We start from the raw sequence: 66,707 nt of genomic DNA on the forward strand, positions 1-66,707 counted from the left end.
AGAGAAACCCTCCCTTCTTATTCCACTTTATTAATATTGAAATTGACTTTCAACATTGAAATTGACTCAAACCGTTTCTCCTCAAACTACATCTCAGATCCATCAAAATTGTTATCTATCAACTCAGGAAAACAAAACCCAGATTACTGAATCCTTGTAAGAATCTCCAAGAATTATAAAAAAAAAATAGTTACCCCTTCAAGTGACTAAAGGAGCCAAACAAAGGTAGGAAACTTGATTGAAAATTAACGAATGCTCGTTGATCAGCTCGGCAAAAACATGCGTTTTAGGGTCATCAAGCTGCATTTTCCGGATGGGGAAACAAAAAGGTTGAGAGCAATAAAACTTAGATATTATTAATGGGAAAAAAGTATGTTTTTATGTGCCCCGGAAAAGGAGGAATATGGGAAAAGAATCTAAAAGAAACATATTTATCGGCAAGAATTCGGGGTGAGATCTACAGGTCTTGGTTTAGGACAAGGATTCAATTTTCTCGGGAAATTTTTTGAAGGAAAAAAAGGAAGAAAAACCGGATGATTTGAAGAAGAGAAAGTAATGACTCTGAATATGATATTGGGTGGAATTTTTCGTATTTTTAGGTTTTTTTCAACAAAATTTACTTTTAATTTTGGTCTTTAAAATGATTATTAAATGATTATAAATTATTAAATCTATCAAACATTTATAAAATTATTATCGTGACATAGATTTTATATAATTATCGTTAAATTTATCAAATTATTATAAAATAATTATTAAATCAATCAAATTTTAATAAAATAATTTCTTAAATTAAACAAATTTTATGACTATAAAAAAATTATGATTTATAAAATATAAAATGACTAAAATATTATTTGAGTATAGTTTGAGAAACTTGTAGTGTACCTTATCCCTTTTAATCTTTGTGTTGGATTGAGAAAGCAACATTTTTACCATTTTTCATTGTATTGTTTGTGGTGCTTATAGATAACTTCAATGAATAATTATATGTTTGATGTAAATAAAATATTATTTCTTAAAGGAATTTAAAATATTAATTTTGTTGTGTTGTTAGATTTAGCTTCGTTAAGATATTTGATAAAACTAATTTGTTTAAAAAAAGTTTAGATTTTATTAAAAATAGAAAATAATCGAATTATAATGAAAATTTATAACTAAAATTATAAAATAAACACTTAATAAAGATATTTTCTTAATATATATTTTGTTCACGCATATATATATATATATATTATCATCTTCACAGCTTCATAATCATTGGATTCTTCTACTTGTATCATGTTGGAGGGTTAGACAAAAATGTAAAATAATTAGTGTTTGATTAACTTTAATAGTTAGTATAAGGCCCCATTCTCTGCCTCTTAATTATTGAATTTGATCCAATCATAATACCCCTAAAAATGACTACTCTTCTCACTATCCCCACCTCAATCACATGTCCCATTCTCAATTCTTCCCATTTAAAATAAATGTTGGTTTAGTTTTGTAAAATTCTTTCTAATTTTACATATATTTAGGATAGTTGAATAAACAAAAAAATACGGATGAGATTAACATTAGAAAAATAGAATATATTAACTAAAAAAAAGAGTTAATATCAGTAATCTATTTTCACTCATTAAACGGTTCTAAATCTGTGCACAACTAAAAGAGTTTTATATTGTATAAGTAGATCGTAATATTAACAAGATAAGTTAACAATTAAAGAAACGATATTATAAAGTAATAGTATAGATTTACCACCGGGGGTTGGTTCAAGTAGTAAGTAGCTTGATATTGCTTAAGTATGTCTCAAGTTCGAGTCCTTGTGTATGCATAAAATCCCCTCTGAGAGGCTCACCCACCAAAATCAAGTGTACGACACAGGTCGGTCCGAATTGATTTAGAATAAGGGTCATACTTTGATGATAAATTTAGAATGTTCACAACTTTGGGGTCTAGTTTAGAATGAGAGTCATGGTTTAGGGATAGAATTAAAATATAAAATAGTTTAGGGACTAATCTAGATTAGGAGTCATAATTAGGGGGTGTAGGTTTTAATCAACTCTTAAAAAAAGCCTCACAAGAACTAGTTGTCATACGATGAATGGTTAACAAGTCACAATCAAAGAATGGACAATAGCATCTACCAAAAATCAATAGCATGAGCAGTCTTACTAAAAGAGGGACATCATTCTCTACCAACCATGATCAATGATGGATTAAGGGTTCACACATTCTCATGCAACTTTAGATTTCAAATAAACTTGCTTGAGAATCGAATTATCTCTTTAAATCATGTATAATTAGAGATTGTTATGAGTTGAGTTGAATTTAATTTATTAATTTATTTTAATTTAATTTGAATATTATATTTTTATTTAACACTTGATTTAATTTTGATTTAGAAAAAATTTATTTGACATGAGTCTCGATTCGAATTATGAGATAAAAATTCGTGTTTGACTCGATCTTATAAAAATATATATATAAATCCATTTTCATTTTGGTAAAATAAGGACCAAACTGAAAAATATAAAGATGGACATTATATTAATTATCTCTAAATATTTAGAGAACAATTATATTTTTTATCTTCAAAGGTTTATCGCTTGATTTGTTCTCCTCAATTGTTTGCCAACAAAGGTTTGAATTTTTGGTTTGTTTTGGTAGTTAAACTTTATTTATTTTCAAAATCACATCTAACGCTTAATTTATGTTTCAATTTGATACTTCGCCTTTAAAAAATTAACAGAACTGCCGACGTGACATTTTTTATATTTTTTTCAACGATGATATGACATTACCTTATGGTGACACGTCAACATCACCGTTAAGTTTTTAATGGAGGGATGCTAAAATAAAACATAAATTAAATGTTAGGTATGATTTAAAAAAAATAAAGTTTACGTATAAAAACGGAACAAAAGTAATAGCTTAGATATTCGATATGCAGTTTACACAAAATTATATTGGTCTAATTGATATTTTTTAGATTTAGTTTTAATATATATAGTTGTTATTATATTTTTAAATTAAAAAATATATTCAAATTATATTAGATAAAAAGAATTACTATATTATTGGTCCACCCAATAAAATTTTTATGTATCCGCCACTGAAAATATTGTATCCCCCTCTTTTACTCTTGCTGTAGAGTGGATTTGACTTGGATTGTTTCTACCCTGCTCTGTTTTTTCTGCAGGTTTAAACTTGTTTAGTCACTTTTCTGCATGTTGTTATTAGGGATGGGCAGGGTCGGGTTTTTGTCCACCCGACTCGACCCGAGAACAATGAGTCCTTCACTCGAGATTTGATCCGACCCGACTCGATCTGATATATAATTTAAAAATCTGATCCGATCTGATTCGAAATAATAAAAATTTTATTTTTATTTAATAAAAACAGTGATTTAATTGGAAAAAATAATATACAGAGGGATATTATTATAATTATTTCTAAATATAAAAGGTAAAATTATATTTTTTTTGGGTCAGGTCGGGTATTTTTCACTCTAAACCCGAACCCGACCAAATATCATATAAAAAAAATGACACGAACCCGATTTTTTTATAAAAAAACCCGACCCAATCAGGTCGGAACCTATCGGATTCGGGTCTCATGCCCATTCTTATTTGTTATGGGGTGGGTGAGTGTTTATTTATTTGTGATTTGTAATTAGTTGTGAATAGTTGGCTTTTTGGATGAATAAAATCAACATTTTTTCAAAAAAAAAATATTTTTATTTAAAATTAAATTTGTTTATTTTAGACTAAAATTCGACTCATCCTGACTTTATTCTTTTGAAAACTTGACTAAAACCCAAAAAGGATTATAATTTTATGAATCAAGTTAAAATAAAATGGTGATAGCTATATAATCCACCATAATAATGGAAGAATTTAATACAAATGCGAGGCCCAAAAGCGGGGTTGGACATAATAGTAGGCCAATTTCCATATTGTAGTCTTGATTATTTGGATTTATTTTATATATTTTAAATAGAACTAATTGTACCATATGTCTTCAAAATATAACTTTTAGTTTAAAATGATCCTTATACTTTTAAATATTATAATTTCATCCTTAAATTATGATTATCATTCTAAATTAGTCCTTAAACTTTTAAACATTTCAATTTCATCCCCAAACTATGACCTTCATTCTAAATTAACCCTAAACTTTTTGAATATTCCAACTTCATCCCAAACTATATGTATATACTAATCACATCTCTTGTTAATAAAATCGTTAGGTCAAGTTATGTTATTATATGATTGAAAAAAATAGGTTAAAATATGGTTGAAACTAATTACATATTTAGATTAATTTGGGGATGAAATTGGAATATTCAAAAGTTTAAGGACTAATTTAAAATGATAATTATAGTTTAAGGACATATGATGTAATTAACTTATTTTGAATATAATGATTATGTCACACCTCTTTTTTTTAATTAAAATTGCAAAATTAATATAGTTGATTTTATGGACTAAATTGCAAGTTTCAGAAGCTTACGACTCAGTTTGAATATTTAGGAAGTTTAGGAATTTAATCCTGAATTTTTCCCTTTATAGTCGGTAAAAAATAGAAAAATGGTGGTTGAGAGGTTTGAACCCATGACCCTAGGATTATGGCCACTCATGCCTTAGCCAAGATACTGTTGTTTAAAATAAGAAAAATATCTTTTATTGTATACGGCTCGGGTTAAAATACCCAAAATCATCCCTTTATTCCAGTTTGGAAACCCCAAACCTCTAATTTACTAACCCTAAATCCCTAAGTTGTCGTTGCCATTTCCACTGTCGATTTAGCGTCGCCCGGTCGTCATTGAATACACTGCCACCACCGATCGGCTCGCCATCGTCCTCCGTCCAAACCCCGAGCCTCCTCACACCGAACATCGGCACCGTTTTCCATAAAAGTTCATCGCAAAACTTAGCTAACCCCCTGTCGTTAGGGATGGGTCGAGTTCGAGTTTAGGGTGAAAATACTCGACCCAAAAAAAATATAATTTTACTTTATATATTTAGGAATAATTACAATAATACCCCTCTATATATTATTTTTTTCAATTAAGTCACTGTTTTTATTGAATAAAAATATTTTATTATTATTTCGGATCGGGTTTTTAAGTTATATATCGGTCGAGTGAAAACTTGTTTTGGTCGGGTCGAGTCTCGGGTGGAGGACTCCTTATTCTCGGGTCGAGTCGGGTGGATATTTATATATTTAGGAATAATTACAATAATACCCCCTCTATATATTATTTTATCCAATTAAGTTACTGTTTTTATTGAATAAAAATATTTTTTATTATTATTTCAGATCGGGTTTTTAAGTTATATATCGGTCGAGTAAAAACTTGTTTTGGTCGGGTCGAGTCTCGGGTGGAGGACTCCTTATTCTCGGGTCGGGTTGGGTGGACCAAACACTCGACCCGACCCATGCCCATCCCTACCTGTCACCTTAATTTTTCACGTTTTTTGGCTGATCTAATGCCCATCTCACCTCACCGCCACTCCCATTGGCTTCATAAGCATCGTGCGATCGAAACCCAAGAGTTTTGGTCACCCGTTGTTGCGTCATCGCCGTTCGTCGTGGGTAAGACTTTCAACCACCTTTTTTCAATTTTTCATCGAGATATTAGTTTGATTTTGAGTTAAGTTGGGTTAGAAATGTTAAATTGCAGCTTGTAGAGTGATCGGTCGTCCTCAACGTTCCTTGTCGCCGCCGCACGTGCCACCACGCACTGTCGGTGCGCGTGGGCTTTATAACCAATCCATGAGGCTTCTGGAATCTGTTCAGTCAAACTGAATCGATCCAGTCAGCCCGAACCGAGTCAAGTTGAGTCAACTCGACTGAGTCAACTCATTGACTTTGACCGACTATCGAATTTTACTATAGTTGATTTTGACTAACGTTGACTTTGACCGAAAAGTCAATTTTTTTTGAGAAGTCGTATTTTATATTTTTCGATGTCCTAAGTCCGAATCTGAAATATGTTTTGTCAAATTCGAACCCTAAAGCCTCAAAATTAACTGTTAAACTCGAACATACATATATATTTAAGCATTTTATTTAAGCGCATTTTAAATTATGGACAATGATTAATTCGTGTGTTATTATGTGAATGTACTATTGATTCTCACGATCGTTTGACAACTCGACCTAACTCCTCTCGATCCGTTCGACCCCGTGAGCCAGTGATTACTCGTATGATATTTAGACTCTAAGAATATTCGAATTAAAATATTATTCAGATATTAACTCTGTTGAATTATGAATTAGGTTTGAGCACTGTTGCAGAGCGTGGCGAGGCATGTGCTCATTAGACTTGTTGATTGATCCCTTTTTGATAGGTGTATTCCCTAAGTGTTATATGATTGTTTTAATATGTTTTGAAATGTGATTTACCGAAATTACTGATTTACTGAATCTTTTAACAGTTTGATATTATGATTTACTGGTTGAATTATCATGAACTAAGGTTGTTTGATATATGTTATTTGGTTACTTGTTTTCACTGGAAAATATTATTATGTCGATTTATGGATCATGAAATTTACTACTTACTATGTGAATTGTTTTATTGAGATACTGTTTTGGATAAGATACTGGAGTATGAAGGTTCAGCTATGATCAAGCTGATAATTCTTTACGGACCTAAGGTGACCCTTGGGTAGGCTCTGAGGCCTCAAGAACTTTCTTGGGTAGGCTCTCAGGCCCCAAGATGCTCCCTTAAGTTGGCTCCTATACCCATTGGGTATATGGTAAGCCCTTATGGATGCAGTTTTGGGGAACTGCATTTTGGTGTACAGGAGGAGAGTAATTATGAGTTTTAGAATTTAACTTCACTATGACTTTATGATAATTTACTGAATTACTTCATGATTATTTTACTCATTATGTTTTATTTGCACTATTGGACTCACTGAGTTCTCTGGCTCACTTCCCAAACTTTTTCTCTTTCAGATACTTTTAGATAAACACCCCTGACCTGACACTTGGAGGATCGACACATCAGCTACAATATTTTTGTTGCAATGTTTCTATCTTTTGGTTTGATTTTTTTTGGAGCATGCGCCTTGTGTTATTTTGTGTTATAAGTTTTATGAGGTATTCTGATTTGCTACTAATGTACATATTTATTGTTATATTTCATATTCAATTTACTTACGACATACCATATTTTGTTATACTAATGGATTTTTATGTCTTACGTTGTTTGATTTTACCTATTTAATAATACTACGATTTTAAAAATATTTTGAGATCGTTAATGTAATCTATTAGATCTAGTCGTAACGTATATGTTGGGTCTAGGGGTTACAGATTATATATTTATATTTATAAATTACAAATAGCAAACAATTATTCTATAAATTTTAACCCTAACCAAATAATAATTAAAGGACCAAATCCATAAATCCCAACTGAAATACCTAATGTCCTTGAAGAAAACCTAATTGACCCATTAGCTTAAAGAATATCTAATTATTCAAGTGCATGTTTATGTTAGAGTTTTGCAATTTGAATTATGTTCTGATCCAATTTAAAAATTTTAATTTTTATGGTGAGACTCAATTAGTGGAAGAAAATAATTAGAAGAAGAAAAAAAAGGGTTTGTGGTGGATGTAGTCATGTAAAGGCTCGAAGCCTCGAACCGAAGCATCACATATCCAATTCGTACAGTAATAGGTTATGGTAGGGTGAAACATTGGAATGTGTGATGTTCTATTACTGTAAAATGTAAATCCTCGTAGTTTAATATTATGATGAATTTCTTTCATCTCTCCATGATTTTTCTTTTAGAATTTTTCACATAAAATCTATATATCTCTTTCATCGTACAACCACTTATATTTAATATTATCGTCTCGTAAAACAAATCAAACAATTTTATTGGTAAAATAGATGACTGTTATTTTTAAAGATTTTAGTTTCGAGCACGTCATCTGTAAGAATGTTTGAAAGTTCATTGTTAAATGGAGAATAACTTTTCGAATAAATATTATCTTGTACTTATTAAAGACTAATAAAAAAATATTTATTATAAACTAGATTCATAACTTATACAAAATACATATACTAATAGCATAATTTGATAAAATTGAATCTGACAATAAATATATTTTTTATATATTGACATTCCTATATTTTTCTCCCACTAGGATACTTGAATTTGACCATTTAGTTTGAATTGATATATGTATTTATTTTTTCAGTTGAAATAGGTACACTGTACACACACATAATTTCTTGATTCAAATTTGTTAAAAATCTTAAGTACTTATTTGAATAAAAAAAAATCTAAATTTAGATACTAATTTAAACTAAATAGTCAAATTTACTTACATAATTGAACAAAAATAGTTTAGGTGCCAAATTAAACCTCAAAACAAAGTACAAGTACCAAACCATATATTCACCCTTCTAATTTCATCATAGCAAAAAGTAAGCTGTAGAGACAAATAAATACATATGTCAAATTATTTTATTAATATTAAATATCAAATTGATTAAAATTATTTGATATTATAAATAAAATAGGTTAGATTAAAAGTGTTATGCGAGAAATAGGTTTATAAAATATTTGCTCTTTATTAATTTATCGATAAAACAAATACTAATAATTATAAAAAATAAATTATAATTTAAATTTAGATTTCCTTGATTTAAGGCCATTAAAATACAATGATGGTTTTGACTTCTATGCCCCCATTTACCTCTAATTTCAAACCAATAATTCTCTACTTTCTATGGATGGAATTATCAGTTTCGGAAAAATATAATCATTGGTCCATTATAAAAGAAAAAAGAGGGATGAGACCCCTTTCCTCTTTCATTATAACACCTTAAATTATTACCTTAAAAACAGGAAAAAAAAAAGGCTATTTTTGTAAATTCCAAAGCAAATCATATTATCAACCGATGTACTAATATTTGCCGCTTATGCTTCACCATTTTCATTATTCGTAGTCAATTTTTTTATCTTCCCATTCTACCCCTGAACATTCCCATTTTCTTCTACCTCCAGCAAAGCATATCATCCTGGCCAATTGTCTATGACAAAGCAGTCTTTGGATCTTCTATTTCTCTGTCTAAAAAGGACACATTTTCTCTCTCAAAAAACCCCATTGTTTCTCTCAGAACTTTCCTTTTCCTCGAGGCACTGCTAACCTTGTTTTGGTTTACCAGAGTGAGCTATCTTTACAGCCAAAATGTCAAAATCTGTTCCTTTTCTGGAATTTTCATGAAATATTTGCTGTTTTTTGTTTATGTTTTTCTCCACATTTCATAACAGCCTTTTTCACCATCAAAGATCTGTTTTTTGAGGGGTAAGCATGAAGTCTTCAGCTCGACTTGACTCAGTGGTGTTCCAGCTCACACCAACTCGAACCAGGTCAGGATTATATATATATATTGCTAATATTTAGCTTCATAGTGTTAGCATCAGAGTTCTTTGCAATTGGGTATTGTTTGGTTGTAACCATTGTATATATAAATCACTATGTTGTGCTTTCACTTTCACCAGGTGTGATTTGGTGATATCTGCAAATGGGAAGACTGAGAAAATGGCTTCTGGCTTGCTTAATCCATTCCTTGCCCATCTGAAGACTGCACAAGAGCAGATGACCAAAGGGGGTTATTCAATCATCCTTCAACCAGACCCCACCATTGATGCATCTTGGTTCACAAAAGGGACAGTGGAAAGGTTCAGATAATCTTTATTTGGTGCTTCTTTCTTATTGGGATTATTTTCATTTGATGAGTCTTTTCCCTTATTCTAGTGTGATGGTGGAGTCTATAATGCTTATTGATCTTGTTGTCGAAATTGTCGAAAATGGATCTCCGGTTAGTCCTTACCTTCCCCTTGAAATTTACATGAGATGGTAATTTCTCTTTGTGGCATTTGCAGGTTTGTTCGGTTCGTTAGTACTCCCGATATCTTGGAACGAGTGTATACCGTCGAATCCGAAATTTTGCAGATTGAAGAGGCTATTGCAATTCAAAGCAATAACACTATAGGATTGAGTGCTGTAAGTAATGTTTGTAGGAGTTTTATTTTATTATATGTATACCATAGAGATTAATTATACATGTTCTTGTGTCTTTCGACAGGTAGAAGAACATCAAGTAAAGCCTGCAGAAAGTGCCGGCACAGAAGGTACTGTTAGTAACTTATTTGCCTATGGTCTTCTGTCTAACTGGACTGGTGCTGTTTTTAATATAGATTAGGGATGGATTTATGGACCGAAAAGTCATACTATTTCATATTTCCTGGTGAACCTGTGTCATATTTGTTCAAACCTTTCAGCATTAGTTCCGAACTCTCTTTCGTTCATCTTTTAATTTTTTATTTGTTCTTGTATTGTTCCTGATGGCTTTCGACAGGCAGCAGGGCTAAACCAGATTCCAATGACGAGAAAGCCATCGTCCTTTACTCGGTTAGTATACACCAAATAACCATTAGCAGTATTAGATCATCTAATAAATTTGATTAAACCTTGTTTTCTTCCTTGCAGCCTAATGCACTGCATCCTGAAGCGAACTCGTCTTCTGTGGAGGGAAATTCTAAGTATGTCGTAGTGTGACTGAATGGACAAACTGTAATTGAGGATATTGAATCCAATATTATCAATGGTTTTGAGGAACAATGAAGAACATAATGTTGAATTATCGTCTCTTTATATATGTTTAACTTGTTTGAATAATCTTAAGGCCATACATAACATAGAGTTTCGACTTTTCACTAGAGCTCAACTTTTGAAAGTCCTGGAGACAAGGAAGACAGTGCTGCATAAAGAGCAAAGTATGGCCTTTGCACGTGCTGTAGCTGCCGGTTTCGACATTGATCACGTGGCGCCTTTGATTTCATTTGCTGAAACTTTTGGAGCCTCTCGTTTCAAGTATGTGGAATTTTCAAACAGTCAACTTAGTTCTATGCAACCATATATATAATCTTATTGGTGACTACATGTCATATATTAATCGGGTGTTTCTCTTAGTCCAAAATTTCTCGAGTTTAAGATGACAGTTTTCCATCTATGATACCCACTGGAAGAGTAATTTGTGCACCTGTGAATGGTCTCTTAATTAAGTTCTTTATTCATTGCAGGGATGCTTGTATAAAATTTAATGAATTACGGAAAAGAAAGCATGAAACTGGGCAGTGGCTTGAGATTGAAGCAGCTGAAGCAATGTCTTGTCGATCTGATTTCCCTCCTATGAATGCAACTGGCATCGTGTTTTCCGAGAACAACGGAAAATCTGGTGTCGAATCAAGTATAGGTATGTGTTTTTGAGCTAAGTAGCTCATGTTATAATTTTGTTTGGTAATTTAAAAGGTATTGAGTTTTCCCGTCCAATTTTCCACCCACACAATTTGCTTGGTTTCGATCCCTGGAATCTCGATTTATGGCATTCATCCATTTTCTTTTAACACCTCCTTTGTATGCTTGACAAATATTTTATTCATGCTTGCTACTTTCACCTAAAGTATGAACTGAAATGAATAAAATTCTGATATGGACAGATGAGAAACCTCCAATGGATCAACAAACCCCAAGTCGTCAAGAATATTACCAGTCTCAGTATCCGCACCCCATGTTTCCTCCCTGGCCTATCCATTCTCCACCGGGTGGTATGCCACCCTTTCAAGGATATCCTATGCAAGGGATGCCTTACTACCCGAATTACCCTGGAGGTAGTCCCTTCTTTCAGCAACCTTATCCATCAATGGAGGATCCAAGAAACAATGTTGGTAAAAAAATACAGAAACGGCATTCGATGGATAGCAGGGAAAGCCATAGTGGATCAGATACTTGGGAGATTGGGAGAGCAAACTCCCAAGATAATGAGGAGTTGGGGAATGAAAATTCACCAAGTTCAAAATCGATAAAGAAGAGTAGCAAGTCAAGTAAAAAGAAGTCGGGAATGGTGGTCATACGGAACATCAATTATATCACTTCAAAGAGGGAGAGCTCTTCAGGTAGTGATTCACAGTCGCATTCTTGTTCTGAAGAGGATGTGGAAGATGGAGACACTGAGCATAAGAACTCTCAGAGATCCTCGAAGGTGAATGGAAGTCGAACAAAGTCTGTTGATGCATATGATAGGGAAGAAACAGTTAATGGGAAGGAGACCGATGGTGGACACTGGCAAGCATTTCAAACTTATTTACTTAGGGATGCTGAAGACGAAGAACGTAGAACTGACCGAGAAATGTTTTCAACAGAAAAGGAAGTTCAAGGAAAGAGAAGACCGAACCAGGTGCGTGGAAGCGAAGACCCTTTAGTTTTTGGGGGGCGAGAAATGGGTCAGTTCGAAGAAGGGAATGCAACTGACATGCATGAAATTAGTGCAAGTGGCTCTCGCATGCCTAAAGGATCAAATGATCAGTCTTCGACTATTGGAAGAGGTGATCACACTGTTAATGATGGCAGAATTTTCATTGATCGTGAAATGAATGGCAAGAGGGTTTATCGAAGGAACATAAACAATGAATTCATCGTAGATAGACAACAAAATCTGTCAGATTTTGCAAATTCTCCATCAGATCCACAGACTTTTGACCGGTTTGAACATTCATCCAACGGTTTGGAAAGAAGATCATCAAATAACATAAATGATGATTCCTACATAGTACCATTCAGGTCCACTTCAGGCACTCAAGTCGGAACCGATGACCGCAGTGATATCAATATGGATTATGATTTCTCGTTGTCACTTCAGAAAGCAGAAAATATACCTAATGGGATTGGAAGCCAGGTCAATTATGAACCTGATGATTTGACTTTGATGCCTGAGCGTGGAGCAGAAATGGGGTCAATAGGGTATGATCCGGCTTTGGATTATGAAATGCAGTCTCATGTTGAAGATGGTACTTCACCGAGTAAGAAAAATAATGAGGGAATGCAAGGGTCTAAAAAGTGTGAAAAGGACCGAAAATTAAAACTTATTGCCGATCCTTCTGATAAAAAGAAGGCTGTAGGGCCAATAAGGAGGGGAAAACTTTCGAAACTGAGTCCTTTGGATGAAGCAAAAGTCCGAGCCGAGAGGCTAAGAACCTATAAAGCTGATCTTCAGAAGCTAAAGAAGGAGAAGGTATGCTGCTTTTGGTGCATTGAATTCTTCGAATGCTTGTAGTACACCTCAGCTCTCTTTACAAACGGTAATGTTATTAGTGATTCATTTTTTAACACATTTTCAGGAAGAGGCTGAAATTAAACGACTTGAAGCATTGAAGATGGAGAGACAAAAGAGAATTGCTGCTAGAGGCGGTTCTGTTTTGGCTCAGTCGTCAGTAGCCGCACAAAGCTCTAAACATTTGCCATCAAAACTTTCTCCGAGCTCTCATAAGGCATCAAAGTTTACTTATGGTGAGCCTGGACCATCATCGCCACTACAAAGATCCATCAAGCCTGCTTCTGTGGGATCAGCTGGTTCTCACAAAGTTTCTAAACCCAGCAAACTAAACACTGGAACCCCATCCCGTGGAAATAGGTTAAGCCAGTCAGTTTCATCTTTGCCTGAACCGAAGAAAGACAATGGTGGTGTAACTCCTGATACGAAGACATCTATGGCAAGGATTAGGAGATTATCAGAACCAAAAACAATTAGCAGCCCGCTTGTTTCTTCAGTGAGGTCGCGGCACTCCGAGCCATCAAAGAATACAAAAGCATCTGGTGTGCCTGAAAGCAAAAAAATATCAGCAATTGTGAACCATGATATGAGTAAGATTGCATCTCTTCCCGAGCTCAAAATTAAAACAACTAAATCCCCTGATGTTACCAGCGGCAAATTGGGAGGAAATGAAATGACTCAGAAGGTGACTGGAAGTATTTCTTCGACCACCGATGTTACCGAATCAAGTAGGAACAAGGAAGAAGTTTCACTTCATACTGATGGGGACGACAGTACAGTGGTTGAGAAAACTGTTGTGATGCTTGAATCTTTTCCTGCAGTAAACTCATCCGAAGGAACTACGGTAGTTAAGAAGGAAAATGATGGCATTTTTAAAATCAGGAGGAAAACTGAGACGGTGTCAGATTATGCTGTCATTCATGCACCAGTTTCTTCATTGAACCCTGAAGCACTTGATAAAGAACAACAGGTACAACAAAAACAACGAGCTTATGAGGTAGGATTTATAAAAAAATCAGCCCAGAATTTTACAGTTCTAATTATCATTTCTTGTTCATGTGCCTCTAAATATGCTGTATTTATTTGCAGGTTCAAAAGGCAAATGTAAGTGACACAGAGAAGGAATTGTCAGAATTTACTAGTACAAGTGTTACTGAAAAACAGTATCAAGCTCCTTTAGCCCGGATCTCTTCTATGGAAGATCCATGTACCAAAATTTCCGAGTATGTTAGAGCGCCTCCAGCTAGCATGCCAGCTGCAACAACAAACTCAGAGAATGTTAGAGCTCTTGTAGCTGACACTAATAACTTGAGACTAGAAAAGATTCCTGAGGTGTTGGATAGGCCTCAGGTAAAGGACTCATCGAAAGGGTTCCGACGGCTGTTGAAGTTCGGAAAAAAGAATCATAGCTCGGCTAGAAGCGAGCATAGTATTGACTCAAGCGGTGAGGCTGAAGAGTTGGTTCCAAATGCTGCCTCATCCAGTGAAGGTAATTGCCTTGTGTTCCATCCCTTGTGAACTTCGATTGAATTTGATTCCGAAGCTGACTTGTTTTCTGATTTTTATCAGTTCATTTATTGAAGAATCTGATCTCTCAGGATGAGACCCCCACAGCCGATACTACTCCACAAAAATGTAAGTATTTGCTGCTTATTGCGCTTTGATTCCTTTTCTTCCCCAATGTTCACAAATATCAGTTTCTTACATCATTAAGGTGGAGAATCTAAATGACTACATATATAATCATGCAGCTTCTCGCTCGTTTTCGATGTTGTCACCATTCCGAAGCAAGACCAGTGAAAAGAAGCATATGGCTTGACGACGAAGTTGAAGCCATGAACTTTGTATTTCTTTTCCATGGACATGTTTGTAAAAAAAAAGGTCTTTCTGCAGCCACTCTCATTGGTTAATGTTCTTGAACTGAATCGGTTTCGTACCGACTTTTCCTCCCAATTTATATTTACTTTTCTTATGCATTCATGAATTCTGCCATTGTTTACTGTAAATGAGAAATCTTACCGTCATAGAACACAAGGATTGGGGGTTTCATCGGTTTCTGTTCGTATTTATTTGTGAACAACGGTTGAAGAAGTCACATGGGGTTTATCTTGGTTCTTCCATTAGGCCGCAACCTTTTATAAAATGAGTGAACTTACCCCAAATACCACTGAATTATTGGTTCTTTCTCGTTTTTACCATTTAATTTTTAACTGCTTCAATTTTAATCCCACTGAACTTTGGTATTGGATTCAATATAAACAGGGTGTGACGTGTGATGATGTGGCAATTCTATTTTATGTATTTTAGTTTGCATATTGATTTTGTTACTAAATTCTAAAACATATCGATTTTAGATAGTGCACATTAGTTTTTATATTAATTTGGTCCTTGCAAAAATTGTTAATTCCTTTGGCTGTTTTTATTGGTCAATTATTATCTATCATTAATCGTCATTTTCAGCAAGATTAGCACAAAATATTTTGTATCTTGTTCCTTTTTTCTTCTTATCAGATTAATTTTTTTATAAAATATATTTAAAATTGATTAACGTTCATCTAAAGGTTCGATAAGACTCCAACACTTTAAATCGGAGCCCTTAATCTCCAAAAAAATAATAAAGTTTTTATGTTTATTTTCGATAGTTTCGAGAAAATTCAAATTGATAAAATGATAGAGGATAATAAGACAAGTTTATCAATATCCAAGAAGATCATAAAAGACATTAGAGAATGTCGAGTTTCAGCGACAACTAAAATTAAGTAAAAGAAAAAATCTTTATATCAGCAATATATCAACAAACCAAGCTGACACATTATCGTTGTTAATAATTTAATAGTTCAATACTTAAACTAAATACGAAATTAATTTATCCTAAAATAAAAAAAATATTCCATTTTATTACAAAAAGGGGAAGAAAAGGTTTCATTTGCAAATTCAGATTCACTGATACATGTAAACGGATTCTGAGAACACAATACTACTAATCAAAACGAATGATGACACATGAGATGTTGCTCTTGCTCATCCTCGTTAAAGCCTCCTTTGTCAGGCACTCAGCTGCTTCTTGTGGATCTTCCAAATGCCTGATGAGATTCACAGCTTCTTGATTTTTCATCACCTGGAATGAACAGCACAGTGCACATAATAATCAGAACGAGTTGCAGCTCAAGCCAACGTTACCTAGACTCTGGCGTGGTGTCGGAAAATGCACCTGAGCACTACAACAAATGGTTTTATTTCGACATACCTCCCAGATTCCGGTGCTTGCTATGATGATGAACTCGGTGTCGGCATCGAGCTTTTCGGCCCCAACAGCAAGTTCTGAGCGCTTGGGGTGCCTTATAGCTTCTGCATCGCTCGAATCGCATACTAATATACGAACTTTAGGCACAAATATGACACACAAAACAGCATCAGATTATGGTACATTTCAAAAATCGAAGATCCGAATGATATAAACTCTGGTTACGATACCTGGAAACAGCCTACGAGTCCAAAGTCTTCTGGCTCCACCATGATGCTTGCTGCTCAGCTGATGAGCCACACCATCTCTACATACAACGGCTCTATAGCCACCCAGGTTGGCCATCACAAGCTTTTCTCCATTGATAACCATCACAGACGCCGACCCTGCTCGAACCGTCTCATCTTCCTTCTGCGCCTCTATCGCCTTTGCTCTTGCTCCGAGATATGCTTTTTTCATCGTCTCCTTCGTCTTCCTATTGATTCGAGACTGCAATAATAGTTTTCGACATTAAAATCTCATTCTACACTTGCACATACAAATTCATAGAGGAGACGAAGTTTTAAAATTTTGAAGGATGAAAACAGATTATATATATATATGATTAGTTTACCTGTTTAGGCTTCTTATCAAAGAAATGAGACTGAATAAACTTGGTAACTCCATCGCCAATCCTCGGATCAAAAACTCCGAAGAACCATAACTCGAGCTCATCGATTTGCTCTCTCTGAACCACGACTGAATCAAGTTCTCGTTCATCAGAGCTGCCTCTCAGTGATTTATTTTCAACAACATGATAGCCATGAGAGACTGGAATCATCCATGAAGGCTTCTTTTTAACCCTGTTCTCTCTCTTCTTGCTTCCACGAAATCGTCTCATCTTAAACACCTGCTCCATCACCAAAAAAAAAAAAAACCAGAAAACATCAGAAAAAAACCCCAGAGTTGTTTAATGAGAACTAAGCTTTATACGAACTCAAACATGGAAAAGAAAATCTGGGTTTCGGTCTTCAAAACGATTCATTTCGTTTTTCATACGTTAAATTTATGGAGAAAGTCACAGTTGACCAAAAAAATAAATGAAAATGGCGATGGATTTTGCTTACCTTGAGCTTAAAGTGGATATCTTTTAGTCCCATACTTCAAAATTCTTCAACTTTGTGATGGGAAGAGTGTCTTCGAAGATGATTATATACAAGTAAAAGTCAAAAACAAGTTTGTTTTTATTTTATTGTTGGTAAAGAAATACGAATTATTGATAAGGCTGATCTGTTTGAAGTTAATAGAAAATCTGAATCTGTTTGAAAAAAATATTTTTAAGTTTTGAAATTTAAGTTATTAATGTTTTTAAATGAGAAAATTTATTGGTTTTGATTGTATCTGCTCAGCAAATTTACTCCTCTAACTGCCATTTTTCTTTCTATTGATTTTTCCCGAGAAAGTTTAAAAAGGAAACGGGTTTGTACTGATTGGTCATCTTAATTCAGTTTAAGATTATCAGATTTAGTTTTATTCGAGTCCGGCAAATTAAAAATTTTCAAGATCAAATTATTGTTTGACTCAATTAAATTAAAATTTGAATTTAGGGATTTGCATGAACTATAGAAAGAATTTTCGGGATTGGTATATGAGAATTGGACCGACATGGCTCATAGAGCATTGAGCAAAGAGCAAAGAGCAAAGCGGCATGAAAAGGAACGCAACATTTGTCTATGTCATATATTAATTAATACAAATACATTAAGACAGAATATGACAATAACTTGTTATGTGATGAGACTAGAGATTAGATTTTAAAAAAAATTAAATTAAATATTTAAATTTCAATCTCTATAAATAGAATAAATTAGGTTATACTTTCAAATTAATTCCGAATAATTCCTTTCAAACACGGATATATTAAAAAAAAATTGGTAAGTTATGGGTAATGCTAGAATTGGGTTTACAGCCAAAAAGTAAAGAAAGTAACGCTTCAACAGTTCAACTGCTGATATAAACAGTGGTTATGAGGTCCCAGAGAAGTAGGTGTGGTTTGTGCAACCAATTCTAGAAGATAAACCATACAAATTCAACATTACATGCTATTAATGTTGCATTCATTTGATAAAAGTTGAAAGTTTAAGGACCAAAGTTTCCCAGTTTAAGGACCAATTTGTGTATTAAACCTTTTTCACTTCAATTACAAATATGTTCTGCGTCCAATTGAAGTATTGGAATAAACAGCTTCTAAACTCTTTATAACTTTTCTATTTTGGCTCAATTTCTTCTTCCACATTAGTCCCTGAACTGAAGAACTTACGTGAAAAGAAACCATATAGGAAATAAGAAAAATTGTAAAGTTCAGGGACCAAAAGCTATTTCATCCATTTAGCATTTGACAAGCATATAGATACCGTCTCATGCATCCAGTATAAATAACAGAAGTTTGACAAAGAAACATTGCACGCACCACATTTGATAAGCAATATCTAGCAAATAAACTCACTACAAAATGTTCATGACAAAACTAGCAAAATCCCATGATTCAATTCGGTATCGATTCAAGATGAAGTATCCTTTTTCAGCTTTGAGAGCTCTTGCCTAACGACTCCGGCCCTCTGCAAAATACATTACAGCCAGTTAGCTCAGATCAAGGCTCCAAGGAAGCCTTTTGGATTTTGATAAGAACAATCACGCATAAATCCAGTAAACATATTAGTAAGATGAACTGACCTTGATCTTGGCTAACATAAGCTTGAACCGATCAAAGTCGTTGAGAGATGCCCTTCTCTTCTGGACAATCAGTTTTCTGCCCCATGAGCTATTCTCCCACTTGTTCTTAACATCTGTCCGCAGTCAAATAAAAACAAATTAGAAAGAAAATTTTGTTTTTGAGAAACAACATGAAGGTAAAAATCATTGTTCTTACCAGCTTTCTCCATAGCTTCAATCAATGTCTTTTTCTTCGGAACACGGGGGATGTCTATTGTGATATCGGTCAATGTAAGCCTCTTGAAGTTCATTTGGCCTCTGACCATATCTGGGGCATCAACTAGTGCCTGCCACACCAAGATAATAGCAACATACGTTATTTCCTCCGCACACAGAATATCAACCTATCAAACTTAAACTAGAAAACTCTGTTCCATCCGTCATTCTCTAAGTTAACACCGTTGATCTATACTGCAATTATCATGACATATACAACAGCCAAATATCAATAAAAGCCACCAAATCCATACAAACTCACTCCAAGTCAGAGCAACATTGGTTTAAAAGAATAAAACTATCAAACAGAATCACCAAAAATACTGTATAATGTACATCGTGCAAATTCATTTTACTTGACTTCAAATAACATGTTTCAGGCTGGATTAACTCAATTAAATCCAATTTCAGTCCAACACTTTAAAACCAAAAAAACAAAATTCCATCAAAATTCAACAATTCATCCTCTTACCGAATCAAATAAAATTAAATATACCCTAAGAAACGTAAAAACCCTAAAACACCATGTCACGTTGAAATTCATTTTCTCTCTTTACACATAAACCCAAATGCTATTTCACCATAATAAATCCAATGAACACAGAGAATTTAATACTGGGTTAGATATGGAAACCAATAATAAAACAACATACTCTGTTCTGGTCGACGACATCGACGATGACAACCAACTTGCCGTAGTCCTTGCCGTAGTTAACGAGAGCCACTCTCCCGATCTCAACGTACCTCTTGAACGGCTAAACAAAATTCAGAAAAAAAAATTAAAACCCATAATACATGATCCAGAAACATTATAAAGGTACACTCCATTATAGATTGTTGAGAACAGACTCACCATTCTCGTTCTCTGAGAATGTTTGCAGCTGACAGAGAGGCGGAGGGCAGGAATTAGGGTTTCACTTTGATGGATTGCTAGGGTTTTTATTTTAGTTTGGTGATTATGGTTTTAGTGGATTTGGGCTCCAACATTTCTTAAATTTGGGCCTTTACGGGTGATAAAGTCATTCGAGTTTTGACCCATTCAAAATTGATATGAAAATTATTCGTTTTCATCTGATTAGATATGAATTTAAGAAAATTCATTTGATCTTAAACTTGAATTAAGTTTTATGATAAAAATCAACATCGCACTCGATCCGATACAAATATATATTAAAAAATATTTTTATTAGGTAAATAAGGATATAATTAAGAAAAATAGAGAAATATTATTATAATTATTTCAAAATCTATGAAGAATAACTATACTACTTTTTCAGGTCAGGTTAATTTTTTCACCTTAAATCTAAATGTAAATCCAAATTAAATTTTATTTTATTTTTAAAATTAACCCTGCCAAGTCGAGAATTCAAGTATCCATCCCCGTTTGAGATTAAATATAAAATGATTTTATACATGAAAAAAATAAAATAATTTTTTAACGAATATGTAAATAAATTAAAATTTATATTTTAAAAGTATGCATAATGTCAAATTTCACCCATAATATTTGATAAAATAATCTTTTTGACTCTTATTTTTTTAAATCACTTTGGTTCCAATGTTTCATTTTAGATCTTTTGATCGAATGAAAATAATTAATTGACTAATGGCCAATGTTTGTTGTTTTGTCAGAGACAAATCCTATGCGTAAGTAATGAAGAATAAAATTGATATTGTTTAAATAGTTAAGGGATATGATTGATAAAATTAAAAAATCAATGATCTGATTGAAATCTCCTCTTAATTAAGTAACCCCAGGTGAAATTCACCCTTTCTTTTCTAAAGGGTAAACTATTCAGATGACTCTTATGTTTTCATTCTGATCGATTTTGGTCACCGATTCAAAAAAAGAATGGTTTTGATCCCTTACGTTATTGGTTCGTTCTCCGTTACCTCTCATTAACCTCTTAACGGAAGTGTTACATAACAATTAAAAAAAAAATCAAAAAAAAATCAACGTGATGCATGTCTTATTCTTCTTCCACTTAAATCAAGTCTGAGAGGACTCTCCCACTTAAATTATTAACAAAGAGAAACATGTTTGTGCGTTCAGCTCAATTTAAGGAGCTTGTAGGTCACAAGAAAATGAACCACGTTAATGGACCTGTAGAAACAAATTTTGATTAAAGGCTGAGGATGTTCTCGTATTGGTACTTAACCATCAATAATCTGATCAATAAATATAATGCATGCTCTTAGAAGAACAAAGAAAATAACCGAAGGATTTAGCATCTGGTATGTGATAATTTTCAAGAACGAGTCCAATATGTGGACAAAGGGTTTAGCACTTGATGAAGGAACGCCAAAGCAAATTATCAAGGACCATCCACTCTTGAATATCAATGAACAATGTTTTTTCTACCAAACTTCAAGGAAATGTGAGAAAACATTATAAACTTACTTGAAGGTTGAGTTTCGGGGATAAAACCTCCGCCAGATAAGTAAAATGAGAATTTACTTGAAAACAAATATAGATTTAAGAATATTGTAAACATTATCTATCTATGTATAAAGGTCAACTATATTATTATTCTCGAGTCGGTTCGTATTATTTCAACATAAACTATGATGCACTCTATTCATTACGTATGATATCATATTTGTTATATCCAATGACAAAGCCTTATCTCATCAAGAACACATCCATGCTAAATTCATGCAAAATCTTCAAAAACACAGTCAGATAAAACTAAAGTTGGGTGATGAAAAGTGCAATTTACCCACAAATCAACACACAAAACCAGTCACTTGAGAGGTAATCAAAACCACGAGAGCACAGCTGATGTGGATCTTTCAGCCAATCACGTGTTCCCACGTCGGCATCAAAAGCTCACATCTTGATCCACCTTGCCAGCTGAGTAGGGTTAAGGATTCCAGTGATGTGGGTCCCGTCTTCCTTCAATATTCTCGCCACGTCAGCATAACTTTGACTCTCTTTGTTAAAATCCTTCGGTTCGGTTTCCTGCTGGACGGGTTTTCTCGGTCCACACATCGATGCGATCGCTACCGGGACAGACTCCGATCGAGCCGGGTCGAATTGCTGACCCAGCAGGGTTCCCTTGATCAAGAACTCATGCGCCATGTAGCCAGCTAAAAGCTGATTCGAACAATTAGGAGAGGAGGGGTGTTTTGGACTGGTATGAACCGATGATTGAACCGGAGTAGACGGTTTAAATGAATAAAAAGGTTCTCTCTCTTTACGCTTTCTCGAGACTCCAGGTGTCGAAATGCTACGTTGGTGATGACTCATTTTCATGCCACGTAAGGAAGTGGGCTAATCCCGTTAAATCATCGTTAAGTAAGGGCAAAACGTCAAATTACAAAATGATTTTTTAACTTTACTTCCCACTTTGGATAGAACCGTCAAATCATATTTATCAATGAGAGAAAACCTACAAAAAAAAAAATAGGTGAAATGACTCAATAGCCCAAGATTAGTTCTAAAAGACCAAAAGGGCTACTTAAAACGAAAGGGGAAAACTACAAAATCATGAAAAAATACATTTTTAAAACGAAACCCATAATTTTAATTAAAATAAATAAATAAATACACAAAAATTGAAAAATGGGGAAAAACTTTGAAGATGAAAACAAGGGGTGCCAACGAACCCAAAGAGTTTTTCTCAAATCGGAGTGTACGGACGGTAGAAAAGCGGTAGAGCCGCCGTCGGATGGCGGAGGGAGACTTATGAAGGTTAGAAGAGAGATCTAGAGTACAGATGAAAGAAAAGAGAGAAAAACAAGAGAAAAAGCAAATTAGTAATCGAAATAAGAACAATATAGGATTGGGTTTTCTTAAAACTAACCCTTGGTTTTTGTAAATGACGGAAATGCCATTAATTGTTTTACGAAATGAAGGAAATATCCTGTCGGAAATGCCATTATATCACGAGGGAATTATACAACTATTAGAGGGACTGTGACGATCTCTATCGACAATATTTTTCAAAAAAGCAAGGGTAGTATTATAAATCCATAAAGTATTCGATTTAGTCGAGTGAAAAATAATTTTAATTAAGTTTATGAGAATTAATTTTTTTTTCTAATCAACTTTAAATGTAATTATTTTATAATATTGTAATGTTAGTTTTAATTTAAACGACTTTCACTGACTATGTACGATATATATATATATATATATTATATTTTTTCACATGTGTAAGTAAGATTTATAATGTTATTTAATAAATTAAATATACTCTAAAATTATATAATAAATTTATAGTGATTATTTTTAAAGAAGGGATTTTGAAAATAAAACGTTGATGGAAATGTAAAGGATTAAAGGGATTTATGGGGGGGGGGGAAATAATGAAACGGAAGAAAGGAGAACTTGGACCTTTAACATCAATGGCATGACTTATCAAGTGCATTTTTAATATATAAAATGCGTGAAGATAGTGCATTTTAATAGTTTATATGAATGGCGGTCCCCATTAAGTGAGGACCATTTTAATAGTTTATTTAAAAATTAAAAAAATTATGTATTCTTGATTTGTAATATCTTGTGGTTAATTTACTCAATCTTATAACATACTAGCTGTACATTGATTCAAATTTTTACAGGTTCAACCCCTGATCAAATTGGAAATTTGTCTGTCTTGATTCTTAGTAACAACACGTTAGGAATCATGATCCCTCCCCCATTATCTAATCTATTTAGATTGAGTTATTTGCTCCTTGATTCAAATATTTTACTTATCGATCGATCCCTATTCATCAAATCAAACGATGCTTGTTGGTACTTACGGATACGTTGCACCAGCTGAAGTTTCCAGACTTGCTTATACTATGGCTGTAACTGAAAAATGCGATGCGTATAGCTTTGGAGTATTTGCGCTCGAAACACACTCATGTAATGTGCATAGTTTTGGAGTATGGGCTAGCAAACCGCACTGATATGGCTCGTCACGTTGAAGATCGGAGAATATGGACTTTGGAGGGCGTGGCATAAGATGGTACCGGAGAATGTGTGATGCCTCCGAAGAACTCCCTGAAGCTCTCCTCAAAGAGTGAAGTCTTCCCGTCTTCATTAACGGAGATTTTAAAGTTTCCGGAGAGTTGTTTTAAAAGTATAACACCGTTATTTACTGATAGTCTACAAGCTGTCTCTCTATTGCAGCTCAAGAACCATGATCTGTATAGGTATAGGGACGGCAAATGCGAAATTCACATCGAGACGGTGACAGTTCGATTTTCACGCTTAGTATTATTTGAACAATGCAATGCGTACTTTTGAGTTCTGCACTTTGTCTCTGTTCCTGCAAATCTGCAAGTATGAACCATGTACTCTTGCATCCGTATAACTAATCAGCTTTTAGTATGAAGAAATGGCATGCTACTATACGATACAAAAAATAATTGAAATATTTTGGTATTAATTGTCAAATTTAAACGACCTCTCCAGCTATATACGATACAAATAAGATTTATAATGTTATTAATAAATCAAATATCATCTAAAATTATATAATATATTTGTAATATTATTTTTTAAGAAGAGATTTTGAGAACAATCTACTATGAGAACATAAAAGAGTCAATGAATTGATGAAAAGAAAGAATTAATTTACAAAAAATTACACTTAATCACTACATCAAAACTATTATGCAGTGGCGTTTTGAGAGTAAACACAACTAACTTCATATAGCGGCGTTTACATTCCAAACGCCACAAAATGGTAACTTTAGCAGTATTTTTATATAAAATGCCGTAATAGGGTTCATCAATAATGACATTTTTTTTCAACAAACACCGCAATAGGGTTCATTCATAGTGGCATTTTTCAAGAACGCCGCGATAGAGTTGTACTTTAGCGGCATTTTTTTACGAACACCGCAATAGTTTGGTATGCTTGTCGCGTTTTTTATATCAAACGTCACAATAGTTCAGTGCTTTAACGGCGTTTGGGTTTAAAAACGCCACAAATTTTAAAAGTTTTATCTCCTTAACCCTTCAGCTGATCTCACTTTTTATTTTCCCCAACATTTTCTGCTCCCCGGCCGTTTGCAAAGACCCAACAAATCTGTTGTTGATTGGAGCCGTTCGACGCCGTCGTGACCTCCACCGCCACGCCCATCACGATCCCATCATTGTTTCCAGTATTATTGCCACTGTTCGACGTCGTCGTGGCCTCTCTATCACCGTCGAGGTGATTTTTAAATTTCAAAATTTAAATGGCGTTCGTGTTTTCGAGCATTAGTTGGATCATTAATTTTTAAAAAAATATATGTTTTTGTTAAGTTACCCTCTACGTCTTGATTCTGCGTTGAATGGCTTTTGTGACCATTTCTTGTTCGGCACTTCCCTTAGTGGCAGTGCTTTCATTCGTCCATTACTAATAAACGGTGCAAGTATTTTTCTTTTGCTTCAATGTTATCTGGGAGTTTATCTTTAGCTTTAGTAATGCCATTGTTCTAATATTTCTAATTTTATTCTTTGGTGGTCTTTATATCAAGACAAATGTTCTTATTTGCACATTATTCAGGTTGAAACAGTAGCTCAATTCGGTGTAATCTTTCTTCTTTTTGCTTTAGGCTTGGAGTTTTCAATAACAAAGGTTTTCTCATTGCCTGGTCCTTCCATATTATGTTCATTCCCTTTATTCAATAATATTAACCTTGTAACGCATCTTGTAGCTTCGTGTTGTTCGAGCAGTTGCTGTCCTTGGAGGCCTTCTCCAAATTTTTGTATTCGGTGTAATATTCGTGTTGTTCGTCCGATTGTTGTTTTGGGCTGTGTCATGAATTGTGCACTTTTCCTGCGGTTGTGACAGGACCCGTTCATTTGTTTGTTCAATTAGGCATGTGGACATAAGTGCTGTTTTTTTTTTTTGGAGAAGATATGCAATTTTACTTTCTTTTTCATTTTTTTCGCTAGTATTACAGTGTTTTCCTTTCCCTTTATTCAGATTATTAGCTATGAGTTTTTGATGGATGCAACTACGTACTTTTTGCAGTTATGTGGAGGTAAACCTTTAGAAGGGGTTTTTGTTGATGCATTCTTGTCTGTCTTCTACAGCAGTGGTAAACCTCTATGAAATGCGTTGTTGACTGAGAACTTGGTGTTCCATATACTAGTTTCTTTTCATGCTAGTCATGATTGGTTTGTTTATGATTCCAAGTTTTGAAATTTTTAATGGAAAGGAATAGTTTAAGTGCCCTTCATGGTTTGTTTATGCTTCTGGGTTCAAGTTACAAACTTCTTTTGTTTTGTTAATTACATCAAGATTTTGTTAATTTGTTTCGTTATGGGTTCAAGTAAAAAACTTATTTTGTTTTATTTTCCATTTTTACCAATACTTGTTATTGTTTTTAATGAAATGAACTTAGATGATTCTTCTGTAAGTTTACTATTTGATGAAAAAAAGTTGAAACATTGCTTGGAAAAGAAAAAAAGCTACTCTCTTTTGGGAAGACTCATTATTTATAATAGTTACTCATTTGTTCATATTGTCTAGGACATTGCTTCTGGTTACTGCAAAATAATAGCTGCCATTACCAGCTCTTTAAATAATGACATCAGACCCAAGGTTTAAACTCATTAGTAAAATAATATTGTATTGACATTAATGGAAGTTTAAGGATTAAGATAGTGATGATCAACAATTTACGGGTTCAATAACCCAATCAAACTTGCCTATGCCAACCTTTTGTAAATAGCGACGTTTGTGATAAAAATGCTACTACAAATCATAATATATAGCGACGTTTGTATTACAAACACCATTAAAAACAATAGAATTAGCAGCGTTTGTGGCAAAAAATATCACTATAAATCACAACATATAGTGGCGTTTGAAATAACAAACGTCGTTATATAACTCAACCTTTTACAGCGTTTTAGGTTCACAAACGCCGCTACCTTTTGTGGCGTTCGTTTTTGTGGCGCTCTTACTAGCGCCGATAGTATTTTAGCGGCGCTTAAAAACATCGTTATAGGACTAAAACGCCATTAACAACTTATTTTGTTGCAGTGGACGACCAAGTTAAATAAAGTGTAAAGTTGACAAATTAAATTAAAAAAATAACTAATTTGTTTCTAAGAAGAGGAATTAAAGTTACAAAGGTGTTATCAGGGATGTATCCAGAACTAAATATTGACAAGCTGAAATATTGGCCTATTTAAGAAAAATATAAAGACTTATTAGATATTTAAATTCAAAATTCAACACGAACTAAACGACCTTTGTGATCAAGGGGTTGTTGTTATCCTTTAGGTCTCAAGTTCGAGCACTGCGCATGTGGGGGTATGAGCGTTCATTGTCAAATAGTTGAGAGTCTTTGTACATATATTACCTTGTATTCACCCTAGATTTATATAAAAAATCCAAAATTCACAAAATAACACTTAATTTGTGTAATATTTAAACTTACAATGATCTAAATTGTTATTAGACTAAATTTTTTGAAAAAGTGGGGTTATCTTTCTTTAATTCGGTCCCTACTTGATTAAATATTTAATAAATTCTTATATTTTTTAATTTAAATATTTATTTTTACATGAATCAAAATATTATTAAATCAAAATTATATCAAATATACAAATTTTAACAGGGGTTGAAACCCTTTGGGCCCTCACTATGCTCCACCCCTAGGTAATATACATAGTTTATAAACATGTGGTTCAAATTTATAAAAAGAAAATTACATTAAAACTAATTAAGAATTGAAGAAACAAAAAATCCCATACAAAAGAGTTAATTGATTTGTATGTCATCAAAGTATGATCCTTATTTTAAATTGATCCCTAAACTTTTAAATGTTTTAATTTGATCTCTAAACTATGACAATCATTTTAAATTAGTCCTTAAAATTTTAAATATTTCAATTTCACCACAAACTGTGACATTCATTCTAAATTGGTCCCCAAACCTTTTAAATATTCCAATTTCATCCCAAACTATACATATCACTACAGTAAAATGGGGTTTTAGCGGCATATTTAGCGGCGTTTTATGAGAAAACGCCGAAAAATAATGTACTTTAGTGGAGTTTTTATACAAACGCCGCTAAAGGTCGTACTTTAGTGGCATTTTAAGCACAAACGCCGCTAATTCCACGTACTTCAGTGGCGTTTAACGTACAAACGCCGCTACTTACACGCACTATAGTGGCGTTTTTATATAAACGCCAATAAATATTGTACAAACGTGGCGTTTTATACAAACGCCGCTAATTACACGTACATACGTGGCGTTTTATGCACAAACGCCGATAAATACTATACTTTAGAGGCGTTTTTATACAAACGCCGCTAAAGGACGTACTTTAATGGCGTTTTAAGTACAAACGCCGCTAATTACACGTTCTTTAGTGGCGTTTTATGCAAAAAAATGCCGCTAATTACACGTACTCTAGTTGTATTTTTATATAAACACCGAGAAATATTATACTTTAATGGCGTTGCAAGCACAAACGCCGCTAATTACACGTATTTTTGTGGCGTTTTACACACAAACGCCGCAATTACACGTACTTTAGTGGCATTTTTAACATAAACGCCGCTAAAGGTAGTCTTGATCCATTCAAAATGTTGTGTTTTGGGAACTTTTGTTCTTACCTTCTGCTTTACCCAAAACGCAGCACGCAAGCCTCGACCATCAGCGTAGCATCTCGTTCATTCAACTCTCATTTCACCCAAATCTCCAAACCCTAGCCCCGCACAGCCACCATAGCCCAAAATCCACCATCAGCGTAGCATCTCGCCGCCGTCGTACTCTTCTGTTCGTCAACCGCCGTCGTACCCAATGTTATTAGGGTGTGTTGGAATCTAAATTCAAGATATTTTATGGTTTTTCTGCTATTTTGCGATTTCTTCATTGTCGTGCTTTATTAAATTGTTTGAGAATTTGGAACCGTATGAGCCCTTTCCGAGGTAATTACTGAAAATTGGAATTCAAATGAATGTGAGATGTTCTTTTTCAAGTATTGAATATTAGGTCTCCTATAGTTTTCTAGAGCTGTAGCAAATAAAGAACATCATATTGTTTCTTTTGAAGGTGTCTGATTTGTTAATTTGAGGTATCAACGTTGTGTGATGGAGGTACATTTGATCTTTCCTTTTAGTTCGTTGTTCCTGTATGTTTAAGTAGTGAATAGTGATCTTTAATTCTTTTTCCAACTTTTTTTCTGCATAATTGATATAATCCGATGATTTATGGGTGAAGGGAGTGCTTTCGTGTACTGCTTAAGAAATCAAATGGTATAAATTTCTTTAGCTAGAACGATGAACACATCAAAGTAATTGCATTTTCATTCACTTGGTAAGGTATCAGATTTATGAGGAACATAAGAATGATATACTCCATCAACCAGTTCACCTTATCTTTGATCTAAGCCGTTTGCAATTAATTTAGGCCATATAACTACCGAGTTTACCTTATCAGAATTTAAAAGCATGGTCGTTTGCTCAGAAAACTTTGTATAGCAGACATTCTTTTTATTATTATCCTTGGTCTATTCAGATGTTGAAGATTTTTCAATTCCTCTATGAGCTTTTCATTATCACTCCCATCCAGAACATTGTCTTCCTCGGGATAAACTCCACTTGGTAGATTCCCCAACCTGAATATTTGCAACTCGAAAAAACTAGATATCAAATTCTGTGGGATTCTTCTGAGATCAAGGGACTATTTCTATAATGGAAGGCACTATTTCTATAATCAAGCAGTTCATTTAGTAGGAGTCATTCTTTTTCCCTTTTAAATGTTATACTTCGTCCCTAAATAAACCTTTTACATTCGGTAGGAGTGTATTCATCATGTTTTAGTACATAAGTTAGCAACAAACTTTCATTTGATAATTCTGTATTTTATTATTGAAATTGTTTTCGATTAGTTTGTAGCTTAAATTTAATACATTATACATGGGGTTTTTTTTCCGATCTAAATTTAGGAATTTCAAAAACTCGTGACAGGTAATCGTGAAGCATCTCACCGCCGTCGTACTCTTCCGGTCGTCAACTGTCAACTACCTGCAGGTATGTTTTCTTGTCCATCGCACCCTACTTTCAATAGGTCATGTTGTTGTGGTTGGGTTTTTTTTAATTGTGAATGTTGGGAGTTTTGTGAAACCAGTTTTGAAAGAAGAGAATAAACAAATATTGATTTTTCTTTCTTTTTGCTCTTTATGAGTTTTAGAGTAACACATTTTTCTTATTCTTATTTTTCTTCTTTTTTATCATCAACTTATGAGTGATCAAAGATCTAATAAACTCATCAAGAGATAAATATACTCTTTATTTCAATAATTACCATTTTCTTAGTTTAGTTTGCCAAAATTTTAGTAAGTTATGGAGCATCTTCTTTATAGTTTTTTAATAGAGATTGATTTCTCGTATCCTTTGAGAGCATTGATAATGATAGAGAATTTATGATATATATCTTAATCTAGCTTATCTTTAAAATTTTATAGTTGAGAGTTAGAACTTAGAAGATTAATCTTTGTTTCCTTTACACTAATGGTACTCTTATAAGTGACCTCTAATTTATCATATATTTTTGGCACTTAATTAGCTCTAATTATTAATGTATTTTAGGGTCAAAGGATTATGAGAGAAATCAGTGTCATTCAAAGAAAGGTCAGTACATAAACATACAAAATAGCAGTCAAAAAGGAGGAATTAAAAATATACTAAAGAACAGACATAAGACTGTTTTGATGCATGCATTGCAGGAAGTTGAATTGATGAAAGAAAATGAACGATTGAAGCAACAAGTATGACTTTTCCTTCTCGTACATAATACTTTTCCTTCTCACTTGTTATACATCAGGCCATTCACAGTGGTATGTACTTTCCTTGTATTACATATCTCGTTTATTTATTTTCTTCTGTTAGGGGTTAGAAAGCATGTACAGTTGGCACAGAAAAACATTCAATTGAAACCAATGGCCCTGCACATAAGTTGATGGCTTAGAATTGAAATTCTTGGGGAAAATACTGAGGTGACAAATAGGGATAAAATATTAATTTACAATATCCGTTAAATTCTCTTTTTGCTTCCTTATCTTTAAGTTAGATTGTGCTTTTGTCTGTTCTCAGGTTGTTTTAGCAGAATGCTTGAAAGGATTTGTCCTTGGTAAGCTGTCATATTTCCATCTTATATCTTTCTGTTGTTAGGAATGCAATTTTAGAGCCTTTTTCTGGGTGCTATTGATTTAAAATATGTTTGGTCCGATAAGCTGTTAGAAGTTATCATGAAATTCAAGCTTGGATGTTTCTGCACAATTATTAAGATCTATCTCTATATTTTGCTTATCATCATGATGGTTGCCCATGCCATAGAGTTGTTGACTGTTGGGACTGACCATGCAGAAATGTGTTGTTAACTTTTTTAACGTAAGATATAATGGATTTTCATCTAAAACTGATGATTTATTTGGATATGAAAAGAGATCGGGTTTGCATTGCCATAGATGGGGCCTTTTCAAGTGGCATGCCAATTGGAGTAAGACCTCATGAAGCAAAATATCTGTGCAAGAAATGACAGAACGATACTAGCTCTGCATCATTGTTTTCCCATATAAACTGGATTTATCTCTTTGAATTTAAGCGCCTCATTGTGACGAAGAATTTTGAAGAATGTGTAAGATTAGAAGCAAAATATCTTAGATATTATTGTTTATTATAGTTAATAATGTTGAACTACATTATTTTCGTTAATGTAAACTTTGATTTATTATTATGGATTTCATTTTTCTTGTTATGGATTTTAAGTTTGTTGTTATGGATGTCAAGTTTATTGGAAAATGCTACAGGTTAAATTTGGGTAATAAAAAAGTAGAAAACAACATTTGACAAATTAGTTTTAATTTGCAAAATCAATTTCTTTTAGCTATAGAGAGGTAATTAGCGGCGTTTGTATCTTAAAACGCCGCTATAGATAGACCTTTTACGGCGTTTGTTTATAAAAAAACGCCGCTATATACCAGATCTTTTGCGGTGTTTGTGGAAAAAACGCCGCTAAATCTCAACACCTATTGCGGCGTTTGTTGGACAAACGCCGCTATATATCGTTACCTATTGCGGCGTTTTTTGTTACCAAACGCCGCGAACTTTAGCGACGCTATTTTCAGCGGCGCTTTTTGCGGCGTTTGTCATAGCGCCGCAGGTGTTTTTTGCAGCGCTTAAAAACGCCGCTATAGGTAAAAAAACGCCGCAAATGTAAAGTTTTGCTGTAGTGTATATACTAATAACACTCTTGTTAATAAAATCGTTAGGCCAATTTATATTATTATATGTTTGAAAAAATAAAAATTAAGTTAAATTATGGTTAAAACTAATTACATATTTGGATGAATTTGGGGATGTAATTGAAATATTCAAAAGTTTGGGGACTAATATAGAAAGAGGGTCATAGTTTAAGGATGAAATTAGAATGTTCAAAAGTTTAAGGACTAATTTAGAATGGGATTCATAGTTTGGGGGTGAAATTGAAATATTAAAAAATTTAAAGACCAATTTAGAATGAAGGTTATAGTTTGGGAACATATGATGCAATTCACTACGTATAAAGTCAAAAAATAATTAAATTATTTAATCAAAGATAAAAATGATATAATTTTAATATTCGATTATTCAATTAGTTTAATTTAAATAAATGAAAATCTAAAAAAGCATTTTTTTTAAGTTAAATTGAATTTTATATGTCTAATTTTAATATAATAAATATAGTGTGGGATTTAGGATCCAATATGTTTCATTAAAATGGTGACAACCCTCAGCTGCCCTGCCACATCGGTGGCGGTGAAATCCAAGTCCAACACCGACGCCGAGCCGACATTGTAGCATGGCCCAATACTATACTCACGTGGTGGCCTTTGGACATTAAATTACACAAAAGTCATATACAAATGGCTTCACTATCATGCAAACCATTAATAATTTTTCGTTTTAATATGCTTAACATTATTTCAATTGGTATTATTATTATTAAAATATTTAAATTAGTAAATATTATAATTTAAATTATTAAAAGTTCATTTTCAGAAATCAAGGATATATATAGTTACACAACTTTAGAATGAATAGTCTTATAAACTTTAAGAACGAAATATATTATTAATAAAAAAATTAAATATACAAAATTTTAAAATTTTGAAGGGACCAGCGTCTTCCACTCATTCATATAATCTATCATGGATGAGATTTTTATCTGAGATATTCATATCTTTGAAAAAAAAAGTTATAAAATAATAAACCCTAATCAATTTAATTTGGCAATAAAATACCCTATCTACCAAGCACATGGACATGATCAATAATGCATGCCCCTCTCAACAGCTATATATGTGTACTTTTTGGCTTTTGATTTCTGAAAATCACAATTTTAATCCTTTAAAATTTAGTCATTCAATTTAATTCTTATTAAAATTTTAGTTAAATGAAAAAAATGTAATTTTATCCTTATTGCATTGATGTAATAAATACTTATGGTTTGGAGTAAAAGAATATAAGGACTCATAGGTATAACGTGACAGCTTTTTTGGTCCTTCAAACGTAGGACTTCAATGGGCCATCAGCTACTTTTACCATAAATATACAAGTTTTGGATCTAATTTTGCCTTACTTTATGATCATGAATGTGTCGTGATTCGTGAATATAACAGGTTGGGAGATCTTTTCATTGTATGATTAGAATAATCAATAATTAAATATTATGTTTCTAAAGAATGTTTGAGATTTAATTTCTCTACTTTTAGTCATTTTTGGGGAAGGTACAGATCAAAGGTCGTAGTGTATACCAGTCTGTGTGCTCATAGTTTGACTAAGAAACAACTTTTATCTCCAACTTAAATAACAAAGCAAGGGTTGATCTCATGATGAGCGAAGAAAAACTAACCCCTTAGCTGGTTTGATTCTTGATAATAGTAGCTAACATTATTATTTAGGCATTAAATGTGAGTGGCAGTTAGTTGTTGAGACGATTTAATGCGACCCCATTGGCCTATAAAAGAACTTTGTGATACCATGGTTCTCATGAACGTAGCTGGAGTGACAACAATGGTGAGCTTTACTAAGAGAGTTGTCTTGTTTTCTTTGCTTTGTTTTAATGTGTTTGTGGTGAACGTGGTTGCTAGAGATGTGGTGAATGCGGAGAAGAATGAGGATGGGAAGTACTTTCTGACTAAGGGAGGTGGGTTTGGCGCTGGAGTGGGGTGGGGGTGGTTTTGGTGGAGGTGGAGGTCTTGGAGGTGGTGCTGGTGCAGGAGGTGGTTTTGGAGGAGGTGTTGGTGCTGGTGGAGGGTTTGGAGGTGGCGGCGGAGCTGGTGGTGGGTTTGGTAAGGGTGGAGGCCTTGGTGGGGGAATAAGAAAAGGTGGCGGAGTTGGTGGTGGCATTGGAAAGGGAGGAGGCCTTGGAGGTGGTATAGGAAAAGGTGGTGGACTGGGTGGTGGCATTGGAAAGGGCGGGGGGTTGGTGGCGGAGTTGGCAAGGGTGGAGGCCTTGGTGGTGGCATTGGTAAGGGTGGGGACTTGGTGGTGGAATTGGCAAGGGTGGAGGCCTTGGAGGGGGTATAGGAAAAGGTGGTGGACTTGGTGGCGGCATTGGTAGGGTGGGGGACTAGGTGGTGGAATTGGCAAGGGTGGAGGCCTGGTGGTGGACATGGCGGTGGCATTGGAAGGGAGGAGGCCTTGGTGGTGGCATTGGAAAAGGTGGGGGCCTTGGTGGTGGCATCGGTAAGGGCGGAGGCCTTGGTGGTGGAACAGGAAAAGGAGGTGGGCTAGGGTGGAATTGAAAAGGGTGGTGGACTTGGTGGAGGAATTGGGAAGGGTGGTGGCATTGGAGGTGGGATCGGAAAAAGGTGTGGTGTTGGAGGCGGAGCTGGTGGTGGACTTGGAGGTGGTGCAGGTGGGGGTGTGGATTTGGAGGTGGTGCAGGGGCGGAGGTGGTGTCGTGTGGTGGATTTGGAGGGGTGCTGGAGGTGGAGGCGGTGCCGGTGGTGGTTTTGGAGGCGGATTTGGTGGGGGTGCAGGAGTGGAGGTGGATTGGTGGGGGTGCAGGAGGTGGAGGTGGATTTGGTGGGGGTGCAGGAGTGGAGGTGGTTTTGGTGAGGAGCAGATGGTTAAATTAAGATACTTTTATTTTATTAATACCATTTTAATTATCCGATGTCAATGTATTGTGCAAACCTTTTTGTTACCAATTAGGTCAATACATATATGTTGTGATTAAAATGGGGATTCAATACCATCAATAATAATAATTTTTATTCAATTATGAGGTTTGGTAAAACCAAAGGCTTGGGGTTTCTGATTTTTATACTACAATTTCTATTTTAATTTTTCAGATAAATATGTATTTTATTATGCTTAAATCTTCATTACCTTTAAATTATATTATTTTATAGATTTAACGATAAAATAAAAAAGATTATATGAAATTATTAAAATTTAAAATTATGTATGTATATATATATTATATCAATCTCAATTGAATAGAATTGTACTCTATCATGATCAATGATGCATACCCTTTCAACAACTATATATGTGTACTTTTGGCTTTTGTTTTTCTGAAAAATAATATCTATCATTTTCATTTCCCTAATTTCAAAGGGTTGGATGCAAGTATGGTCATCGGTTGGGTTAAATTAAATTTTTAGTAATCGAGTATTATCTTCGATTTGATTTAAGTTTAGGAAAATTTTATTTGGTCTAATATTCGATTCAACTTTTAAAATAAAATTTCACATTCAACACGAATAAAAATAAATATATATAATTTTTTATTAGATAAAATAGGAACTTAATTAGGAAAATATAGATAGAGGAGTACTACAGCCATTGACCATAAATATAAAATGTCAAATATACTATTATTTTGTGTCGGGTATTGTTCACCTTAAACTCGAACTTATTTTTTTAATGATCCTATAGTGTTAGATTGAAACACGTCGAGTTTGAATCGAATATTTTTCCCTAATCGGATTGGATGAAGTTGACTTATCACTTATGCATGCACATATTAATCGAATAAGAACATAGAATTTAACTTATATTGGATTATGTTATACTGTAAGTGAAAGAAAATGTTTCACGTTAAGATCTTATATTTAAAGATGTATAATAATTTCCATTCAATTGCGTGTTCAATCCTTATTGGACATTTAATTTATTAAGTAGTGCTTTTCATATTTTTTAAAGATTGAATAAAAATATTTAAAGACAGAAATATCGTTATAATAATATATATAATCATTTGATAAAAAAATGTTTTACTTTATCACAATTAAATCAGTATTGAGTTGACTCGTAATACCATTTAGCTAGTAACTTATAATATGATGATTCAAATATAAGATGTATCTTGCATCCGAACTCTACTCGTATGAATACATTTAAAGAAAAACTATTTCAAAATCCTTCCTATAATGTTATTTATAGTCGCAACCAATAAAAAAATCAACTTGTTGCATGAAATAAAGGTTTCCATATTTATCTTATTGCATGAAATAAGGTTCAAACAGTTGTGTATGTAGATTATGTGTGCGTGTTGTTATAAGTTAAATTTTTTTAATAGAAATTACTTTGTAATCATCTTAGACTATAAAAAAAATATACGGATTGATAGATACAACTGTTCCCCCTCAAACGTAGGACTTCGGTGGGTCATTGGCTTGTTTTACCCTATATGTACAAGTGTTGGATGTAATCTCGACTTGCATATAAAGAGAGGGTTGACGGGACTATTAACTACATATTATCACCAAGAACCAATCAACCTGCAAGATTGTCACCTTCCTTTCGTTTATTAATGCTCGGCAAGAGCCTACTTGTAGTCATTAAAGTATACCAGTCTGTACGCGCATAGTTGACCTATAAACAAAGTTTTATCTTGAATTTAATTCAATTAGTTCATGATACGAATTAGTTTAAGAGGTTGAGATACAATATATTTAGAATTTGGATGTCAATATAAAAAATACATAGATTATATAAGAAATTAAAATTTTCAAAGGGACGACCGCTTGCGGACCCTCATCCGTGAGTCTATGGTTATGGGAGTGGTTTTACTAGTACGTGAAACAAATCAAGGGTTGATCTCATGATGAGCGAAGAAAACCTAACCCCGTGAGCTGATTTGGTACTTGATAATGGTAGCTAACATTATTTTTTGGGCAATACATGTGGGTAGCAGTTAGTTGTTGAGATGATTTAATGTGACCCCATTGGCCTATAAAAGCACTTTCATACTGTGGTTTGCGGTGAACGTGGTTGCTAGAGATGTGGCGAGTGAGGGGAAGAATGAAGATGATAAGTACTTTAACTAAGGGAGGTGGGTTTGGTGCCGGAGGTGGGGGTGGTTTTGGTGGAGGTGGTGGTGCAGGAGGTGGTTTTGGAGGAGGTGCTGGTGGTGGTGGAGGGCTTGGAGGTGGAGTTGGAGCTGGTAGAGGGTTTGGTGGTGGCGTTGGAGCTGGTGGAGGGTTTGTGTGGGGCGGTGGGATTGGTGTTGGAGTTGGAAAAGGAGGGATTGGTGGGGGGATTGGTAAGGGTGGAGGCCTTGGTGGGGGAATAGAAAAGGGGAGGCCTTGGTGGTGGGAATAGGAAAAGGTGGTGGACATGGTGGAGGAATTGGCAAGGGTGGTGGACTTGGTGGAGGAATTGGCAAGGGTGGTGGCCTTGGTGGAGGAATTGGCAAGGGCGGTGGACTTGGGGGAGGAATTGGCAAGGGTGGTGGACTTGGTGGAGGAATTGGCAAGGGTGGTGAACATGGTGGTGGAATTGGAATAGGTGTGGACATGGTAGTGGCATTGGAAAAGGTGGAGGATTGGCAATGGTGGTGGACATGGCGGTGGCATCGGTAAGGGTGGAGGCCTTGGTGTGGAATCGGAAAGGAGGTGAGATTGGAGTGGATTGGAAAAGAAGGTGGGCTAAGAGGTGGAATCGGAAAGGGTGGTGGCATTGGAGGTGGGATTAGGAAAGGTGGACTCAGTGGTGGTATTAGAGGTGGTGCTAGAGGAGTAGGTGGCGCCGGTGGTGGTAGTGGATTTGGTAGGGGTGCAGGAGGTGGAGGTGGATCTGTGTGGTGGTAGTGGAATTGTGTGGAGTAGCGGGTGGCGATAGTGGAATTGGAGGACAGCACTAAACTACAAGCTCATTTGCATGGATGCAATTGCCCCTACCAATCCAAAATGAGACACTATTTGAATGATTAAATCAATTAAAAGTTTACAAAACACCAAAATACTATATGTACTCTACGTTAAAGTTACATTTTTTTTTATTATTACCATTTCAATTACGTCTGCTGTAAAAGTATTATGCAAAACCTTTTTGTACCAATTAGGTTAATAAACTAAATGTTGTGATCAAAATGAGGGATTCAATACCATGGATCAGACAAGTTAAACTCAGACTGGGAGAATCCCTGCAAAATTTCCACCAAGAATGGAACAACTCAGTTCCAGTGTAGTTTCATCTATGTAATCCGATTCTATGTTTTTCTAGGAAAAAACCCATATCTGGCAAGTTTTCATACATGAATACGGAGATATGACCTTGAAGGATTGTCCAACAGCCACATTCGAGTCCAAGTAATGTAGGTTCATCCCTATACCAGCGGCAAGTGCATGTTTTTTATCTATTAGGATGAAGTTTTCATTGTTCTAGCATGGTTAAACGGTAACGGGCTGATTAAAAACATAAACTAGAAGATCGGTAAATTATCCTTCGGATCACAAAGTTAAAGGTAATCGAAAACTTTTCCAGATTGTATTTGAACTCGGGAATCAATCAGGAAAACAATAAATCCAAAGTAGAATACTATATCCACAATCAAACTAGCTGTTGCTTCAAGACCCTTCAAACCAAAGGAGTATTTCATTTCAACAAGATACAATTGGGATTCGAGTTCAGTAAGTTCAGTTCATGGATTAAAGAAACAGAAGGGCGACAAACCTGCTCAGAGTATGGTAAGTACTTCCCATCGAACGTAACGACAACACGTTCTTTCCCGTCCACGCCTGTAACTTTGTCGACAGAGCAGTAGAAATCTATAGCCGACATGCTAAACAAAACACAAAGATGATCAGTTAATGGACATATGAAAATTGACACCATTTTCTCCTAAAGCACCAATTTTTGAAACCCATGTTGAGGCTTATCCGGACATTATGAGGTATGATACTCCAAGAACATGGTATTAAATTGCAGCCGCAACGCAATGTAAAGGTCGTATCGTAACGTTTTCAAGGTCACCGCATCCGCACCATAAAACATAGTTATTTTTAGGGGGGGCATAAAAGAACTTCCGAATACGAATATTGAATACGACCATGTCGGATACTACACATCCCACACTCGAACCTGAATACGCCCTTGTCGGATACATACACATCTGACACTCGAACCAGAATACTCCCTTGTTGGATACATACACATACGACACTCTCGAACCCGAATTCGCATAACATAGAAATGCATCATGTAAATTCAATAAAAACACCCAGTTTTTATTTCTGAATTCCAATTAAGTTCCGATGCTAACTATTTCCTTTCTACTCCCAACACACAAGAAATGAATCAGAATGTCAGCAAAAAAATGCCCAAATAAACCAATCCCATCACCAAATTCTTCATTAATAATCTCCTTTATGCTCTCACCAAAATGCATCACCGCCTCATTCAGCCTGCAAAACAAAAAAATTGGGTATTTCAAAAAACTAATCTTCTTCGACAATTTAGCATGAATTACGTAAGGAGGAGGACCTGTAAACAGTGGGTTCTTGGATAAGGTTAGGATCATAGGACCGCAATGGTGGTTTCATCATCTCATGGAGAGCTCCTGGGGCAAGTCCGGCAAGGCTGCCCTTAGCTTAGGCGCGGTTTCCGGCTTGAGCTGAGCCTGGCGTTTGAGGAGTTGAGCCACGTAGACGTTAGTTAAGCCGGTTTCTTCTGCTATTTGATTGTAGCTTTTTCCTGAATTTTGCTTTATGATTTGCAGGCGGCCGATGATGTTGGCTTTGCTTTGGCTGCCTTCCATTGTTTTTCTCCTCTTTTCTTCTGTGTTCGATGGCTTTGGTAGTCAAAGATGCAGGGTGCATTATCTTTTAACTATAGGTAAAGTGTACTAAATGTCACTAAACTCTTCTAAAATATTTTTCATCACCTAAATTTTAAATATATAAAATAGTCATTAACTTTTCAAAACAGTTACGTGATGTTATAAATTCTCTAATTTTAAATGATCATTTTTAACATTTAAATGTTTCAATTTTAGGGATTGAATTTTTTGGACGTTGTTGGCGATAAATTGTTATCAGCAACTAATCATCATTTAAGATAAATCAGTACCAAATTATTCACATTTTACTTTTTTTTCCTCTTTAAATTTAATTTTCGAAAAAAACACTTAAATTGATGAAACTTCATCTAAACTCTATATTCTAATCACCATCAAATTATCATCTCATGTCATTCGATTGTATAATTTCAAACAATACCATGAATTGTGACAATTGTATCAGTTTGTAATTTAACGTCATTTCTATAGAAGTAAAAGTTTAGTGGCGTATGATGTAGTTTACCCTAAAGATTATAGAGATTTAGAGTATAAGGATTAAATTCGAAATTCATAGTATAACGGAGGGACCAAACAAAAATTTTAGCTTAAAAAATCAAACAAAGCTACCATTTAAGAATTTAACAAATCACTCCTCTTAAAATAACTTTCATATCATCATGGTACACTTGCTCTCTGAAACCCCAATCCCATCCCCTGCCTCCAACTCCAGCAGCATCTTCAACACAAATCCGAATACAACAATCAATTCAATGAAAAAACACCAATATTATCAACACAAACCTGTTTTCAGATTTCCAGTTTTATATATAGCATGTTCTTCCTATGCTTGTTTCACAAGCTTCTTTTCGTCAATTGAACCGATTTCTTTAAGAAATGGTTCGCCATTCGGTCATTCCGATGGCACAACACTCTTAGTATCGTGTTCGGATCGGATCGGTTCCAGCTTCCCGTCTTTGGTGGCATTGGTAGCTTTTGGCCTATGCCAGTGAAGCCTATTCCATTGGTGTCACACGTGACAATGCTGAAATCTTCTATTAATTGTTCTGTGGTTTGTCCCATCAATGATATCACCCCTTTGGCTTTCTCTGCTTCCTGTTGGACGACGTTTTTGGATAACGATCCTTCTCCAAAAGTATAGAATATCCTTTTCAGGCTCTGGAAATCCTCCTCGATCATCTCGTAATCGGACCGATTGAAGTTTCTCGATGGCACTCCTGCTAGCAACACCATGAGGAACGCTTCGAACGATGCTTTCGTGATTTCTTTTATTGCCAATGCTTGAGTTTGGTTTGTGAGGATATTGGTGAGCAGCATGAGGTTCTGCTTTAGAATTCTTATCACGGGTCGAATTCTCGAACTGGCTACACCGCCGATGTAAAGAGACTCATAAAATACTAGGTTCGTATCGAGGAAGATGAGGCGGTAAGCGGCTGTTTCCGAAACGTGATCGCAAGCGGCTTGAATGGATCCGTTGGCACGTTCAAAGTAGGAAAACGGAGTAGCGTATTGTTGTTGATTGCGGTTTCGTGTTAAGACTCTTGGCGAAAGGGCGAGAGTTTTATCAAGGGCGTGAATGTGGGAGATTAGATAGTTCAACGTATTAAGGCGGATGTAGAGGCATTGCGTTCCGAGGCTCGTCGATGGGGAAGGATTTTGGCATTGCATTGCCATAGTTTGGTGCATCTCTTCGTCTCGAACACCACAAGGACTAGCCCTTTTCCAAAGCCTGGACAACATTGAATCTTTGTTGCATCTGGTTAATGGAGGAAGTGTAGGAAGATAATTCTGCTTCGAACCTGGAAAAGAAATATACGAAACGATGAGAATTCGACCGTAACTGAGATACGATAACCCGAACTTGGTGAATGAAACATGGTACTCACCGCATGATGCTAGGAAGGTAACATATTCTTGAATGACCTGCTCTAGTCCTTCAGCTAGATCAAGAATCAAATCCTCTGTAATTCCAATGGAATTTGAAAGAACTCGTTCACAGTTTCCTTAGTCAAGTTCATTAGCTCGGCGGCCGAATACGCATACCGGTCGGATTTGGAAATCGGACTCCATGTCTGCAACATAAAATGCAACCACTTAGTAAACTCAATCATAGATTATTTCAAAGGGAATGAAGAGGAGAATCAATTGATGTACTTCAGTTTTCTTTGCATTATGAACCAGCTTTCTCCCTTTGTTTAGTCTTTCATTTATCCATAGTCCCAAAAGCCTTAATGTGACTGTATCAACTTCATATGGAATCATTTCCTTGATAATCACTTTGCCTCCGTTGACACACTCTTCGAAATCTTCGACCACCATTTGAACCATGACCTTTTCGAGTTTCGAAGCTCGTTCAATGACCCGACGATCTCGCTGTTCAGCATTCCCGTCCCTGCTAAATGCTGCTTCAACACTGCTCCATAGCATTGTATTGTCACAGCTACAACAGCGGCTGCGGTCGTATGCATTTCTTTAATATTGGGTTAAATAGCTCCCGCTCTCGCACGGCCAAATCACGGTTTCTTTCGCTAATTGTAGAAGCTCTTCATAAGCATCCCTTCTGCCTCCTATAGCGGCATTTTTCACATTTTCATTTTCTACTATCTATATAGCAAACAACAATGCCAAGAAATGAGTATTTGATGATTAGTTATCTTTGCTATAGGCCAATATGTGTGTAAATTACTCACCTTTGCGAAAGCCTTCTTTATGGAAGATCGAATGTAATCCTCGAGACGAGCTCTTGTCGAGTCCACACCTGGTACATTCCCTGTTTTGCTCTCCTCCCTTCAGTATTCTGAAGGCATTCGATCAAAATCTTCGTAGATAACAAATCCATAGGTAAAAGAGTTTCGATTCCACGATTTTTTCTCTATTGAAATTCATGGTAGTGAGCAGCTTCTTCTTGCCCAATTTTGCATTGCAACCAACATCGAAGACAACATTTTCACATACATCTCGTCTCGATTATCCGTCTTCCGAGCATCGTTCTCCACCTCCAACAACATCGTATACGCTGCGCGAAGAAGGTCGGGCTCCGTCTGGTTCGTCACGACGTATTGATCGAATAGCACCCAAGCGAAACAAGCGTTGTGCATCTGCTTGTTTGAGCCCCAAAGTAGACCATGTCTTCTTCATCAGTTCCAACAACTCATCAACCTATCCAACACTAATGTCTCATCCCTAATACTGAAAATCGACCTTAGGAGAGCGGTGTAGATGTGTACGTTGAGAGGGTACCCGTCGGCCCAGTGGCAAGAAGCCGTAGGAGAGCCATCGTTACTTCGCCAGCATAAAGAAATGACGCAGTTGCATAACATTCTCATCTTGTCGGAGTTCTTTCCGGTGTCAATAGGCTTCGATCGCCGGATCGGATTATGCTGCGTAGTGGATCATGTAGAGTTGGCTTTGTCTATAGGGATAGCTGGATATTGGATGAGCCCTGCGTCTAGGATCTTGAGCTGACGATTTTGCCAAAGTGGTAATCATGTGCGTCAATGAATTCCGATGGTTTTAAATACCTTAGTAGCTCAAGTGGTAGGATTATAGTATCTGATCTCTTTCCCCACTGTCGAAAACAAATATGAAAATTTCAGGGTTTCAGTTGTAAAAAACCCTTTTTGTATTCATAGCCTTAGTTAAAGGGTTAATTCATCAAACAACCTTAAAATACCATTCAGATTCTAAATTGATCCCTGAACTTCAAACCGCATATATAAAACATATGTAAATACGTACATGTAGGTCTACATATGTTTATGATTTAAAATTTAATCCGTATATTTAACGACGCGTAATTGAAATCAAATTTTAGTAGGTAGTGATATTGGTAGACATACTTGACCAACAAGGGTTCTCGTAAGAATCTTCCTCAGCCTATTCTCACTTTGTTCAGTCACCTTCTTTGTAGCCTCATAATCCGCTGATGTCAAAGGCCTCCGAGGCCACGAAGATGGTACGCTAGAACCGGCGTGAAAGTCGACATGTCCTTGAGATACAAACGATGATGTCCCTGCAATGCCGACACCGCTGCCGGTGGAGAAGCCCGTGGACAACATTGACATCCTTCTAGAAGGCGACTTTTTCAACATCTTTAGACCCAAAGCCTTTTTAACCTTACTCGTTGGGGTCATCACCATCCCATACACCCGCCCGTTCGATGAACCCGACCCGTTCGACGATTCATTTTCATCATCAACATTCCCATGGTGAACATTCGACGAATACGACGTCGACGTCGATGTCGATGCAGAAACATCCCGACCACCAAGAACCCTGGCGACGAACGACAAGCCGTGAAGAAGATCTCGTAGGCCGCTTCACGGATGTCGTCGCAGTCGAGGCCGTCGAGATGGCCGAAAGGCCATTTGAGGTCGATAACAACAACGTCGTCATCGTCATCGTGTCGATGTTGTTCCACAAAGAAAGGGTTGCTGGTGTTGGTGCTGCCACGGTCCATGGCAGACGAAACCAGGAAGGGGAGTGAGGTGGGGGAAGTCAAGCAACCGATGAAAAACAAAAATTGAGTGCGTATATCAACGGGATTAGGTTTTCTTTTTATAGGGAAAGGGATTAAAAAAGACAGATTTTGTCGGCCATGCAATGAAAACGAGGAATGATAGGCTGTTAATACACTTAAACATAGCAAATCCTATAATTATCTTTTTGTTCTAATATAATATGCTTTCTTTTCGGTCCACTAACAAAACCCTAAACCCGCCTCCAATACCCTCGTGGTGGTTACCCGCCAGATTGTTGGGAAGAAGAGGTCAACCAGATTAGAGGAAAGGCCATCGCCTTGCACTCTCAGGTACCATTCACAGTTCGCTAATGTTAACATTACATGAAATTTCATTTAAAAAAGTCTCATGCACTCGATTAATATATAAATTTGTGCCGATGGTAAACAAAGGCAAGGACTGATTCGTCTGGGAAAGAAGAATGGAGAAAGGCTTGGATTCCTTGCATGATTTTATGTATTTTTTTGTCAAGAACATCCTTCAGTCTAGTTTGTATTGTTATATAATTTTCAGACAAGAAAACAACTTATAAGCAAACTCGAATCGGAACTTAAGTGCGAATTCGTTTGATGAACGTCAGAAATGAAAAAGGAGTGTTCTTTTAAAGGTAAACAAGCTAAATCGAACCTAATTCAGCAGTTCTCATAACACCATCTAACATGAATACACAAATGTCAAACATGAGTAACATAGATAAAAGTTCAAAATGGCAATGATAAACTAAAAAGGATCCTGCAACTATGTTTCAGGGAAACAAAATCACTAAACAATGGCATTGGCTGCACTCGCAATCCTTGGCCATAGGTCGGCACACTCCTTCCCGATTGGACCAGTTATGGCAGAACCTTTCATTTCTCCCTTCGGATTCACAATGACACCGGCATTATCTGCAACCAAAACAAGATTTGGAACACAAACTTAGAACAGTAAAACATCAGAAATCAGCCTCTCAAAAACATATTTATTTATCTCTTCATTCCTCTAGAAAGGTCCCTGTTAAACACATTGATATCCGACAATCTCAACCAAGTTTAAATAAAATACCCAAAGACAGTCAATTTCAGACTGTGGTCAAGTTAAACAAAAGCTACACTGGAAGACAAATGTTCAATATGCACATTTGAAGATGCAAGCTTCATGAACTGATACATCTTACAACAATGGAGCATATGCAACCATCTCATAACTGACGATAGGAAATTGTTTTAGCTAATCATCAAGACCATGTTAAAGACTCGAAGAATCTCCTCCAGCAACATTAAGATTTAAGAATATGTAGGGCCCAAATAGAACACATGCAAAATTTAAAAGCTTCATGCATCTGCAACGATGGGCACACTCGATTTTCCAGACTAGTAACTGTATCAACCATTGAGCATTGAAGCAGATACATGACTTTTGTCTGGGGATACATACAACATTATTTGACTTTTAGTTTTAAATCTATCACAAAAAGATGACGAGAGAATCGGTGTCAATAAGAGTGAAAAATACATCTGGAGTTCCAACCTGGACCGGGATGATCATTGATAACCATATATTTACCATATAATAATGGAAGGCCAGTACATAAATTTAGCCCCAGGTATGAGAGATGTTCTCAACGCCACATCACTAGCATACTAAAACCCAAAAGGCAAGAAAAAACTCGACAGAAAAATCTTATAATAGTTTACAGATCACAAGGAAAGTTCCCCAAGTAATATCAAATTAGAAAACTAGAGAACCCAAATGAAAGAAATTTCACTATAAAACTATCACACCACTCAGATAATTATACTGCTCTCGGGAAGCATCAAACAGCAGTGATGTACACATCAACACACCCTTGAACGGCAAAACACTATCTTCAGCAGAGCAGACAGTCCAAACATCATTTACCAACAGCATCTACCAGTTATACTGACCCTATGTCCTAAACCATCTGAAACAGTTCATTTATGTATCTAGCTATGTCCTAAACCATCTGAAACAGTTCATTTATGTATCTAACGACGATACCGGATAGGCACTCATAATCAAGAACAAGCAACATAAATCAATAGATCGCTAACTGCAATTCACATTATAGCATGTAATGAACTACAAAAAAAAAATTAACAAATTCAGAAAACATTGAAGACTTTACCTTCAAAGTACATGTAAACACCATCCTTTCGGCGCCAAGGCTTGCGCTGCCTCACAATGACAGCAGGCAAGACTTCTTCCTCAGATCAGGCTTCCCTTTCTTGACAGTTGCCATCACCATGTCTCCGACACAAGCCGATGGCAAGCGGTTAAGGCGACCTTGATTCCCTTCACAGAGATAATGTAGAGGTTTTTAGCACCGGTGTTGTCAGCACAGTTCACTGTGGGCTGCCACTGGCAAACCCAGTGACATCCTAAACTTGTTCCCAGCTGACCCTCCACGTCCTATTCAAAAATAAAAAATTACACATTATTCGGCTAAAAACACCTTATGGGAAAAAAATATCCAATTTAATGAATCAAACCAAATAAAAAAAAAGCTAAGTTCTGCTGTTGTTTTCCCGATCTAGGTGGTTGAGCATAATTATGGAAGAAAATATCAAAAGCTGGATATTTTTCATCTGTTTCGCCCTATTATCTCGGGAAACAAGTAGAAAGAGGAGAGGAAAATGAAACATGTAATGTGTTCCGAGAAAGAGAGGATGGGAACTTACCCTCGCTTCGACATTTTCGACGGCTGAACAGAAGAAAGTTAGGGTTTTCAATATATAGGGTTTCTTTAACGTAATTGTTGAAGATGATATGGGCTTGAAGCTCTGGATCTTCCCTATTTTCAAGTTGAGCCTGAACTCAACACTGGGCTTCCCGAATAAAACTGACGTAAACATTCTTGTCCTAGTGACCTTACACACGTCGATCTCGACACAAATCCGAAAATTATATAAAATTAAATCTAACTCGAATTTAATACGAAAATAAAAAATTTAATAAGTTTTATTAATCCAACATAATTAGAAGATTATTTGAATAACGACTTAAAATGATTAAATATCATCTCAATTCAAGATGATTTTACCTAAATAATCGACTACTACTTCAATGCTTTACAATTATCGGTTGAAAAGGGGGCCTTCGTATGGATGTACGCCACAGTTATTGAGGATTATAGGCCTGAGAGTGTTGGTTGAAAACGAAATACAAGCCATCGTGAGTATTTGATATGATCAATGGTAGTGACCCATGCTCGAAACCATGAAATATCTCGCAATGTTTAATATCACATTGTATAGAATGGAAGGCATTGAGACCGACACGCCGAATGAAATAATCGAATAACTTGCACGTCTCATACGTTTCGATTGGAGATAAGCCTCCTTTACTATATATGACATCAAGTACCGCCAGCGGACAGCCCAAGTCCCATCCTCCACGGTCAAAGATTTCCACCAGACGCCATCTTTTAGCTAGGCTCGAGGGACCGTCATTTCAGATTTGTGGACCACCATGAATACTTCATGTAACTACAATGTCCACTTGTTGAGCTTTCAACAGTATCGCTTTCGAACTCGATCACAGCATGTTTGAGTCGGACTCGACACCAAAACAAACATTTTCTCCGCAGTTTCATGTTCATTTGTAGTATTTGATGCATTTGCTTCACTTCCAAGCTATTGAGGAATAATAAATGAAACCATCGGTAGAGCTCATGAAATTGTAACATATCATCGATTCTTTCTGAGGAGTTTGTATAAAATATTAATATAAAAATGTCAATAATTGGACAAATCCATATGGCAATAGAATGCCGTGGCCCAACTATGGATAAAATTGTTTTGGGCCAATAAGAAAAGCCCAAAAGGCTCATGAAAAAATCCCTAATAATCTATTGAGACTTTCATTTTGATCCATTTAAGATTGGTTTTCATATTATTTCTTTCTTTTCGATCCCTCGCTCTCAATCTCTTCTTTCTTTTTAGCTGCGGCTGCCTCTTCTTGCTCATTGAATAATTTTCGAGCATTGATTTCTGCAGTCATCAAAACCCTAATTCCTCTTTCACCATGAACTGTTCAAGTAAGCTCTCTAATCATTTATTTTCCTATTTTATTTTCTTTAGCGTTGTATTAATATAAAATGTCAATAATTGGATAAATCCATATGGCAATAAGAATGCCGTGGCCCAACTATGGATAAAAATTGTTTTGGGCCAATAAGAAAGCCCAAAAGGCTCATGAAAAATCCCTAATAATCTATTGAGACTTTCATTTTGATCCATTTAAGATTTGGTTTTCATATTATTTCTTTCTTTTCGATCCCTCGCTCTCAATCTCTTCTTTCTTTTTAGCTGCGGCTGCCTCCTTCTTGCTCATTGAATAATTTTCGAGCATTGATTTCTGCAGTCATCAAAACCCTAATTCCTCTTTCACCATGAACTGTTTCAAGTAAGCTCTCTAATCATTTATTTCCTATTTTATTTTCTTAGCGTTGTTGGATTTCCATTTCTGTTTTTTTTTTCTGGGAGATTTCCGTTGTTTCCTGCAGTCTCGGGCGAGGTGCCGGAGGAGCCCGTCGTCTCCATAAAGTCCGGCTTGCTTTACGAGAAACGCTTAATCGAGCGACACATTTCGGTTCGTCTTGCCTACTTTTACCCCTTCCTTAGAAAAAAATGTTCCTAGGCTTCTTATTGTACTTCTTAGAAAATTGTATTTTTTAAAAGGGAACTATTTTTTGTTAAGTGGTTTTTGGTTCTCAAGTTTTATTTTATTTGTACTTTAAGCTAATTTTGAATGAATCAGATGCTCTTTTGATATAATGTATTGCTGTTTTATTTAGGATTATGGGAAGTGTCCAGTTACAGGGGAGGAACTTACTATGGACGACGTGTCCCAGTCAAACCGGCAAGTGATTTTATGTCGGTGGTTCCTTACATGCTTTGTTGCATCTTATGACCTGATTTGTTGTTTTCATGGTGTCTGGTGCAGATTGTGAAGCCCAGATCTTAACAGCAGCTAGCATTCCTGGGATGCTTGGAATGTTTCAGAATGTATGTTTTCTCGGTACTTTCACACTTGTATAATATCTGAATTAGTTCAAAATATTTGCATACTTCAAGTTTAGAAAGTATGCTTTCTTTTGTTATCCATGTGATTGCTTGGCGGGGAGAGGTTTTAATTGTACTCTGTAATTCTTTGCAATTCTGTCGTTGATTTTCACACAAGGTATTTACATTGTTTTAGCTGGAAATGAATGCTTTCCTAAATATATTTTTTCCGTTTCCGTGGAATTGTTATCAGTGGAATTTTTTACTTAGCGGTAAAATTTCTTCATGTTACATTGAATTTTCTTTAGTTGTTTGCTTCTGATGCTGCATACTTCCCTCATGCAGGAATGGATGCTTTAAGCTATCCAATTTGCATTGGAGCAGCAGCTTCATACAGCCAGGCAAGAGCTAAGTCATGCACTCTACCAGGTAACAACAATTTGAATATGTCTATTTCTTTTTTGACATTCTTTTAATCTTTTACTTCTTCCTCTTTTTGTGTGTTATATTACTGCATCGGAAAGAGCATAAAGTTTTATATGTTTGTTGCCTTGAATCTACAGTTCTACACTGAAGCAGAAATTGCTGGTTTTATTTTGAGCTCTTTTAAAACTGTATTTTACAATCTTGCTGGTGGTTATCTTTCTTTTAACATTCCCGGAGTGGTTGAGTAATTTAGCTAAATGTATGTCTGTGGACCTTTTTAGTTGGAGTCTTTGTTTTAGAAATGTTTATCCTCAACTGTAAAGTAAATCGATTGTAGATCACTTGTCAAGATCCTTGTGGTTATCAAATTTGATTATTAAAAGTATATTGAGTTTTAATTTACCCTTTTACTTTTGGTGGTTTTTTTGTCTGGCTATTTTTTTATCTAATTATAATATTATTCAAATTATTATTATTTTATACAGCATGATGCTGCCTGCCGTGTGATTGCAAGACTCAAAAAGGAAAGAGACGAAGCCAGATCATTACTTGCACAGGCTGAAAGAGGGCACCCTTGCCTGCATCAGCAGCTACTGCCAATGTTTCTGCTCTCAGCAATGGAAAACGAGGTTCTTTCTCAGTATGATTTTAATTAATGTTTATTTATCTTTAAGTAATTCAGTATCTTATTTAATTTATTTTGTAATCATAGGTGCAGAGAGTGAAGATGTGGGCCCTGTGGAAAGAGAATGCGTCCTGGGTTTCTGATAGAATTATCACTGAGTTAACAGAATGTAATGCAGCTCTGTCACAACAGCGTAAAAAGCGCCAGGTATTCTTTTAACTAGCTTGTTTTTAATTAATTGCAACTATTTCTTTGTATAATACATCTTATTGTGTTTTGGTTCCCCTCTTGAAATTCTTTTCTTTATGTTTTCCTTTCAGATACCTTCAACATTGGCTCCCAATGATGCTTTGGAGAGGTATACCCAACTATTAGTCATCCTCTTCACAGACTAACAAACCTGGTATCACTTCAATTGATATCAATCTTTCAAGGTGTGGTGCTCTTTTTAGTTACCTCTTTAATGAAACTGTCACTTTGCATACACACCTCTAGACAGGAAGCAATTATACTTTGGATATTGCATGTCAAAATTAAGGAACTGAGAATGGCTTCTAGTTTAGTGCAATTATGTTATGTTAGGCTAGCGATTTTCGATATTTCATTATACCCTAATCCCGTATTGGTCCAGATTGTGGACTGAAAAATCATTCTAGGTGCCAGTCTGTTGAATGCATTTTCCCCTATTTGTTTTTGTTCAGTTGATTTATCTAATGTTATAATCACTGAATAAGCGTGTATTATTGAAGTTTGTTTATCAGATATCACTGTAAAACTTTGTCCGTTAACTTCCTTTTACTTTGGTTGTTAGGATATTGTGCCACCGGAGGGGTTGATTCAAATGCGTGCTCTTTGATAGAACATCTGGAGAGATTTTATCAACACTCAGTGGCCATTCTAAGAAGGTTTATTCGGTTTCCTTTATTTCGTCAAGGATTGCTATTGTTACATTTTCCTTTTGATATTTATTATCTGGCTATCTTTGCAGGTTACTAGTGTAAAATTTGTTGCTCCAAATGATGTAGAATTTACATGCCCTAAAGTATCGACTGATTACCAGATTGTAGTTCTGGTTCATTTGAGGTGTTTTCGACATGAGAATAAATCTACCTTTATCCTTTCAGGTGCAAGCTGTCACAGTCCATGCCACAAATAACTACTTCGTAACTGCATCACTTGACACAACGTGGTGTTTTTATGATCTTTCCTCTGGTTTATGCTTAACCCAGGTCCAAATCCTTCTATATTTCTCCCTCTGTTTGATCTGTAAGGTTTTCCATTACAGCGAACATCTTATTATTGCTTGTGAAGTAAAATGGATTTGTTTGTTTCTTAGTAATTAACAGTAACCTGTCTTTGTAATCTCTTTAATTGATTCTGAATGCTAGGTTCTGACTTCTGACAATAAGTCTACCCTGTGTTTAATTGAATCATGAAGGGCTCCAAAGTAATCTGTGAAGTTTTGATTATGTTCCATGATCATGGTGTTATACTTATACGGACTATCATTTCTTTCTTTAAATTTTGGGCATGTATTCAAATTTCCACCGAATGTCTTAGACTTTCAATGGATAGTTGTGGTTACCATTTGCTTTACTGGTACAGTTCCTGGTAAAATGATTTTCTTTTTCCTTGAGCTAAATTTTAATTCATTTATTTATGAAGAAATTCAATGATGAATCAGGTTTTATTTATGCAGGTTGAAGACCCTTCAAATTCCGTGGGTTATACATCTGCAGCTTTTCATCCTGATGGTCTCATTCTTGGAACGGGCACCACTGGAGCTACTGTTAGAATTTGGGACGTCAAGAGTCGGGTATAGAAACAGCTTTATGAGAGTCTAACATTTGTTTTTCAGATATTTCCTTTGTCTTCAATTTTCTAAAACCACTTTGTCTTTATTCTATTTTCCTGCAGGGAAATGTTGCCAACTTTGATGGACATACTGGAGCTGTAACAGCCATATCTTTCTCGGAAAATGGTTACTTCCTTGCAGTGAGCACCTAGCCAAATTATGCGCATTAGGTTGATGATTGCGAATTTCGCTATCTGATTAATGTTTTTGACTGCAGACTGCTGCACATGATGGTGTTAAGTTGTGGGATCTACGCAAATTGAAGAACTTTCGATCTTTTGAACTATATGATCAAGACACACCAACTAACTCTGGTATGTTTATCTTGATAACAGACCCTGCATGTCTATATATTAACTTGTCTTCTTTTGGCTCTTTCTTTAGAATGAACTATATACTCCTATTTTGGAATAGTACTACCATTTACTTGTCTGTGTAAACTAGTGTACTCTGTCTGTTCTCCTTGCTTTTCACCTTGGCAAATTTTGAGCTCCGCAAATTTAAAAAAAAAACCGTGCAAGCAAAATTGAATTGTTATCTCTGATCAGAGTTTGTATAATTTCTATAAAAAAAAGATCAGAGTTTATTATAATGAAAAGCTATATTTTATGGTAGCTTCAATTTGTTTACTTTCTTCTTTCAGTGGATTTCGACCATAGTGGGAGTTACCTTGCAATTGCTGGCTCAGATATACGGTAAGTGCACTTAACGTCTATATATTGGATGTGGAGACTGTGTATGCACATGACATCTCAATTGTGGGGACCTTTTAGTAATAATGTTGGATGCCCTTGAACTGAAATTCCTAAGAACTTGATTTAAACTTGCCCGAAATGTTATGTCCTCCATTTTTGTATTCAACAAACTCATCCTCACAATCAGGGTTTCAAATCGCGGTCGCGTTTTCGGTCATTTCGGGTTTAACATGATTGTGGCCGTCACAGGCGCTAGTGCGGGTGTAGCGGGTAACTCGGATGGCGGCGAAACCTCTATTTCGCGGATGCTATCACGTTTTTGGACCGTGATTTGAAACCCTGCTCACAATTATTTAAAAATAAAATAAAAAGAAATCCATGATTCTTGTTGATACTGATTGATATTTGTGCTTTCAGAGTTTACCAAGTGGGCAGCGTAAAAGCTGAATGGAATTGCATCAAAACTTTACCTGATTGTCTGGCACAGGTGTTCATCTTCTGGATGCTCCGTGGTTCAGTCTCATTAATTTTATTGCCATCTGAAGTTGAATTCTGATGTCTTCTTTTTGCAGGTAGAGCAACTTCTGTCAAATTCGGTCTAGATGCAAGGTACTTGGCAGTGGGGTCAATGGATCGCAACCTCCGGATATTTGGCCTTCCAGAAGATGACGCTTCAACAGAATCATAGAAAGATTCCTTCTGTTTTACATATATGGTAAGTTGGCTCTGAGATCTCTTGCAAATTGCGACCACCCCGTTTCATGGTTGAAGTGTAAGCGTTGGATTTCAAGGTCTGTTGCAATCTTCTAGTTTTGTCGGTCTGTTCCCGAATTTACCATTGTCGGCATCCCTCTGGCAATGTAGGCACTTCTGTATCATTTTAATGTGTTTGAAGAAGTGAAAGTCAATGTTATAGACACAATTCCAACTCCTAGACTTGAAGCATCCCTAGTGAGATTTACATCCGGTAGCCATCTTTTTATAATTTTAATTTTGTTTTCATTATGTAGCCTTAACTCGCAGTATTTATTTGTATACAACGCAGGACTGGATGTGTTATATATGGACTATCGTACTTTCATATTTGGGGATTTGTGACTATTTCTCCAAATTATGTTCCTTTGATATTATAGGACATTTCATCATTACTCGTGTTCCTAGATTTATTCAGTGGTCCAGTTTTTGCTTGGTTGGTCTAGTGGATCCAACCTTTATTGGTTCATAATGAGCCAAAAAGTTAGTAAGTTCTTTCAGTTGAGAACTGGAACTAGTATTTGATTAATTGTTTTAATTAAAATTTAGTTGTGAAAAATAAGGATGTAAAAATTCTCATTTTAAAAAAAATGTTTTTTTTCATCCTATAGACACTTTTATAGTCTCTGTTTTCTCACTTTCTTTTGTCATGGTTCTGGGGAATCTCTCTTTTCTAGGTAGGATTAAGATTGTATTTAGAATTTGTCCAAAAAAATATTAGTATTTAATAATTTTTAGAATTTTATTTTTTTTTTTTTTAAAAAAGAATTAATTTTCACATGACTAAAGGCAATAATATTTCAGAAACTCGAATCACTTTTTTTTTTGGAAGTTTATTTAATTTGAGGGTTCGATTGGATGAAAAAAAGATTTAATTGATATTTTTCGATCGAGTCATTAAGCTTAAAAATAAACAAAATGTTTTACAAACGGTACAGCCTATGGCCATATTATAAATAATAAAGTATTAAAGACAACAGACAGCTATTCAAAACCCATGTTTTTTTTTGGGGTACATCAATAGAGAGGGTTTAAATAAACGCCTGTGACGTACATCTTAAAGGGCCGAAGCAGGGATTGATGGTATATGGATATTTGCTGAACCATTCAAATTACTTGTCACTTTTCAATTGAAGTAGATCATGCATGCGTGAAACCCCATAGCTGCAAAGTTCAAATCACGTAACATACAGGGTTACAATCAGGCCCAACAGAGTTTCATGTAAATCTCGGTGTATGATTACATTAACCAGCTGAGCTAAGCTCCGAGTTCTGGTAAACAAGATTTAGACTGAAATTCTTGTAACACGGAACTGAAAAGATAACAAATAAAACGGCTATCAGTTTATACATGCAACTGTTTCGTCACCTAGGATGGAAAAAGGAGCTGCAGAGGCTAGCAAGCATTACATAACCAAAGGCAGAGCATTTTACTGGTGGGCAAGTTGCATGTATTGAAAAGAACAAGCATGCCAAGAGTTCTCGAATATCAGTTGCTTATGGCCGGCATTTCAGGGCTCGTTGGTAAGCAATGGGTACGTTTTTTGTATTACCTTTCAATTTTAAGACGATAACTGAAGTTCTTATTTTAAGCTCAATGTTGAGGAACGGCTAACCAAAGAAAATAAAGGATTACCTCAGCATTGTTTAGCTCGAAATCCCGGTCGTGTGCCAAACACAAGTTCCACTACTTCCACTCAAGCTAAGAAATTACAAACCATGAAAGAAAGACGAACACTTTTAATAAAAGTATTGGTTGGAAGAATTGTGAAAGAGAATCCCAATACCGCAACTTACAGATCTCCATCCAAGCACAAAGCAAGTTGCCACCACCACCAAGTGCTAACAAGTCATTCAAACATATATAGTAATAACGATTGGCACCTGTTTAGATTGATATGACACAAGATCAAAGCCTATAACAGCACAGAAATACATTCAACATTTAAAGGACTTAAAAGTTTGTTGGATAATGTGTAATTTCTAAGTCAGTTAATCTCCTAAACACAACTATTAATGCTTATTGTGCCCACAAGCTCTTCATTTTCTTCTAGTACACGTATTTGGACATGAGTCTGGAAATATGACCCTCAAAGGATCCACCAAATAAATGAACAAATCAGGAAAAAATTGAACATACATGTGTCGGACATATATCCGCACCCGACGCACCTGAGTCTACTGCTTATGCCATCCATCAAGTCACAATCATTCCTATGTAGTTTCAAAAATGGTCATTTTAAGACAGAGATTGAATAGTTATTTTAGTTCTTATTCTTTTTTTAGAAGTATTTTGATTCAACATTCTATTTTAAGGTAAAAGACCTCTTTTTAGATCGTTAACCATTTGATCACTACGATTTACATCCATAAAGATTTTTTTCCCCAAAAAAATGTTCAGAGCCATATGCTCTAAGAAAAGAATAAGGGTTAAATTGATCATATTGATAAATATTAGGGGCTAATTTTAATTATGCCTATAAATATTGATTAATATATGGATAAGTCAATTATTTGATGTACTTTTTTGTCCTTAACTTGGGTTTAACTCAAAGGAGAAAGTGACCAAAAGTGGAAAAAAGAGAGAGAGATTCAATACTACCTAGAAAAGAAAGAAAGAGAGATATGTATGAAATGTAAAATTAGATTTAATAATATATTTGAGTAAAGTATTCTATTGGTCACTTAACTATTTTAAAATTATCAATTTGACCTTTAAATTCATCAGATTATTATAAACTGTCACTATAATATTAATATCAATTGTAAAGGTTCAATAATTTACTGATAATATTAAGAGATTATTCGAATTGAGACCTCAAGGATATTGAAATGTAATATTATTACGATAAGTATATACAATTGTTATAATCCAAAATCTCAATCTCTTTCATACATGAACTCAGTAAGACAAAACATGAATTTTCATGGCTTCACCCTTCAAGAATCTGCAACCAGAAAACAAATTCAGCAACATGAAGCCTTAATGGAGAGTTTTGCTCATATGAATGGGACTTACCATCACGTTTCTTCATAGAATTCCTGGCAAACATCAACATAATACAACTAATCCAACTCCAACTCCTCCCCCCAAGATTATAGCCACTGTTTTCCCAGAATTTTGGCCTGCAATTTTCCCAATCAGTTGAATGAAAACCATTTGAAGAAGAACACAGCAAAATTCCACCAAATTTTATAGTTACCTGATGAAGAAGATGAAACGAAGACGACGATGATCTTTTTGGTACACCATTGGCATAATAAGCATAAGTAATGAAGCATTTATGCAGATAAATTTGACCCGAATTGGATGTGCCACATTCGATTTAGCCCTTTGGACTGCACTTCTAATACAATTGCCACAATCCGAATCACTAACACACCTTCGCATTGCCCAAAACGTAAACAGATTGGTAATTAATGGTGAAGAATCCATGGTTGGTAACAACTCCATTTTCCAGAAACGAAAACGCAGTGTCCATTTTCTGTTCAAATCCATTTCCACCACCGTTAGCGGCGGCGGCAACACCACAAGTTTTGAACAGCATTTGCATGCCTGAAATCTGTGCAAAGCCAGCAACCTCGTACAACATGTAGCAGCCATGAAGTTGGATCCTTGAACCAATGGTTCTGCTGCCACAAAGTTTGTTGGATAAACTCGGGAGCTGACTCACACAGCTGTAGCATTCGTTGCTGGTTAGGTCTCCTCTACATTGGAACAGGCCATTAATGGTGGTTTGAGCTGTCCCTGTTGTTGTCTTGTAAACTTAAGTTTCATGGACTGTGAAACCAATGTCTGAAACAAAGCCGATAGAGCCTGGGAATATAGCCCAGCTGGATCCGTGAATGCTTGCTTTGCACAACCTTTGTAGACCAGAGTTGTTATCTCTGATCCAGATTCCACCATTGGAGAAAGCTCGAGATTTGGAAACAAAACAAGGAATGAAATGAAAAGGAAGAAGAAGGGTCTGAAGAGAAACAAAAACCCATTATTTTGGGGTGGTTATTTGGATCAAATCAATGTTTTCTGTAGGAAAGATCTGTGGGTTTTAGCTGAACATTAAACGAATAACAAAGTTTGAACCTTTTGACGAACTTGGATGCGTGCAAAGGTGAGAAAGAGGATCATGGAAGATGAACTGATTAAAGAGCTTCTTTTAATTTACGTTTCAAGAGAATGAGAACAAATTTGGGGTATGTTTGAAGCAAAAGATTTGAATAGTAGAAAGTTGAAAAAGAGGTAAATACCCAACGTGGTCACTTTTATTATTCTTTTTCCATTTTGACCACCACCCCTCTTTTTGGAGACAAAATTAACACTAATATTACTTTTTTAGGTACATGATGAGTACCACTATTTAATTAAAGTGAGGTTCTAATTGATCATGATCTATTAGTTTTCGATAATCTGTCACTTTTCTAAATTAATTAGTCATATGATGTTAATGTTTAACGAAGAAACTAATAGATAATTAAAAGTTGATATGATTAAGTTAAAAAACTCATAAAGAAAATTAAAAAATTCAATTCATGTATGTATGTAGGTATGTAATTATAAAATAAATTTAATTTAAAATAAAAAATTAAAACTCGTTAACTTAATCTCATTTAAATTTACAGGTCAGACACTCCGACGTTCAACGTAACTTTATAATAACAGCAACTGCAGAGGTTACCGATGATGGAGGTTGATTTAAAGAAGACGGCCGCGAGGATTACCGAGAAGTGAAGGAATTATGCAAGAAAAAAAACAGTAACTATGATCATTTTCAACCATCATATTTATAAAATCTTAATTAATTTTGGGTTTTTTAATTATAAAATTATATACCGTGAAGGTGAGCGATGTCGATGTGGAAGGTGATCCGAGAAATGTGCTATGTGAAGCTGTTGACAAGCACCATGCAAAGATACTGGCCAGGAGAGTGATTACTGTGCTCACCATGCTCACTGTCTGTGATGATTATGAAGAAACCCAAGACCTAGCCAGGAGAAAGCTGCAGATCAAGGCCAGAGATTTTGATGTCGGACCATTGTTCTTAGTGAAGCATCCTAATGGGAATTTATAACTAGTTTGATCAAAATAATTTTCGAGCTCAGTATTTTTATGATGTAATATTATTTGATTCTTGCTATAAAATTATTGTTAATCATGTGAAATTTCATTAATAATAAATAAAAAATTATTGGAATAAATAAATTATTTAAGAATCTAAAGTTATATTAATTGCATTATTTGCTTTTAATCATGAATTTCTTAATTGATTTTTAAATTTTTTGAATACTTTAATTTTATATTTAAATTATGACCTTCTGAATTGATTTTAAACTTTTGACCATTTTAATTTCATCTTAAATAACGACTCTCATTCTAAATTGATACCTAAAGTTTTGATCTTTCAATTATATCCTCCTTGACCTAGCTTTTTATAAACATGGGATGTGATTATCATATACTGATAATTTGAGATGAAATTAAATATATTCAAAAGTGTATGACCAATCTAGAATAAGGGTCATAGTTTGGAGATGAATTTGAAATATATACAAGTTTAAGGACTAATCTAGAATGAGAGTTAGATGCAGAGATAAAACTAGAGCTTTAAAAGATTTAAGAACTAATTTAGAATAGAAGTTTAAATTTAAGGATGTGTAATGCAATTAACTCTTTTTTAAAATTATTAAGCCTCTTTTAAATAGAATGAAGGCGAGCACGTGCCCACGTGCCTCGTTTTTACCCTATATAAACTATATAATAAGTTGGGAAAAGGGTTTTATTTATTTTTAAATTGCCGATTGATTAATTATCTGTATGATTAGATTAGTTTGAAGTTAGATCACATCCCATGGATAGACAGCTTTGAGCCTTGAATCTGAGACAAATTACATGCTGGATAATTATTTAATGACTATTATGTGTCGGCTGTCACTTTATATTGGATCAGCTTTAATAAGAACTCATGATATATATTTATTTTATTTTAATTCAATTGATATTATCATTACATGTTTATAAAGATATTTATTAAAAAAGAATTAAGTAAACAATATTCATCAATTTATAGATAAAAGATCTGAATAATGTAAATATTATGTAAAAGATTAATGTGAAACATTTGTCATCAATAGTACAATTTAAAAAAATGTAAAAGATTAGATTTTTAAAATGTTAAACATTTATACATTATATCATGATGGCTTAATTGCATCACATGCCCTCAAAGCATGACTCTCATTTTAAATCGATCATTAAACTTTTAAATATTTAAATTTCATCCCTAAATCATGACTATCATTCTAAATTATTCCTCAAACTTTTGAATATTTCAATTTCATCCCTAAACTATGAACTTATTCTAAATTGGTCCCTAGATTTTTTTAACATTTCAATTTTACCCCAAAGTATACATATATTATTGCTCAAACTTTTGAATATTTCAATTTCATCCCTAAACTATGAACTTATTCTAAATTGGTCCTAGATTTTTGAACATTTCAATTTTACCCCAAAGTATACATATATACTAATCACATCCCTTGTTAATAAAATCATGAAGTCAAGTTATATTATTATGCTTGAAAAAAATTAGGTTAAACTAAGGTTGAAACTAATTACATATTTGGATTAATTTGGGGATGTAATTGGAAGATTCAAAAGTTTGGGGACTAATTTAGAAAGAGTGCTATAGTTTAGGGATGAAATTAGAATATTCAAAAGTTTAAGGACTAATTTAAAATGATAGTCGTAATTTAGAGATGAAATTAAATTATTAAAATGTTTAAGCACCAATTTAAAATGAAGGTTATAGTTCGAGGATATGACACAATTAACTCTATTAAGTTGGACATATATTTATTTATTTATTATTTGGTGTTTTGCTTCACCACCCATTGTTTCACTCCTTTGAAAACCAGGGGCGGACCTCTATGGAGCCCAGGATATCCCGGGATACGCAACCCCTCATCTAGGGGTGGACCTCCATGGTGTCCGAGGTATCCCAAGCAACCCCTCCACAAGTGTCACCCTTACCACTCCTCAAAAGTGTCACCCCTAGGACTCTTGCAACCCCTGACGAAGGCTCATGGGTCCGCCTCTGTTGAAAACTTTTTATTGTATAGAAGAAGCTGCAATTTAATAGGGTCATGTATTTTTTTTGTTCTCAAATGTACTAATATTATTAATTAATTTATACTAGTGTGAGTTGGTAGTTTCTTGTCAAATGAATTTATACCAGTATAAATTAGATGGAGAAATAATGAATAGGCTAGAAAAATAACTTGTCGGAAACAATAATGTAAGTTATCTCACAGAGATTAACACGTGTGTGTGTGTTTTAGTTAGCTGGTAATTTATTTTACATTGATTTTTTTTCATTTTACCTTAACCAAACACATAAAAAATAAATACCATTTTACCGACAAAACCAAGCAAGAGTAAAGCATATGTGGGCTTAAACCTAGGAAAACAAACTAGTGTTAGCTAAGCCTTGGTTTATACACCCAATCAAGGCTTCATTTCATGCCTTAATATGTAAATTCTAGGCAAAAGCTTCTATGTTTGATATATTATAATGTTTATATACATTACTTTATATTATTATTTGTTTGATAAAAAAGAGCTATGGCATGGTTTTGCCCAATTTAACCTCAATGATAAGCTAATAGGATTACATGTGATTCCGATCCAACGGTGACAAACACACCTCCATGTATTTTCTAGTACACAAAAACAATATTTAGAGCCCGTGACAGACAAGGGTCCGATCCATCTGTAGAACGGGGTCCACCACACATGTCATTGTACATAAATACTTCTATTCATTCTTAATTTAATTCGATTTATTATGATTAATTTTTTTAACCTTCCGATTTTAAGTATTCGTCTTGATTAATTCGAATTAATCCGCGTCGTGCACTTAGTTTTGATGGGTGAATTTCCCAACAATGATTTTCTGCATACATAAAAACTCAAACTTGAGACATACCTTAAACGATATCAAATTGCTTATCACTTTAACCACTGTTTATTATAAAAGTTTATTATAACAATAATCATTCTAATATAATTTGTTTTATTCTTAATTTCTTATACGATTCATATGTAGATAGGGCTCCACCATACATGTCATCATATATAAATACTTCTATTCATACCTAATTTAATTTGATTTATTATCAATTAATTTTAATCAAATATCATAAAAATTTATTATAGAGATAATCATTCTAATTTCATTTATTTCATTCTTAATTTCTTATACGATTTTTGTAATAAATAATAAAATTTGCAAGGGGTGTGACCCGTGATAATATATTTTTCTTTTTAATAATTTGAAGTGACTACAAGATAATATTGTTTAAAAATTTCCGAGTATGTTAGAGCGCCTCCAGCTAGCATGCCAGCTGCAACAACAAACTCAGAGAATGTTAGAGCTCTTGTAGCTGACACTAATAACTTGAGACTAGAAAAGATTCCTGAGGTGTTGGATAGGCCTCAGGTAAAGGACTCATCGAAAGGGTTCCGACGGCTGTTGAAGTTCGGAAAAAAGAATCATAGCTCGGCTAGAAGCAAGCATAGTATTGACTCAAGCGGTGAGGCTGAAGAGTTGGTTCCAAATGCTGCCTCATCCAGTGAAGGTAATTGCCTTGTGTTCCATCCCTTGTGAACTTCGATTGTATTTGATTCCGAAGCTGACTTGTTTTCTGATTTTTATCAGTTCATTTATTGAAGAATCTGATCTCTCAGGATGAGACCCCCACAGCCGATACTACTCCACAAAAATGTAAGTATTTGCTGCTTATTGCGCTTTGATTCCTTTTCTTCCCCAATGTTCACAAATATCAGTTTCTTACATCATTAAGGTGGAGAATCTAAATGACTACATATATAATCATGCAGCTTCTCGCTCGTTTTCGATGTTGTCACCATTCCGAAGCAAGACCAGTGAAAAGAAGCATATGGCTTGACGACGAAGTTGAAGCCATGAACTTTGTATTTCTTTTCCATGGACATGTTTGTAAAAAAAAAGGTCTTTCTGCAGCCACTCTCATTGGTTAATGTTCTTGAACTGAATCGGTTTCGTACCGACTTTTCCTCCCAATTTATATTTACTTTTCTTATGCATTCATGAATTCTGCCATTGTTTACTGTAAATGAGAAATCTTACCGTCATAGAACACAAGGATTGGGGGTTTCATCGGTTTCTGTTCGTATTATTTGTGAACAACGGTTGAAAAAGTCACATGGGGTTTATCTTGGTTCTTCCATTAGGCCGCAACCTTTTATAAAATGAGTGAACTTACCCCAAATACCACTGAATTATTGGTTCTTTCTCGTTTTTACCATTTAATTTTTAACTGCTTCAATTTAATCCCACTGAACTTTGGTATTGGATTCAATATAAACAGGGTGTGACGTGTGATGATGTGGCAATTCTATTTTATATTTTAGTTTGCATATTGATTTTGTTACTAAATTCTAAACATATCGATTTAGATAGTGCACATTAGTTTTTATATTAATTTGGTCCTTGCAAAAATTGTTAATTCCTTTGGCTGTTTTTATTGGTCAATTATTATCGATAATCGTCATTTTCAGCAAGATCAACACAAAATATTTGTATCTTGTGTTCCTTTTTTTCTTATCAGATTAATTTTTTTAATAAAAAATATTTAAAATTGATTAACGTTCGTCTAAAGGTTCGATAAGACTCCAACACTTTAAATCGGAGTCCTTAATCTCCAAAAAATATAAAGTTTTTATGTTTATTTTCGATAGTTTCGAGAAAATTCAAATTGATAAAATGATAGAGGATAATAAGACAAGTTTATCAATATCCAAGAAGATCATAAAAGACATTAGAGAATGTCGAGTTTCAGCGACAACTAAATTAAGTAAAGAAAAAATCTTTATATCAGCAATATATCAACAAACCAAGCTGACATTATCGTTGTTAATAATTTAATAGTTCAATACTTAAACTAAATACGAAATTAATTTTCCTAAAATAAAAAAAATATTCCATTTTATTACAAAAAGGGGAAGAAAAGGTTTCATTTGCAAATTCAGATTCACTGATACATGTAAACGGATTCTGAGAACACAATACTACTAATCAACGAATGATGACACAGATTTGCTCTTGCTCATCCTCGTTAAAGCCTCCTTTGTCAGGCACTCAGCTGCTTCTTGGATCTTCCAAATGCCTGATGAGATTCACAGCTTCTTGATTTTTCATCACCTGGAATGAACAGCACAGTGCACATAATAATCAGAACGAGTTGCAGCTCAAGCCAACGTTACCTAGACTCTGGCGTGGTGGTGTCGGCACCTGAACACTACAACAAATGGTTTTATTTCGACATACCTCCCAGATTCCGGTGCTTGCTATGATGATGAACTCGGTGTCGGCATCGAGCTTTTCGGCCCCAACAGCAAGTTCTGAGCGCTTGGGGCCTTATAGCTTCTGCATCGCTCGAATCGCATACTAATATACGAACTTTAGGCACAAATATGACACACAAAACAGCATCAGATTATGGTACATTTCAAAAATCGAAGATCCGAATGATATAAACTCTGGTTATGATACCTGGAAACAGCCTACGAGTCCAAAGTCTTCTGGCTCCACCATGATGCTTGCTGCTCAGCTGATGAGCCACACCATCTCTACATACAACGGCTCTATAGCCACCCAGGTTGGCCATCACAAGCTTTTCTCCATTGATAACCATCACAGACGCCGACCCTGCTCGAACCGTCTCATCTTCCTTCTGCGCCTCTATCGCCTTTGCTCTTGCTCCGAGATATGCTTTTTTCATCGTCTCCTTCGTCTTCCTATTGATTCGAGACTGCAATAAAAGTTTTGGACATTAAAATCTCATTCTACACTTGCACATACAAATTCATAGAGGAGACGAAGTTTTAAAATTTTGAAGGATGAAAACAGATTATATATATATATGATTAGTTTACCTGTTTAGGCTTCTTATCAAAGAAATGAGACTGAATAAACTTGGTAACTCCATCGCCAATCCTCGGATCAAAACTCCGAAGAACCATAACTCGAGCTCATCGATTTCTCTCTGAACCACGACTGAATCAAGTTCTCGTTCATCAGAGCTGCCTCTCAGTGATTTATTTTCAACAACATGATAGCCATGAGAGACTGGAATCATCCATGAAGGCTTCTTTTTAACCCTCTCTCTCTCTTGTTTCCACGAAATCGTCTCATCTTAACACCTGCTCCATCACCAAAAAAAAACCAAAAACATCAAAAAAAAAACCCCAGAGTTGTTTAATGAGAACTAAGCTTTATACGAACTCAAACATGGAAAAGAAAATCTGGGTTTCGGTCTTCAAAACGATTCATTTCGTTTTTCATACGTTAAATTTATGGAGAAAGTCACAGTTGACCAAAAAAATAAATGAAAATGGCGATGGATTTTGCTTACCTTGAGCTTAAAGTGGATATCTTTTAGTCCCATACTTCAAAATTCTTCAACTTTGTGATGGGAAGAGTGTCTTCGAAGATGATTATATACAAGTAAAAGTCAAAAACAAGTTTGTTTTTATTTTATTGTTGGTAAAGAAATACGAATTATTGACAAGGCTGATCTGTTTGAAGTTAATAGAAAATCTGAATCTGTTTGAAAAATATATTTTTAAGTTTTGAAATTTAAGTTATTAATGTTTTTAAATGAGAAAATTTATTGGTTTTGATTGTATCTGCTCAGCAAATTTACTCCTCTAACTGCCATTTTTCTTTCTATTGATTTTTCCCGAGAAAGTTTAAAAAGGAAACGGGTTTGTACTGATTGGTCATCTTAATTCAGTTTAAGATTATCAGATTTAGTTTTATTCGAGTCCGGCAAATTAAAAATTTTCAAGATCAAATTATTGTATGACTCAATTAAATTAAAATTTGAATTTAGGGATTTGTATGAACTATAGAAAGAATTTTCGGGATTGGTATATGAGAATTGGACCGACATGGCTCATAGAGCATTGAGCTAGGTAAGCAATTTATTTGGAATTAATTAGTCATTTTTGGTCCTACTTTTAACTTCACGTATCTTGATTCAAGTCAATGAACTGTAAGCAAAGAACAAAGCGGCATGAAAAGGAACGCAACATTTGTCTATGTCATATATTAATTAATACAAATACATTAAGACAGAATATGACAATAACTTGTTATGTGATGAGACAGATATTAGATTTTTAAAAAAAATTAAATTAAATATTTAAATTTCAATCTCTATAAATAGAATAAATTAGGTTATACTTTCAAATTAATTCCGAATAATTCCTTTCAAACACGGATATATTAAAAAAAAATTGGTAAGTTATGGGTAATGCTAGAATTGGGTTTACAGCCAAAAAGTAAAGAAAGTAACGCTTCAACAGTTCAACTGCTGATATAAACAGTGGTTATGAGGTCCCAGAGAAGTAGGTGTGGT

General features: G+C 35.0%; 7 protein-coding genes and 5 pseudogenes across 8 annotated transcripts in view; 4 read left to right on the forward strand and 8 right to left on the reverse strand.

Annotated features, from left to right (window-relative positions):
* LOC120178466 (casein kinase 1-like protein 10) overlaps window positions 1-572 on the reverse strand; it is a 4,937-nt gene extending 4,365 nt beyond the window's left edge. Inside the window, exon 1 of one of the 2 annotated variants that reach the window (XM_039184301.1) lies at window positions 1-572. This exon is cut by the window's left edge and continues 108 nt beyond it. The gene's annotated coding sequence lies outside the window, so the exon portion shown is untranslated. The other variant, XM_039184302.1, reaches the window with a different exon arrangement.
* Window positions 573-9,187: 8,615 nt separating this feature from the next.
* LOC120178488 (COP1-interacting protein 7-like) lies at window positions 9,188-15,109 on the forward strand. The gene is made up of 13 exons (XM_039184318.1): window positions 9,188-9,388; window positions 9,521-9,700; window positions 9,905-10,025; window positions 10,108-10,153; window positions 10,381-10,433; window positions 10,512-10,564; window positions 10,743-10,895; window positions 11,105-11,277; window positions 11,522-13,092; window positions 13,199-14,128; window positions 14,221-14,620; window positions 14,701-14,766; window positions 14,883-15,109. The coding sequence occupies exons 1-13, from the start codon at window positions 9,330-9,332 to the stop codon at window positions 14,948-14,950; spliced, it is 3,873 nt and encodes a 1,290-aa protein (XP_039040249.1). The 5' UTR covers window positions 9,188-9,329; the 3' UTR covers window positions 14,951-15,109.
* A 921-nt stretch (window positions 15,110-16,030) lies between these two features.
* Window positions 16,031-17,565, reverse strand: LOC120178492 (putative protein phosphatase 2C-like protein 44). The gene is made up of 5 exons (XM_039184321.1): window positions 17,482-17,565; window positions 16,989-17,264; window positions 16,606-16,864; window positions 16,379-16,512; window positions 16,031-16,249 (listed from the first exon to the last, which is right to left on the reverse strand). The coding sequence occupies exons 1-5, from the start codon at window positions 17,512-17,514 to the stop codon at window positions 16,112-16,114; spliced, it is 840 nt and encodes a 279-aa protein (XP_039040252.1). The 5' UTR covers window positions 17,515-17,565; the 3' UTR covers window positions 16,031-16,111.
* A 1,149-nt stretch (window positions 17,566-18,714) lies between these two features.
* On the reverse strand, window positions 18,715-20,304 carry LOC120178496 (60S ribosomal protein L14-2-like). Its single transcript, XM_039184323.1, has 5 exons — window positions 20,196-20,304; window positions 19,996-20,097; window positions 19,284-19,413; window positions 19,088-19,200; window positions 18,715-18,972 (listed from the first exon to the last, which is right to left on the reverse strand). Exons 1-5 carry the CDS (start codon window positions 20,196-20,198, stop codon window positions 18,916-18,918), a joined length of 405 nt encoding a protein of 134 aa, XP_039040254.1. The 5' UTR covers window positions 20,199-20,304; the 3' UTR covers window positions 18,715-18,915.
* A 1,868-nt stretch (window positions 20,305-22,172) lies between these two features.
* On the reverse strand, window positions 22,173-22,592 carry LOC120178469. Its single transcript, XM_039184303.1, has one exon. It carries the CDS (start codon window positions 22,590-22,592, stop codon window positions 22,173-22,175), a length of 420 nt encoding a protein of 139 aa, XP_039040234.1.
* Window positions 22,593-34,272: 11,680 nt separating this feature from the next.
* On the forward strand, window positions 34,273-38,377 carry LOC120178471 (glycine-rich cell wall structural protein-like). Its single transcript, XM_039184304.1, has 5 exons — window positions 34,273-34,459; window positions 35,147-35,184; window positions 37,621-37,830; window positions 37,890-38,086; window positions 38,180-38,377. The coding sequence occupies exons 1-5, from the start codon at window positions 34,275-34,277 to the stop codon at window positions 38,375-38,377; spliced, it is 828 nt and encodes a 275-aa protein (XP_039040235.1). The 5' UTR covers window positions 34,273-34,274.
* Window positions 38,378-41,186: 2,809 nt separating this feature from the next.
* LOC120178489 lies at window positions 41,187-44,852 on the reverse strand (annotated as a pseudogene).
* A 654-nt stretch (window positions 44,853-45,506) lies between these two features.
* LOC120178498 lies at window positions 45,507-47,295 on the reverse strand (annotated as a pseudogene).
* A 1,482-nt stretch (window positions 47,296-48,777) lies between these two features.
* LOC120178499 lies at window positions 48,778-54,183 on the forward strand (annotated as a pseudogene).
* Window positions 54,184-57,264: 3,081 nt separating this feature from the next.
* LOC120178493 lies at window positions 57,265-58,339 on the reverse strand (annotated as a pseudogene).
* A 4,272-nt stretch (window positions 58,340-62,611) lies between these two features.
* Window positions 62,612-63,371, forward strand: LOC120178497. Its single transcript, XM_039184324.1, has 3 exons — window positions 62,612-62,882; window positions 62,963-63,028; window positions 63,145-63,371. The coding sequence occupies exons 1-3, from the start codon at window positions 62,642-62,644 to the stop codon at window positions 63,210-63,212; spliced, it is 375 nt and encodes a 124-aa protein (XP_039040255.1). The 5' UTR covers window positions 62,612-62,641; the 3' UTR covers window positions 63,213-63,371.
* A 985-nt stretch (window positions 63,372-64,356) lies between these two features.
* LOC120178472 lies at window positions 64,357-65,732 on the reverse strand (annotated as a pseudogene).
* Window positions 65,733-66,707: the final 975 nt, after the last annotated feature.

Source organism: Hibiscus syriacus, unplaced genomic scaffold (genome assembly GCF_006381635.1).
Source record: "Hibiscus syriacus cultivar Baekdansim isolate YM2019G1 unplaced genomic scaffold, ASM638163v2 tig00112350_pilon, whole genome shotgun sequence".
Classification (NCBI taxonomy): Eukaryota; Viridiplantae; Streptophyta; class Magnoliopsida; order Malvales; family Malvaceae; genus Hibiscus; species Hibiscus syriacus.

What these genes read in the sequence shown, in the direction of transcription:
- LOC120178488 (XM_039184318.1), top strand. Translation starts at nt 9,330, where the DNA reads ATGAAGTCTTCAGCTCGACTTGACTCAGTGGTGTTCCAGCTCACACCA. An exon ending in ACACTATAGGATTGAGTGCT is followed by an intron (nt 10,026 to 10,107) that starts GTAAGTAATGTT and finishes GTCTTTCGACAG; the next exon opens with GTAGAAGAACATCAAGTAAA. An exon ending in AGAAGCTAAAGAAGGAGAAG is followed by an intron (nt 13,093 to 13,198) that starts GTATGCTGCTTT and finishes ACACATTTTCAG; the next exon opens with GAAGAGGCTGAAATTAAACG.
- LOC120178492 (XM_039184321.1), bottom strand. Translation starts at nt 17,514, where the DNA reads ATGGGACTAAAAGATATCCACTTTAAGCTCAAG. An exon ending in GACTCGTAGGCTGTTTCCAG is followed by an intron (nt 16,513 to 16,605) that starts GTATCGTAACCA and finishes TTGTGCCTAAAG; the next exon opens with TTCGTATATTAGTATGCGAT. An exon ending in CAAGCACCGGAATCTGGGAG is followed by an intron (nt 16,250 to 16,378) that starts GTATGTCGAAAT and finishes TGTTCATTCCAG; the next exon opens with GTGATGAAAAATCAAGAAGC.
- LOC120178496 (XM_039184323.1), bottom strand. An exon ending in ATGTCGTCGACCAGAACAGA is followed by an intron (nt 19,414 to 19,995) that starts GTATGTTGTTTT and finishes TTGGTGTGGCAG; the next exon opens with GCACTAGTTGATGCCCCAGA. An exon ending in TGAAGCTATGGAGAAAGCTG is followed by an intron (nt 19,201 to 19,283) that starts GTAAGAACAATG and finishes GACTGCGGACAG; the next exon opens with ATGTTAAGAACAAGTGGGAG.
- LOC120178469 (XM_039184303.1), bottom strand. Translation starts at nt 22,592, where the DNA reads ATGAGTCATCACCAACGTAGCATTTCGACACCTGGAGTCTCGAGAAAG.
- LOC120178471 (XM_039184304.1), top strand. Translation starts at nt 34,275, where the DNA reads ATGCGACCCCATTGGCCTATAAAAGAACTTTGTGATACCATGGTTCTC. An exon ending in GAGAAGAATGAGGATGGGAA is followed by an intron (nt 34,460 to 35,146) that starts GTACTTTCTGAC and finishes GATCGGAAAAAG; the next exon opens with GTGTGGTGTTGGAGGCGGAG. An exon ending in TTGGAATAGGTGTGGACATG is followed by an intron (nt 38,087 to 38,179) that starts GTAGTGGCATTG and finishes GGAATCGGAAAG; the next exon opens with GAGGTGAGATTGGAGTGGAT.
- LOC120178497 (XM_039184324.1), top strand. Translation starts at nt 62,642, where the DNA reads ATGCCAGCTGCAACAACAAACTCAGAGAATGTTAGAGCTCTTGTAGCT. An exon ending in TGCTGCCTCATCCAGTGAAG is followed by an intron (nt 62,883 to 62,962) that starts GTAATTGCCTTG and finishes GATTTTTATCAG; the next exon opens with TTCATTTATTGAAGAATCTG. An exon ending in CGATACTACTCCACAAAAAT is followed by an intron (nt 63,029 to 63,144) that starts GTAAGTATTTGC and finishes ATAATCATGCAG; the next exon opens with CTTCTCGCTCGTTTTCGATG.